The sequence below is a fragment of the Mytilus galloprovincialis genome, unplaced genomic scaffold (assembly GCF_965363235.1).
Source record: "Mytilus galloprovincialis unplaced genomic scaffold, xbMytGall1.hap1.1 HAP1_SCAFFOLD_31, whole genome shotgun sequence".
Taxonomy (NCBI): Eukaryota; Metazoa; Mollusca; class Bivalvia; order Mytilida; family Mytilidae; genus Mytilus; species Mytilus galloprovincialis.
In genome coordinates, this window is record NW_027467982.1 from 57,911 (window position 1) to 119,445 (window position 61,535).

At 34.2% G+C, this 61,535-nt stretch overlaps 1 protein-coding gene across 6 annotated transcripts; it reads right to left on the reverse strand.

Annotated features, from left to right (window-relative positions):
• Window positions 1-7,064: 7,064 nt before the first annotated feature.
• On the reverse strand, window positions 7,065-50,781 carry LOC143059871 (uncharacterized). 6 transcript variants are annotated; one of them, XM_076233433.1, is made up of 8 exons: window positions 50,658-50,781; window positions 42,366-42,512; window positions 41,192-41,336; window positions 36,364-36,477; window positions 35,670-35,795; window positions 28,359-28,469; window positions 18,917-18,983; window positions 17,123-18,161 (listed from the first exon to the last, which is right to left on the reverse strand). In XM_076233433.1, the coding sequence occupies exons 1-8, from the start codon at window positions 50,658-50,660 to the stop codon at window positions 18,092-18,094; spliced, it is 783 nt and encodes a 260-aa protein (XP_076089548.1). In that variant the 5' UTR covers window positions 50,661-50,781; the 3' UTR covers window positions 17,123-18,091. The 6 variants fall into 6 exon arrangements, with proteins under 6 accessions (XP_076089549.1, XP_076089548.1, XP_076089551.1 ...); XM_076233436.1 differs by having other exon boundaries at window positions 18,902-18,983; XM_076233434.1 differs by lacking the exons at window positions 17,123-18,161; window positions 18,917-18,983 and adding an exon at window positions 7,065-12,817.
• Between the last annotated feature and the right edge of the window lie 10,754 nt (window positions 50,782-61,535).

Here is a 61,535-nt window from a genome sequence, read left to right on the forward strand (position 1 = left end):
AAGTATCTTATTGTTACAGGATAAATCATCTGACTGTTATAGATTGACTCTGACACTGTGTCTATAGGTCACATTATCCTTATTGTTACAGGATAAATCATCTGGCTGTGATAGATTGATTCTGACACTATGTCTATAGCTCACAGTATTGTGATATGTTTACTCTGACGCCATTTCTTTTGGTCAAGGTATCATTATTGTTACAGGATAATTCATCGGACTGTGATAGATTGACTCTGACACCATGTCTATAGGTCACAGTATCATTATTGTTACGGGATAAATCATCTGACTGTGATAGATTGACTCTTACACCATGTCTATAGGTCACAGTATCATTATTATTACGGGATTAATCATCTGTCTGTGATAAATTGACTCTGACACTATATCTATAGGCCACAGTACCATTATTGCTACAGAATAAATCACCTGACTGTGATAGATTGACTCTGACACCACGTGTATAGGCCACAGTGCCATTTTTGTTACAGGATAAATTTTCTGATGGTGATAGATTGACTATGACACCATGTCTATAGGCCACAGTACCATTTTTGTTACAGGATAAATCCTCTGACTGTCATAGATTGACTCTGACACTATGTCTATAGGTCAAAGTATCATTATTGTTACAGGATAAATCATCTGACTGTGATAGATTGATTCTGACACTATGTCTATAGGTCACAGTATCATTATTGTTACAGGATAAATCTTCTGACTGTGATAGATTGACTCTGACACCATGTCTATAGGTCACAGTATCATTATTGTTACGGGATAAATAATCTGACTGTGATATATTGACTCTGACACCATGTCTTTAGGTCACAGTATCGTTATTATTACGGGATAAATCATCTGACTGTGATAGATTGACTCTGACACCATTTCTATTGGTCACAGTATCATTATTGTTATAGGATAAATCATCTGACTGTGATAGATTGTTTCTGACATCATGTCTATAGGTGACAGTATCATTATTGTTACAAGATAAATCATATGACTGTGATAGATTGACTCTGACACTATATCTATAGGCCACAGTACCATTATTGCTACAGAATAAATCACCTGACAGTGATAGATTGACTCTGACACCACGTGTATAGGCCACAGTGCCATTTTTGTTACAGGATAAATTTTCTGATGATGATAGATTGACTATGACACCATGTCTATAGGCCACAGTACCATTTTTGTTACAGGATAAATCCTCTGACTGTGATAGATTGACTCTGACACTATGTCTATAGGTCAAAGTATCATTATTGTTACAGGATAAATCATCTGACTGTGATAGATTGATTCTGACACTATGTCTATAGGTCACAGTATCATTATTGTTACAGGATAAATCATCTGACTGTGATAGATTGACTCTGACACCATGTCTATAGGTCACAGTATCATTATTGTTACGGGATAAATAATCTGACTGTGATATATTGACTCTGACACCATGTCTTTAGGTCACAGTATCGTTATTATTACGGGATAAATCATCTGACTGTGATAGATTGACTCTGACACCATTTCTATTGGTCACAGTATCATTATTGTTATAGGATAAATCATCTGACTGTGATAGATTGTTTCTGACATCATGTCTATAGGTGACAGTATCATTATTGTTACAAGATAAATCATATGACTGTGATAGATTGACTCTGAAACTGTGTCTATTGGCCACAGTACAACTAGTGGTACAGGATAAATCATCTTACTGTGATAGATTTACTCTGACGCCATTTTTATTGGTCAAGGTATCATTATTATTACAGGATAAATCATCTGACTGTGATAGACTGACTCTGACACCATGTCCATAGGTCAGAGTATCATTATTGTTACGGGATAAATAATCTGACTGTGATAGATTGACTCTGACACAATGTCTATAGGTCACAGTATGATTATTATTACGGGATAAATCATATGACAGTGATAGATTGACTCTGACACCATGTTTATAGGTCACAGTATCATTATTGTTACGGGATAAATCATCTGACTGTGATAGATTGACTCTGACACTATGTCTATTGGCCAAAGTACCACTAGTGGTACAGGATAAATCATCTGACTGTGACATATTTACTCTGACGCCATTTCTATTGGTCAAGGTATCATTATTGTTATAGGATAAATCATCTGACTGTGATAGATTGACTCTGACACCATGTCTATAGGTCACAGTATCATTATTGTTACGGGATAAATAATCTGACTGATAGCTCGACTCTGACACCATGTCTATAGGTCACAGTGTCATTATTATTACGGGATAAATCATCTGACTGTGATAGATTGACTCTGACACCATTTCTTTTGGTCAAGGTATCACTATTGTTACAGGATAAATCATCGGACTGTGATAGATTGATTCTGACAATATGTCTACAGGTCACAGTATCATTATTGTTATAGGATAAATCATCTGACTGTGATAGATTGATTCTGACACTATGTCTATAGGTCACATTATCATTATTGTTACAGGATAAATCATCTGACTGTGATAGATTGACTCTGACACTATGTCTATTGGCCAAAGTACCACTAGTGGTACAGGATAAATCATCTGACTGTGACATATTTACTCTGACGCCATTTCTATTGGTCAAGGTATCATTATTGTTATAGGATAAATCATCTGACTGTGATAGATTGACTCTGACACCATGTCTATAGGTCACAGTATCATTATTGTTACGGGATAAATAATCTGACTGATAGATCGACTCTGACACCATGTCTATAGGTCACAGTGTCATTATTATTACGGGATAAATCATCTGACTGTGATAGATTGACTCTGACACCATTTCTTTTGGTCAAGGTATCACTATTGTTACAGGATAAATCATCGGACTGTGATAGATTGATTCTGACAATATGTCTACAGGTCACAGTATCATTATTGTTATAGGATAAATCATCTGACTGTGATAGATTGATTCTGACACTATGTCTATAGGTCACATTATCATTATTGTTACAGGATAAATCATCTGACTGTGATAGATTGACTCTGACACCATGTCTATAGGTCACAGTATCATTATTGTTACGGGATAAATTATCTGACAGTGATAGATTGACTCTGACACCATGTTTATAGGTCACAGTATCATTATTGTTACGGGATAAATCATCTGACTGTGATAGATTGACTCTGACACTATGTCTATTGGCCAAAGTACCACTAGTGGTACAGGATAAATCATCTGACTGTGACATATTTACTCTGACGCCATTTCTATTGGTCAAGGTATCATTATTGTTATAGGATAAATCATCTGACTGTGATAGATTGACTCTGACACCATGTCTATAGGTCACAGTATCATTATTGTTACGGGATAAATAATCTGACTGATAGATCGACTCTGACACCATGTCTATAGGTCACAGTGTCATTATTATTACGGGATAAATCATCTGACTGTGATAGATTGACTCTGACACCATTTCTTTTGGTCAAGGTATCACTATTGTTACAGGATAAATCATCGGACTGTGATAGATTGATTCTGACAATATGTCTACAGGTCACAGTATCATTATTGTTATAGGATAAATCATCTGACTGTGATAGATTGATTCTGACACTATGTCTATAGGTCACATTATCATTATTGTTACAGGATAAATCATCTGACTGTGATAGATTGACTCTGACACTATGTCTATTGGCCAAAGTACCACTAGTGGTACAGGATAAATCATCTGACTGTGACATATTTACTCTGACGCCATTTCTATTGGTCAAGGTATCATTATTGTTATAGGATAAATCATCTGACTGTGATAGATTGACTCTGACACCATGTCTATAGGTCACAGTATCATTATTGTTACGGGATAAATAATCTGACTGATAGATCGACTCTGACACCATGTCTATAGGTCACAGTGTCATTATTATTACGGGATAAATCATCTGACTGTGATAGATTGACTCTGACACCATTTCTTTTGGTCAAGGTATCACTATTGTTACAGGATAAATCATCGGACTGTGATAGATTGATTCTGACAATATGTCTACAGGTCACAGTATCATTATTGTTATAGGATAAATCATCTGACTGTGATAGATTGATTCTGACACTATGTCTATAGGTCACATTATCATTATTGTTACAGGATAAATCATCTGACTGTGATAGATTGACTCTGACACCATGTCTATAGGTCACAGTATCATTATTGTTACGGGATAAATTATCTGACTGTGATAGATTGACTCTGACACCATGTCTATAGGTCACAGTATCGTTATTATTACGGGATAAATCATCTGACTGTGATAGATTGACTCTGACACCATTTCTATTGGTCACAGTATCATTATTGTTATAGGATAAATCATCTGGCTGTGATAGATTGTTTCTGACATCATGTCTATAGGTGACAGTATCATTATTGTTACAAGATAAATCATATGACTGTGATAGATTGACTCTGACACTGTGTCTATTGGCCACAGTACAACTAGTGGTACAGGATAAATCATCTGACTGTGATAGATTTACTCTGACGCCATTTCTATTGGTCAAGGTATCATTATTGTTACAGGATAAATCATCTGACTGTGATAGATTGACTCTGACACCATGTCCATAGGTCAGAGTATCATTATTGTTACGGGATAAATAATCTGACTGTGATAGATTGACTCTGACACAATGTCTATAGGTCACAGTATGATTATTATTACGGGATAAATTATCTGACAGTGATAGATTGACTCTGACACCATGTTTATAGGTCACAGTATCATTATTGTTACGGGATAAATCATCTGACTGTGATAGATTGACTCTGACACTATGTCTATTGGCCACAGTACAACTAGTGGTACAGGATAAATCATCTGACTGTGATAGATTTACTCTGACGCCATTTCTATTGGTCAAGGTATCATTATTGTTACAGGATAAATCATCTAACTGTGATAGATTGACTCTAACACCATGTCTATTGGTCACAGTATCATTATTGTTACGCGATAAATAATCTGACTGTGATAGATTCACTCTGAAACCATGTCTATAGGTCACAGTATCATTATTATTACGGGATAAATCAACTGACAGTGATAGATTGACTCAGACACCACGTCTATAGGCCACAGTACCATTTTTGTTACAGGATAAATCATCTGACTGTGATAGATGGACTCTGATACTATGTCTATACGTCACAGTATCATTATTGTTATAGGATAAATCATCTGACTGTGATAGATTGTTTCTGACATCATGTCTATAGGTGACAGTATCATTATTGTTACAAGATAAATCATATGACTGTGATAGATTGACTCTGACACTGTGTCTATTGGCCACAGTACAACTAGAGGTACAGGATAAATCATCTGACTGTGATAGATTTACTCTGACGCCATTTCTATTGGTCAAGGTATCATTATTGTTACAGGATAAATCATCTGACTGTGATAGATTGACTCTGACACCATGTCCATAGGTCAGAGTATCATTATTGTTACGGGATAAATAATCTGACTGTGATAGATTGACTCTGACACAATGTCTATAGGTCACAGTATGATTATTATTACGGGATAAATCATCTGACAGTGATAGATTGACTCTGACACCATGTTTATAGGTCACAGTGTCATTATTGTTACGGGATAAATCATCTGACTGTGATAGATTGACTCTGACACTATGTCTATTGGCCAAAGTACCACTAGTGGTACAGGATAAATCATCTGACTGTGACATATTTACTCTGACGCCATTTCTATTGGTCAAGGTATCATTATTGTTATAGGATAAATCATCTGACTGTGATAGATTGACTCTGACACCATGTCTATAGGTCACAGTATCATTATTGTTACGGGATAAATAATCTGACTGATAGATCGACTCTGACACCATGTCTATAGGTCACAGTGTCATTATTATTACGGGATAAATCATCTGACTGTGATAGATTGACTCTGACACCATTTCTTTTGGTCAAGGTATCACTATTGTTACAGGATAAATCATCGGACTGTGATAGATTGATTCTGACACTATGTCTACAGGTCACAGTATCATTATTGTTATAGGATAAATCATCTGACTGTGATAGATTGATTCTGACACTATGTCTATAGGTCACATTATCATTATTGTTACAGGATAAATCATCTGACTGTGATAGATTGACTCTGACACCATGTCTATAGGTCACAGTATCATTATTGTTACGGGATAAATAATCTGACTGTGATAGATTGACTCTGACACTATGTCTATTGGCCAAAGTACCACTAGTGGTACAGGATAAATCATCTGACTGTGACATATTTACTCTGACGCCATTTCTATTGGTCAAGGTATCATTATTGTTATAGGATAAATCATCTGACTGTGATAGATTGACTCTGACACCATGTATATAGGTCACAGTATCATTATTGTTACGGGATAAATAATCTGACTGATAGATCGACTCTGACACCATGTCTATAGGTCACAGTGTCATTATTATTACGGGATAAATCATCTGACTGTGATAGATTGACTCTGACACCATTTCTTTTGGTCAAGGTATCACTATTGTTACAGGATAAATCATCGGACTGTGATAGATTGATTCTGACACTATGTCTACAGGTCACAGTATCATTATTGTTATAGGATAAATCATCTGACTGTGATAGATTGATTCTGACACTATGTCTTTTGGCCACAGTATCACTAGTGGTACAGGATAAATCATCTGACTGTGATAGATTGACTCTGACGCCATTTCTATTGGTCAAGGTATCATTATTGTTACAGGATAAATCATCTGACTGTGATAGATTGACTCTGACACCATGTCTATAGGTCACAGTATTATTATTGTTACGGGATAAATAATGCATTTACGTTGGATAACTGTATATTGATTTGGGGTATGATCTTCATATCATATAAGAATAAGAATAAGAATAAGAATAATTTTATTGCATCATACACCCAAAAGAGGGTCAACGCAAAACAAACAAGTTCACAACATAAAGAACATAGACAATGATAGTCCAATGATAATCACAAGATAACAAAACAAATACAAATACATAATACTATCTAAAACATGAAATACATAGAAAAAATAAACGAAAAACAACAATCAAGTTTACAGGGTCAGAGTTTGATATATAAATATGCTATTGAGAATCTTACATTATTAATGGTCAATTATTATATTAAATTTAATCAATTCATTTGAAAGTTCACCTTTCAAATAAGTTCCCAAATGAACCCCGGAAATTTGTCTCCTGGTTTGATCTGCAATAACGTTTTGACGTCATATTTTAAATATTGTATATAAGTATAGGTCATTCTTTCTTAAATATTTATATAACTATAGGTACTGAATTTCAGTGAATGTTATATTAAAATGGGTACGTTTTTTGAGGCAAAAATGGCACACCCCTACCAAAAAAATATCGAAGTTAATACAACACATCTCAAACAATCTTTCATTTCTATAGTAAATCATTTTTTTTAAATTTCAGTTCTATAAGGGACTTACTTACTTTGAAAGCAAAGAAAGGGGACTGGGCACTGTGTGTTTGTTTTTTGTTGTATTTTGCTTAGATTTTGTTTTTTCGTTTTGTTTTTATTTATTTGATTTATTTGCTTATTTGCTGTTGTTATATTTTCATTTATCTTTTTTTAAGATTAAAAGTGCCGGAAAGAAGGAGGAGGTGGGGGGGGTGTCATTCAGATTCTTGAAAAAAAAACTAATTTGTCCAGACAACGGCGACGACAGTATTTTTAAGTATCCTATATGACTGTCCATTTTCAATGGATAGTAACATGTAAAATTTAAAAGAAAATATATTTTTGAGATCTGAAAAATAAACCAGTTAAGACTTTTGTCGTGTTCTAAAAAAATGGTATTGCTAAAAATTACTAGGAAAATGAGAAGGCTTTCTTCATATGTAATCCCCGTTTCAGAATCCTTGGAATTGACCCAAAAGGGGTAAGAGAAACAAAATTCAAAATCATGCAGTTCAAAAGAAGGCTCGCAATATATTTGTTTAAATCTAATGAAGTGTACATTACATTTATGGATTTTTAGGGTCATCGGACGCAAAAATGAAAATTGAAATGTCAAAAATTCATACGCATTTAAACAACAAGCGTGTTACATATAATGACTCCTAAAGGACACCGTAATTAACACCCCTGAAGAAATCAGTAGAGGACTTTGCTATGCACTTCACGTTACCCGTAGCAAAATACTGAACATCCATTTTAAGTGAACTAAGATGATCATATTCTGTGAACTATAGACATTTTGGTATTAAATGAGACTCTAGTAGGGATCATCCTGCTTGCCCTACATTCTCAGTTTTAGATTTTAATAGATAGTTGCCAAATTTTATGCAGTGTTTCTCCAGCCAGTGGAGGAATTTACAGAACAACAACACCCCCAGAAAGGATACGTTACAGGTCAGACATTTTAAAAGTTTTTGTTGTCTTATTTTGGTTTTCATTTTTTTTTTTATTAAATTTGACTATATACTGCACAATTATTGTAAAAAAAACACAGCAAAAGCGTACTTGGTATGTCCTACGTGGAGATTGTAAGTTCTCGTTGATGTTACAAGAAACAGTAAAATCATAAAAAAAACCGTCAGATCATAGATTTATTATCTATGTTCAGATTTACTGATTACTCGAATTCATGTCAATTTTTTCATGCAAGTGGCTCTCCGTACGAACAATTCATACGGCGAGTCCCAGGGCTCCTAGTACGAACTGCCATATAGATGAAACGTATACGAATTTCCAAATTTCGGTCTTGGAATAAATCCCGTGAATGGTGCATTGACTTTGACCCAAAAAAATCATTATGTCGAAATATAAAATCATTCAATTGATAGACTAGCCTGATGTTTAGTGACTATATGGACATGTATCCTACAAAATTTTAGATGAAAATGCCAAACACACTAAGAATACGCAAACATCTTAACTGACGATGGCTGGTTATTGTTAAAAGAATTGATGATTCAGAATAAGGAGCATCATGAATGGGATTGTTTTGCTTGTAAACAAAAACTTGGTGTTAAGGAAACTCTGGCATGTGATTGCTGTCTAGAGTGGCACCATCTGCAAATGTGTCCATCTGAAATGTGTGCCCAAACAAACGTATTGGATCTGTAAATCTTGTAAGTAGTTTCATGCGTTTAAGGCAAAATACAGATTTGAACTTAATATATTTAAATGTAAATTATATGTCTATTGTAACATTGAAATTAAATTTCCTACTTCCATGAACCCCATAGTACGTAAGTTCAATGATGGCTGATAATTATTTTAAGTAATTTATATTTCTTATTTGATATGAGCATGTTTATATTGATTCTATATTCATTATGTTTCCTTCTATTTCTCTCATTGCATGAATTTGTTTTCATTTTAAGTCATGTTTAAAATTTATTGACTGTTTTACATTTTATTTAAAATTGTTAAAGACATTTTAATCTGTGGCTCTATGTGGATTCTGCATATTTTAAGTATTTGATTTTAACTGGGATCAATATAAAACGATTGGGATTTGAATCTCTCAGTATTTCTATGATACAACAGTAAATTTTCTACGTCGTGTCTCAAACTTTCACCTATAACTTTTGATTTACTCATCATAAAATTATTCTAAAAATTATGCAGGGAAGCTGATTTATTACTGATTTGCAAGATTAAATTTTCTTTCGCATAACAATAAAATCCTAATTTTAGAAAAATAATAAAGGCATGAGGGGTAGTTTTCTTGTGAAAAGAGGTCGTAAAAATGTCAAGAAACCTTCCAATAAACAATTGAAGTTATCGATGATTAACGAGCGGCGGAATACTAGAAATCAAGAAAATTGCGTAACTTTAACTGGTTAGTTTACCTGTTAAATTCCACACTACTATTATGAAATTTAACCTGGATAAAGCTCTTAATATTGGCTTTGTAACCATATAAAATTTATGCAGGTGAGAATATTTACAGTGTGATTTTAGTTTTACTGACGTGACCCCACTAACGGAAATTTACATCAAATTTTTGGGGTTCAAAAACTGAACTTTTCATTATATATTTTTGAACTAAATATTCAACTAAATTTAAAGAAAAATATATCATAGGATGCCTCGAAGTTTCCTCTTTTCAGTCATATAATTTTAAAGTATGAAATATTTTTGGGAAAAATAGAGTGTTCCCAAATTCACGCCTACCAATCTCTCTCATTCACCACCAAATGTGATGCAAAGAAATTAATGAGAGAGACACCCGGTGCTGAATGAGAGAGATAAATTTTAGATCAATTAGAGGTAAGTACGTAAATTAAGACCCCTTATTCAATTTGTTTTAAAAATCAGAGAATGCTATTCTGTGGCAAATTCATTTCTCTATACGTTGGTATTCATTGCTTGCATGTAAACACAAAACTGACAACGTAAGACGTTTTCTCCTACAAACATGTCAATGGAAATACAAGAAAAAAAGTCAAACAATTGTCCAGAAATCAATGTTAATCTAATCTTATCTTACCAATTTCACTGTTGTAGAAAGTTTACCAGCAAGGTATCACTACCATGTCATATCAAGTGTCAGACTCTATCCGTTTTCTCTCAATCATTCTTTGAAGTTAGTGGTGATGCATGAGAACTAGTGGTGATGCAGGAGAAAAGTGGTGGTGCATGAGAGGACAATAAATTTCTTTATGCTTATATCAAAGTGTTCGACAATTATCATGTGAAATGACTGTTTCAAGTTTCAGTTATTCATCAAAACCTGAAATTGTCTTTCTGGGGACCTTAATTATCATGTTTACCTGGTTCAGTCGACATTGCGAAAGCAATGCGATGTCTGCCTTTTTGATTTTCTCTATTTTCTGATAATAAAGTTACCATTTTCATGTAATTTATCAAAATAGAGGAAGATTACCAAGAGCAATTTTTGTCCGTCCCGCCTGCAACAAAAGTCATGAAGGCGAGACGTAGCGCTCCTTAATTTCGTCGTCGTCGTCGGCGTTGTGATGATCAACATCTGGTACACCCTGTGTTTAAATTCCTTTAAACATTAATAACTTAATCAAATCATTATGAAATCATTTGAAATTTAGACAGTGACTTTATGTTGAGGAGGCACTATCTATAACAATATTTTGAGAGAAAAAAAAGTTTTATTATTTTTTCTGAATTTTATTGGCAAATGGACAGTATGTTGCACATCATATTTTGTACACGCTATGGTTAAAAAAAATTTCAAACATCAATGACTTCATCAAATCTTAATCAAATCATTTGAAACTTGGATAGCAGCTTCTTCATGATCAAGAGATATAGCATGTTTCAAAACTAAATTTTGAGAAAAAAAAAAAGATTTTCTTTCTGAATTTCACTGGTAATTGGAATAAGTTTTTTGCACTTTACATTTAGGTTCAGTCTGTAGTTAAAGTTCTTTAAACATCGTTTACTTTATCGGCATGTCTCTTTGGAATTCCTTCTAAATTGGATCGAGGCACCTTTATGATCAAGAAATTGTACCTAAAAATATTTATCTATTTTTCCACAATGTACTGATAAATGGACTTAGGTTTGTTTTTTTTTTTAATTTTTTTTTTTTTGCATTTCACATTAAAGGGTAGTGTATTGTTAAAGTTTTTAATTATCAATATTTATATCAAACCTTCATGAAACTAACTGAAACTAGTACCAAAGCTTTTAGTGATAAAAGTACAGTGTTTTTATCAAAATTTAACAACAATATAGATTTTTCCAAAATTGATTGATAATAAGACTTATTTTTTGTCAATTTACATTCTGGTACAGTCTGTTGTAAATCTTTCCGTCATCAGAGACTCTTATTAAGTATTATGAGGTGGGGAACATTTTTCTTCAGGACAGTTTTTGAAGATCAACAAATTAAGAGTTACATGTTATCACTGATTCCATGGAACCTTAACGAATTTTTATAGTATGGATTTATTTTTCCAAAGGCCACATCTGTCTAACCCCTCGCATGCATATGCACCAGTTCAAAGGCAGGAAAATATTGGCCATGGGTACATTTAGTAGTTCTATTTTGTATGTTTGTTGATGTTGTGACAAACTAATGTGTTATACTGTTCGATATATATTTTTTTTAAATCTTGTCGGGGTCATTCAGAGCTTGATACCCTGTTGAAAAACTTGAGGTGACCACAGTGAATTTGTGTCTTGTATTATGACCGTTTTTTATTCATGCCTATGCCGTTCTAAGCCAAGTCACCATTCATGCAAAAGTTACCTTTATCAATGAGCAAATTTGAAAATACTGATCATATACACCATTGGAAAAATAAAACCATATTATAAAAAACACTCCAGGTATTCTTCCTCTATTTTTACAAATTGAGATGCAAATGGTAAAGTTATACCGAAAATAGAGAAAAATCAAAAAGGCAGACACCGCATTGCTTTTGCAATGTCGACTGATTCAGGTAAACATGATAATTAAGGTCTCCAGAAAGACGATTTCAGGTTTTGATGTATAACTGAAACTTGAAACAGTCATTTCACGTGATAGTATAGAGAAATGAATTTGCCACAGAATAGCATTCTCTGATTTTTAAAACAATTTGAGTAAGAGGTTTTAATTTACACACTTACCTCTAATTGATCTAAAATGTATCTCTCTCATTCAGCTCCGGATGTCTCTCTCATTAATTTCTTTGCATCACATTTGGTGGTGAATGAGAGAGATTGGTAGGCGTGAAATTGCGTCATGAAGTGAAAAATTCTGCGGTAGATTTCTATAAAAACAAAAATTACCCAACTTTTAGAGCAAAATTTCTGTACTTTGGAATAAAACTCTCTGTCAAAAAACTATATCATCCCATGCAGGAATCTTTTCTCTTTAAAATTTTCGGATTAATCAGATGAAGCATTTTTGAGTTACTGTACGACATTCAAGAAATATGGCATTTTTTTAAAAATCAAAGTCCCATAACTCTGGACACATCGCAAAATTGGAAAAAAAAAGGTAACCAGACATTACCAATTCCAGCCTAATTTTAAAATTTCAGTTCAATTGGATGAAGCATTTTTGAATTCATGAACGACATACAAGAATAAAGAGCTTGGCCGAGTGCACCATGATATGACCGCAATGATCGACAAGTGTTGACACACTTCTAAAGTGGACACAATAATATGTTTGACACAGTAATTTGCTGGACACAGAAATTTCATTAGTACTAAAAAGCACCACTTTGGCCCTTAATAGGTTGGAAAAACTGCAAGTCCTAGCTAAAATTCTCTGTTGGAAATTTCATAAGGACTCTAAAGAAAAAAAAAACCTTTGAAATTGGACGAGAAATAAAAAAGTTTGTTTTTTGGGATTGAGCACCACTTTGGCCCCAAATAGCTCGGAAACGGTACAAGCTACGTTAAATCCTTCGAGACTCTATCAGTGCAGAAGTTCATAAGGAAAACAATGAAAAAATCAAAATGAAAATAAGATGAAAAATAAAAATTTCATGAAAAAAAAAGAGAAGTCCGTTTTAGCCCCTTTTAGCTCTGAACCCTTAAGTCCTAGCTCAGATCTGTAAAAATTCACTTATTTTCTATGATACTCTTTGATCTCACCAATCTTAGTATTTACAATTACGTGTATTTCATTTCTCAAACAAAATCTTCATATTAAGTAGTGTTGTCAAATTGAACAATTATGCCTAACCGGTTAACCGAATAATCGTTCGACCGATTAACCGGTTAACCGGTAGTTACGTTGATGTTCAAAGTCTTATACAAAGTACTTCACGAATGACTGGTTTTATGATACAATAAATTGACATTTATCCCAGGGTATTATAACACAATAATGCAAACACTAACACAATTAGGATTTCAATATGTAATAAATTACAAAAAAAACAAATTTATAAGTATGTACGAGTATAAGAGTTATTCACATTTTTCCTCGGGTACATAGTTTTTATTCAGGAATATTATCTGGTCGATCACAGAGGAAGATAGTCGATTTCTCAGTTTAGTAACAATGAGACCCGCGCATGAAAAGATTCGTTCTGACGGAACAGAGGTAGCAGGAATACTTAAATATTGTCTAGCTAACACAAAGAGTCTGGGGAATTTACAATTATTTTCTTTCCACCACTCGAGTGGGTTTGAATCTTGCACAGCACGCTCCTTGATGTATAAGGACATTTCCGATTCATCTTGAAAGGACGTATCTTCGTCGGTGTCAAACAAAAGAAAGTCCAAAGATCGTTGGACTCTTTGTTTCTTGGCTGGTTGCTTGTCAACTTCAGTTCCAAGGTTTTTTTATGACGTTTTAACTGCGGGCTTTAATGGCACATCGTCTAACTTGGACTCTAACATTTCAATGGCGACTTTTTTTTGTTCTGGGGAGAAAAAGTTAAGTGTTCTATGCCTCGGATCAAGTAAGGACGCTAAAGCATGCTGTGTAGATGCAGTTTCAATGTCATACGGTTTAAAGCAGGTGATGAGTTCTTCTGAAATACTTGCTTTCATTTTATGCGCAAGAGCACTATCCTCTTCAGAGTTTTTTAGGTGTTTTTTTAAGAGTCCGTTGACAATAGGAAGCATTACAGAGGCTGATACGTCCTTTTCCAGACACATGTATGTTGTAACATGAGACATTTGCTTCAATACTGCGGAAATTTCAACCAGATAATCCCACTCATGATCTTTGAGAAGCATATGTGTGTCACATTTCTTAGTAACAGTTGTATCTAGCATTACATCCGTAATAACTCTGCGTTGTTCACATAGGCGTTCAATCATTAGCTGAGTCGAATTCCATCTCGTAACTACGTCTTGTATAAGTTCGTTCTGTCTTAGTCCGAACAACTTTTGTCTTTTCCTCATTTCTGCAGTTATTGTAGTTGAATGCTTGAAATGTCCCACTAACTTACGAGCACGTGAAGTAAGTTTGGCAATAGCGGGTATTTCCAAGCATGGTTTAATGCAAAGCTGAATGGTATGACCAAAGCATCTCATATCGTCAAAGTCACATTTCTCTGATGCACAATTCATGTTCCTAGCATTGTCATGTACAGAACTCACAATTTTACCGTCCAATTCAAACTCTGAAATTGTAGATTTCAGTCGTTCAGCAAGATTTTCGCCTGTATGGCGTTCAGGCATTTCACGAGTAACAAGCACATTTGACTGTAAATTCCAGTCTTTGTCAACGTGATGTTCTGGACTGTTAAAAAGCTTTTTGTAGCATTCGATGTCCATGTATCAGAAGTAAGGGATACGCTGTCAATGAGATTTAACTCTTTAATCAAACTCTCTTTTTTGTCACTATATGACTTTTCTATTCTGGATTTTATAGTATTTCTAGACGGAATTTTAAATTCTGGAGCTATTATCGACATAAGTTTTGAAAATCCTTTTCCCTCAACAATGCGAATGGGTAGGTAATCCAATATAATCATATCCACTATTGAATTTGTTATTAGTTCAGATTGAGTAGACGAAAATCTTCTAGATTTGGGTGTCTGAACAAAGTCTAAAACCGATGACTGCTTAACTTTCTCAGGCGTTTCAGAAAAGTCATTGGGATGCTTTAACTTCAGATGATTCAGCATATTACTTGTACCACCAGTATAGACTAATTCCATTTCACATAGTTTGCATTTCACTATTTTGGAGTCAGCATTACGTTTAAAAAAAGACCAAGCCTTAGATGACGGAGGTGGCATATTTACATGTACGCACACACAATATAAAGTCAAAGTGAAGAAATAAACTAAATCGTAAAATTTATTCAGCATGTTCAGCTTACAACTGTTCAAAATAAACTTAATATGCTAATTATGTTTACATTATACTTGCCCGGAGCTGACAGACAAGTTGTCTATGTGCTAATTAAGTAATAAAATTTAAATGTTTTCAAGGTTAACAAGATTAATCAATAAACTGAACAATTGATCTGTCTAATCAAGTACCAATCAATTCGTACAATCATTTCACATTATTTACTAATGATTTCAGTACACATTTACATCAATTTTATTAAAATTTTAAAAAGGTCCGGTTAACCGGTAAGCGTTTTTGGTATTCGGTATTCGGTCGTTCGACCGGTTAACCGTTGACAACACTAATATTAAGTGATCAATGACTTGTTTGTAGAGCTTTTATTGCTGATCATTTTTGCAATTTTTAATTTTTTTTTTATCTATTAAAACTTATTAGATAATAGCCAAAAACATTAAAATTGGCCAAAAATAGTCTTTTATATGCAATAACCCCTATGCGGGGGCCATCCGACAATTTTAACTCAAAAGTAACTAAGGTAGATCTTGTCAATCTGAACATTTGTCACCCTGTCAGATTTTCTCAATCTGTTACAGTTTCCAAGATGGCAGTTAATATTTGCATTTTACCCCTATGTTCTATTTTTAGCCTTGGCAGCCATGTTGGTTGTCCGGCAGAAATGTCGTTCACAACATTTAAACTAGTTACCCTAAGGATGATTGTGGCCAAGTTTGGTTCCATTTTGGCTTGGCAGTTTCAGAGAAGAAGATCTTTGAAAAAGTTAAAGGACTGACGATGACAGACGACGACGGACGCCAAGTGATAGAAATAGCTCACTTGGCCCTTTAGGTCAGGTGAGCTTAAAACTAGAAATTTATATACCTATAAATTTGCTTCCATTTGGTCTCATCAGTCAGGGTAGGAATCAAATTCATGGTTTCAAGAAATATCTATATCATCTGACTTTCCCTGAGACCTTCCTGGTTCTAAAAGTTAGTACATAATTGTTAATGTACATAACTATTCCAAACTTGAGCTTTTAATTTTTTAAAAATCATCAATTTTTATTTTCATTTCAAAAATTGTATTCAGAGGATATTTAATATTTGACAACAAATAAAAATAAATAATTCTAAGTTTAATTTAAACTGAACCAGGAAAGTTTCGACCTGCCAGTTAAGCATTAGGACATGCAAGTATTTACATATATATATGAACATAAATACAATAAAAATTTGATGCCTGAAAACTGTAGAAGCAAGACAAAATACTCTACCAACTGAGGATTACCCCATACAATTTAGCTAATCTATTGGGAGTCCTCAAAACAAAATTATATACATAAAATAATATACAAAAAGGTGAGTTGACCAAAGAAATAAAAAACAATACCTTATACACAACAAACAAGCAAGTAAAATGTCATATGAAACAAGTATTAACTATTATATTAATTTTACACAGTATTTTCAGAAAATTTCCAAATCTTCAACTGTCCATGTTTTATGGGTGAACAGAACTTCAGCTGATAATGTGATTAAACTTTTGTCGTATACATCCTTTGTATAGTGTAATTCATTAGTTTGAAGTGCAGATTTTGAATATTCTATAGGAAAAGTATGATTTAAGGCGTATAATACAAGCATATCAATAACAATATAGACTAGCTACATCCCTTTTTGATATTTATCCCATGGCTTTTTTTCAAGATGCACTTTATATTTTCTTATCAAGTTAGTTATAAGAATAGAGGATGTGGTATGATTGTCAATGAGACAGTCATCTGGAAAGGTTCCAAGTACAAATAAAAATTTATCTACAGGTTACCGTACGGCTTTCAACAATGGACAAGAATCCACAACATAAAGTAAGCTGTAAAAAGCCCCTAAACAAGAAAATGTGACACAATTCAAGATAACAACAAACCTTTATAAATTTAGATTTACCTTTATAAATCAAGGCATCATGCATCCCCTGTAGGTCGATATTAACAGAGATTTTCATATACAATGCTATAAACCTCTTTATATAAGCAAAAGTAATACATGCATATAACTGCCAATAAGTGCACTCTAAATCTAAGACTACTTTTTAACTCATGTAATTTATATCAAAAGAGCAAAACCTAAGAAGATATAATTGTAACAGGATGCTGTTATAGATGTCCAAAGAAACACAAATTGAATTCTCCTTCAAATCAAAAACTATCTCCAGGGCCTGTATAATTCTAGAAATGCCCCTCAGGGCACTAACCTTGTATGATCAGTGAATGTGCCTTGCTAAAACATAGGGTAATCCATGATTACAAAGTTCGCCTCATCTGCAACATTCTTTGTACCTAAGACAAACCTATAAAACACAATAATTCATAAAAGTAAGAGCTTTACCTAAGGAGGGTCAACTATGCATGAAATGTAGGTCAAATTACATGATCCTAGACCATATAGTGACTGAGAAATGAACTCGACATAAACTTTAACCAAAGTCAATCAAGCATGAAATGTAGGTCAAATTGACCTATTTTGGTATGCATGCTGACAGGCTCCCAAAGTTACATCCCCACATCAAGTGACACGATCCTAGGTCATAAAGTATCCGAGAAATGAACTCGGATGTAAACTTTAACCAAAGTCAATAAAAGCATGAAATGTAGGTCAAATTGACCAATTTTGGTATGGATGTTGCAGGCTCCCAAAGTTACACTCCCACATCAAGTTATATGATCCTAGGCCACATAGTATCTAAGAAATGAACTTCGACGTAAACTTTAACCAAAGTCAATCAAGCATGAAATGTAGGTCAAATTGACCTATTTTGGTATGGATGCTGACAGGCTCGCAAAGTTACATCCCCACATCAAGTTACATGATCCTAGGCCACATAGTATCTGAGAAATGAACTCGGACGTAAACTTTAACCAAAGTCAATCAAGCATGAAATGGAGGTCAAATTGACCTATTTTGGTATTGATGCTGACAGGCTTGCAAAGTTACATCCCCACATCAAATTACATGATCCTAGGCCACATAGTATCTGAGAAATGAACTCGGACGTAAACTTTTAACCAAAGTTAATCAATGTGTACTTACATTTTTGATACTTACCAATCACTTGGTGTGAAAGTTGAAGGAGCCTTCCTTTTTCTCTTGCCAGTTTTGAGTGATACAACTTCTATTAATTCATTATTATTACAGGTTCAAGATAGGAATTAAATATTAAACAAGATGAACTGTGAGCTATTACTCACAAAAGTCTACCCCCGCTAACCATATCATTATAGGATCTGCAAGTTCGTAAACAGGAAGTAGAAGAGCAGCAGACCTGAAAACCACTTAAACAATACAGCACCCCAACCTGATACTTGATAACAAATATCTAATAGCTGTAATACATAGTAGTTGAGAAAAGTGTTACGAAAATTTTTCATTAATATCCCTGTCTAATTTATGTACTAAGTCCGTAAACAGGAAGTTGAAGAGCGACAGACCTGAAAACCGCTTACACAGTACAGCACCCCAACCTGATGCTTGATATCAAATATCAAATAGCTGTGATTCATAGTAGCAGAGAAAAGTCTTACGAAAATTTTTCATTAATACCCCTATGTCTAATATATGTACTAAGTCTGTAAACAGGAAGTAGAAGAGCGACAGACCTGAAAACCGTTTACATGGTACAGCACCCCAACCTGATGCTTGATACCAAATATCTAATAGCTGTGATACATAGTAGTTGAGAAAAGTGTTATGAAAATTTTTCATTAATACCCCTATGTCTAATATATGTACTAAGTCTGTAAACAGGAAGTAGATGAGCACCAGACCTGAAAACCACTTACACGGTACAGCACCCCAACCTGATGCTTGATACCAAATATCTAATAGCTGTAATACATAGTAGCTGAGAAAAGTGTTACAAAAAAGTGTTACGGATGGACTGACAGAGGACGGTGTTACGGCCAGAAATCGCCTTTAAATTGTAGCCAACAAAAGACACAAATCAATAGTAAAATTTAACAACATTTAATATACAAAAGTTTACAAAAGGTATTAAACAAATATTACTGTTAACTTAACTGTCAAAATATGAGTCCAATCTGTTATCTTTATCTGTATCCGGAAATCTTTCGGAATCCAATTTGAATATTACGTTCACTACTAATGTCACAATCCAGTATGATGTTGTCTTTAGAATAAAAGTGTCAATCCAAATGCTATGAATACTAATGTCTATCAATGTCTATGTCCAAGTTTAATTATGAGAGTTTAACTTTAGTGTCTGTATATATAGTGTTGTCATGGAAAATTCTAGAACACTCTATAATGGAACATTGTGGAAAATCCTGGAAAGTTTAAGGATCATTCTAGAAAGTTCCAATCATTCTGTGATTGTTCCAGTGATTCCTAAACTGCACAGTTATAAGATTATTTGGTAAACAACTATCAGGCCATACAACACAAATTAGGCCAACATAAATAAACATAATAATTACAATATCATAACACCTCCCCCCTTAAAAGAAGTTTTAGTGTAACAAAAACTTATCATGAATAATATGAACAAAAATACATAATATATACAAAGTGATTTAATAAGCTCTAGATAAAGCATCAGCTATTACATTATCTTTACCCTTAATATGTTTTACAATTACATCATATTCCTGTAACAATAAACTCCACCTAGTCAACCTCTGATTCTTGTTTCTCATTTTATGCATGAAGGTGAGAGGATTATGATCAGTATAAACAAGAATAGGATATACAGTGGGATTCAAATATACATCAAAATGTTGAAGTGCTGACAACATTGCAAAACACTCTTTTTCAATAGTTGAATAATTTTTCTGATGTTTATTTAATTTCTTAGAAAAATATGATATAGGTTTTTCAACATTATCATCTGTCTCTTGATATAAAACAGCTCCTATTCCTACATCGCTTGCATCAACGGCAAGTTTAAATTGTTTTTCAAAGTCTGGAGTAATCAGAACTGGACTATTAATTAAAAGTGATTTGCTATTTTCAAAAGCTTTTTGACAATTTCCGCTCCAGATAAATTTAGAATATTTCCGTAAAAGATGAGTCAATGGTTGAACAACAGTAGCAAAATTTGAACAAAATTTTCTGTAAAATCCAATCATGCCTAAATATCTCATAAGTTGTTTTCTATTTGTAGGAGGTGGAAATTTGGAAATAGCTTCCACTTTAGCCATAATAGGTTTTACTTGACCTTGGCCAACTGTATGCCCTAAATAATCAACAGTGGCCTGACAAAATTCACTTTTACCAAGATTAACAGTCAAATTTGATTTTGACAATCTATCAAAGGTATCATATAAATGTGTTAAATGCTGTTCCCAGCTATCACTACATACAATAAGATCATCAATATAAGCATAACAACGGTCTAAATCTTTTATAACATTATTGATCATTCTTTGAAATGTAGCTGGAGCACTTTTCATGCCAAATGGCATTACAGTATATTGAAATAAGCCATTTGGTGTAACAAAAGCTGATATTTCACGAGCTCTCTGTGTCAATGGAACTTGCCAATAACCTTTCAATAAATCAAATTTGCTCACAAATTTTGCTTGACCAATATTGTCAATACAATCGTCTATCCTTGGAATCGGATAGGAATCAGATTTTGAGACTGAATTTACTTTTCTGAAATCAGTCACGAAACGAAAAGTTTTATCTGGTTTTGGCACAAGGAGACAAGGAGAGCTCCATTCACTGTTACTCGGCTCAATAATATCATTGTCAAGCATATATTTAATTTCTTTTCTCATAACTTCAAGTTTGAGTGGATTGAGCCTGTAAGGATGTTGCTTAATTGGACAAGCATCTCCGACATCAACATCATGACAAACAGCAGTGGTTTTGTTTGGCACATCTGGAAAAAGATTTTTAAAAGAAAATACCAAAGTTTTTATTTCTTCTCTACGATCAAAAGACAGATGTGCAAGTTTTGAATCTAAATTTGACAAAATTTCTGAATTTTTCAATCTAACTGTCTCTTCCATAGTTTTACAACTAAAAATTGGTTCAATTACATCTGGTTTGTCATGATTGTTCTCAAATTTAACCATGCCTAAAGTGGCAACTGGTTTACTATCACATAGAACATTAGTACGCTCAAAATATGGTTTTAACATATTAATATGACACACTCTATTTTGTTTGCGCCGACCTGGAGTTTTTACAATATAATTCAAATCATTAATTTTACTCTCTATTGTATAAGGACCACAATATTTAGCCTGTAAAGGATGTCCAGGGACTGGCAAAAATACAAGTACCCTATCACCAGGCTCAAAAACTCTGTCCCTGGCATCTTTATCATACCATATTTTCATCTTGTTCTGTACATTTTTTAAGTTTTTCTGAGCAATTTGACAAGCAGTATACAATTTTTCTTTAAATCTAGATACATAGTCTAAAAGATTCAAGTCAGTATGTTCAGTAAGCCACTTTTCCTTAATCAATTTTAACGGTCCCCTTACAGTATGGCCAAATACCAACTCAAAGGGACTAAAACCAATGGATTCTTGAACAGCCTCTCGGACTGCAAAAAGTAGAAAGTGAACTCCATCATCCCAGTCTCTGTCAAATTGAAGACAAAAAGTTCTAATCATGTTCTTCAATGTCTGATGAAAACGTTCTAAGGCACCTTGAGATTCTGGATGGTACGCACTTGATCTATACTGAGCAATCCCTAACTGGTACACTACTTGCTGAAATAGACCTGACATGAAATTTGATCCCTGGTCGGACTGTATAGACTTAGGAAGTCCTACTAATGTGAAAAATTTGATAAGTGCTTTGACAATAGTAGGTGTCTTGATATTTCTTAGCGGAATAGCCTCAGGAAAGCGGGTAGATGTACACATGATTGTCAATAAATATGCAATTCCAGTCTTGGTCTTTGGTAAAGGTCCAACACAGTCAATTAGAACTCTGCTGAAAGGTTCGTCAAAGGCTGGAATAGGCAGAAGAGGTGCTGGTGGTATTTTCTGGTTAGGTTTACCAACAACCTGGCATATATGACATGATTTGCAGTATTCTGCAACATCATTTCTAAGTTTAGGCCAGTAAAAATGCTGCAAGATCTTAAGGCAAGTCTTCCTTATACCTAAGTGTCCAGCCAAGGGGGTGTCATGGGCAAGACCAATAATTTCTTGTCTATAAACTTTAGGCACCACCACTTGGTATATCACTCTCCATTCCTCCTCTGGGGTAGCATCAGGAGGCCTCCACTTCCTCATTAAAATACTGTCCTGATGGTAATAGCATTCGGCCACTTTGTCTGCTTCCTCCTGTGGTTGAGCCCTCTGGCTGAGCTGAAGAACCTCAGGGTCTTTATGTTGTTCTTCGAGTAAATTATTTCGGTCTAATGAATGGCTGTTCACATCTGGCCATGGCATAATAACATTTTTGTTAACACTAGGTGGTTTTATAATAGCCTTTTCTGAGTTACCAGGATCTTCAATATCAGCTATAAAAGTGTCAGAAAGGTCCATGTAATCAAACTTGTCTTCTTGCAAATTCTCATTTTGTTGTTTTCTAGCCATCGCCCTAGTAACAACACAAGCTGGATACAATTCAGCATCATCTTCAGGTGATTTAACATCCACCACCGGTTCACTGGTAACAATTGGTTCTGCAACCACTTTGTTCCTAGCTAGATCATTTCCTAGCAATAATGTAACACCCTCAACAGGGAGATTAGGACGAACACCCACAATAACTGGTCCAGTTATCAAATCTGACTTCAGATAAATACGATGGAGAGGAACATCTATACAACCCATCTCTACACCTTGTAACAAAACGGAGGCACCAACAGAAGTCTTCTCGGACAAAGGCAACACACCTTCTAACAATAAAGACTGAGAAGCTCCAGTGTCTCGTAAAATCTTAATAGGCTGAAGAGTGGTATCATCAACAATAGAAATAAACCCATCAGACATAAAGGGTTTATATTCCTCCATGTAATCACAAAAACTGGACTTAAAAGCCTGACGCGCAGGGCATTCCAATGTACTGGTAATATAAGGTGTCGTACAAGCACTGGTCTTCGGCTTATTATCTCGTTCATTCTTCTTCTGAAGTCTAAAACAATCAGCCATCAGGTGACCAATCTTCTTACAATAAGCACAAGTCAGTGACTTCTTCTCAAAAGTATCAAATTTTGGACTAGACATATTATAACTGGACTGACTCTTATTCTGTGCAACAGGCTTACTATCAGTACGCTCAGTGCTTTGATTTTTGTAATTTCCACTTGAAGTATTAACATTTTGACCCTTGAAACTTCTTTTATGTGAAAGAGTATAATTATCTGAAATAACAGCTGCATCATGTATTGTCTCAACAGTTTTGTCGTCTAAATGTGTTTTTAAGTCTAAATGAACACATTGTTTGAACTCTTCTAATAACATCAATTGTCTTAGGTTATCAAAATTGTTATCTGTTTTCTTTGACGTAAGCCATTTATCAAATAGATCTTCTTTTTCCCGAGCAAATTCCACATAGGTTTGTGAATCAAACTTTTTATAAGATCTAAATTTCTGTCTATATGCTTCTGGTACTAGCTCATAAGCTTTCAAAACTTCCTGTTTCACCGTGTCATAATCGGAACTTTTTTCTGATGGAAGTGCGGAGTATATTTCAGCGGCCTTACCCTCAAAAACACTCTGTAGCATTGTAGTCCAATATGGCTTTGGCCAATTCAAACTACAAATGAACTATGAGCAATTTTCTCAAACTGTGGAAAATATTTATCGACTGTTTTTTTCACAAAATATTGCTGCATCAAAATATTCTGATTTCGACTGGACTTTAGTGTTGCTTTCTTCTTTGACCATTTCAATTTTCATTTTCTCCATCTCTAGCCTTTCCCTCATTTCAAGTTCTTTTAATTTAAATTCATCTTCTTTTTCCTTTTTATCCATTTCCAATCTTTCCTTCATTTTCAGTTCTGCCTGTTTTAATTTAAATTCATCTTCTTTTCTTTTCTCCATCTCCTTCAAATTCATTTCCAGTTCTTTTAGTTTGCGTTCATGTTCTAATTCAAGCTGTTTTAATTTAAAGGCGTCAATATTTTCGACCTTAAGTTCAAGAGCCTCTTTACCTAAAATTTCTGCGTCAACTAATTTGTCTATAACCAAATTTTTTATAATTTGTTTTCTCATAGATACTTTAAAAACTAATTTCAGTTCTTTAGCAAGCAACACTAATTCCTCTTTCTTTAAATTATCAAAACTCTCCAGGTCTGGCGTTTTCAAAAAATTACCGGCATCAAATGCCATTTTGTAGAATTTTGTTGGCTAGTTATAATAAAAATATTGAATAAATTTTAAATAAGATATTTTCGTTCTCCCGGACGAGCCCCCAATTTCTGTTACGGCCAGAAATCGCCTTTAAATTGTAGCCAACAAAAGACACAAATCAATAGTAAAATTTAATAACATTTAATATACAAAAGTTTACAAAAGGTATTAAACAAATATTACTGTTAACTTAACTGTCAAAATATGAGTCCAATCTGTTATCTTTATCTGTATCCGGAAATCTTTCGGAATCCAATTTGAATATTACGTTCACTACTAATGTCACAATCCAGTATGATGTTGTCTTTAGAATAAAAGTGTCAATCCAAATGCTATGAATACTAATGTCTATCAATGTCTATGTCCAAGTTTAATTATGAGAGTTTAACTTTAGTGTCTGTATATATAGTGTTGTCATGGAAAATTCTAGAACACTCTATAATGGAACATTGTGGAAAATCCTGGAAAGTTACAACGGAAGTTTCTGGAATAACGTAGAAGTTTAAATTACGCATCTTTTATAAGGATCATTCTAGAAAGTTCCAATCATTCTGTGATTGTTCCAGTGATTCCTAAACTGCACAGTTATAAGATTATTTGGTAAACAACTATCAGGCCATACAACACAAATTAGGCCAACATAAATAAACATAATAATTACAATATCATAACAACGGACTGACTGACGGACGGACGGACAGAGGTAAAACACTATACCCCCCCTCTCCTTCGGAGCGGGGGTATAATTATTACTGTTAATTTACTTAGCTGGCACTGATAACGGTAATTAAAGAGAAATTTAAAATATGACAGGTGTGTTTTTTCTTTTATATTGTCTTAATTACATGTACTTAGCCAAGTGGCATTTATAACCATGCTAATTTTTATTCCGATTAAGTTGATGCCCTGACCTCTTTTGATCTCTAGTTAACACTTGCCAATAATATAAACATACAGACCATGAAAAGAAAACTTGTTAAGTATGAAAATGGGAAAGAACAAGAGCAAAGTCGGCTCTGGACCTGCAGCGCTGGCACTTCATGGAAACATAGGTGCTTACCAATCGCAGCATAATAGTATGTAGCATTGGATAATAAAGGGAATTGTGAAAACAAAAGGAAATTGAGTACAGGTTTTTTATATATAAAATGCAAGAAATATGACAATTTTAGCATGATATACATCTATTAAATTTTGGCCTTGGCAGCCATGTTGGTTGCCCGTCAAGGACTACGGATATAATTTTAAAAATAGATACCATAAGGATGATTGTGGCCAAGATTGGTTCCATTTGACCTGGTAGTTTCAGAGGAGAAAATTATTATTTGCGAAATTTTAACCCTCGCTAACACTCGGGATTAAAATTTTACACAAACAATGCAACCCATGTTAAAATCTCTGATAAACCATGGCTGCCATGAATTATTTCTTAGATAGTCAAAAACGTTAAAATTGGCCAAAAATCATCATTTATGGGCAATAACCCCTTTGCGAGGGCATCCGACAATTTTGGCATAAATGGAACTTAGGTAGATTTTGACATTCTGAACATTTTTGCATATGTCAGATTTTCTCTATCTGCAATGGTTTTCAAGAAATTAGTCAATATTTGCATTTTACCCCTATGTTCTATTTTTAGCCCTGGCGGCCATCTTGGTTGACTGACATGGACATCATACCCTAAGGATGATTGTGGCTAGGTTTCGTTCCATTTGGCCTGGCAGTTGCAGAGGAGAAGATTTTTGTTAAAAGTTAACGGACGACGACGACGGACGCCAAGTGATGGGAATAGCTCAGTTGATCTTTCAGGTCAGGTGAGCTAATAAAAAGTGAAAGGGAACCAGGCATTACAAATTCCAGCCTAATTTTAAAATTTCAATTCAATCGGATGAAGCATTTTTGAATTAGTGTACAACATACAAGAAAAACGCATTTTTTTAACACCAAAGTCCCACAACTCTAGAACAACATATAGAAAAATCAGAAAAAAAACGAAAGAGAACCAGGCATTACCTATTCTAGCCTAATTATAAAATTTCGGATTAATTGGATGAAGCATTTTTGAGTTACTGTACGACATTCAAGAAAAATGGCATTTTTTATAAAAATCAAAGTCCCATACTCTGGACACATCGCAAAATTGGAAAAAAACAAAAGGTAACCAGACATTACCAATTCCAGCCTAATTTTAAAATTTCAGTTCAATTGGATGAAGCATTTTTGAATTCATGAACAACATACAAGAATAAAGAGCTTGGCCGAGTGCACCATGATACGACCGCAATGGTCGACAAGTGTTCATTTGGGCAAGTGTTGACACACTTCTAAAGTGGACACAATAATATGCTTGACACAGTAATTTGCTGGACACAGAAATTACATTAGTACTAAAAAGCACCACTTTGGCCCCTAATAGGTTGGAAGAACTGCAAGTCCTAGCTCAAATCTGCTAAAATTCTCTATGTTGGAAATTTCATAAGGACTCTAAAGAAGAAAAAAAACCTTTGAAATCGGACGAGAAATAAAAAAGTTTGTTTTTTGGGATTGAGCACCACTTTGGCCCCTAATAGCTCGGAAACGGTACAAGCTACGTTAAATCCGTCGAGACTCTACCAGTGCAAAAGTTCATAAGGAAAACAATGAAAAATGAAAAAATCAAAATGAAAATATGAAAATTAAAAATTTCATGAACAAAAAAGAGAAGTCCGTTTTAGCCCCTTTTAGCTCTGAAACCTTAAGACCTAGCTCAAATCTGTAAAAATTCACTTTGTTGGAAAAAATATGACTACTTTTGACATAACTGAAAATCGAAATTGTCAATTTTATTTAATATAAAAAGAAATTCAGGTTTAAAGATATTTTTTAGCCTACAACTTTTGAAAATTTACTGGATTTTTTTTCCTTAAATTGACGATTGTTGTTGGAAGGGACTTGGACAATATTCATGACATGGTCAAATTACAACTAGATGGAAAATTAGACGCCTTTTTCGTGCCACCGTGACAATAAGTGAAGGGCATATTGTTTATACTGATCCATCTGTCCGTTTGATGTTTTAGAACAAAATAAAACATAAATTATGGATGGATGGACAACAGACAGACGATAAATAATGGATGAAAATGCTTAGTGATGGCAAAAACTTGCAAGCCTTTCAGGCTAAGTGACCAAAACAGAAACCAATAATACAAATCAGCAATTCTTACTTTTCTTGTTTTCTTGCTTTTCAGCTACTTTACTGCTGCTTGGAGTATATATTTTTCTAGGAATTCTTTTCCTTTTTGGATAGGAAATTGGAGTTTCCATTGTTGGTAGATCTGCAAAAGATGAATATCATATTTGACAGATGTTTCATTACCAGGACCAAAATAAAAAAAATAATGTATGATCTGACAAAAAAAAAAAAACAAGCTGTGTCAAGTCTTGTATTGCTGTTTTATATTTCAGAATATTTATGTGTCCGTGTCGTTACCAATTCCACTCTGAATGTAAATCATAATAATTTTGCGCTTGACACGAACCAGCTAGTAACTATTGCAAGAAAGGTAACTAGAGGCTCCAAGGAGCCTGTGTCGCTCACCTGTTTTCAAATTTGTCTAAATCTTCCTTTGAGGATGATTTCAGACCCACTGGCTGTATTTTTTAGATCTTGTCCTACTTAACATTTTTGCTGTTCAAACTTTCAATATATCTATAACAGTTTAAAAGATACTTTTTAAAGCACTAAAATCGGTGAAAATATAAAAATAGAGGATATGGTAATAAACAAGTAATAAACATTTAAGGGCAATAAATCCAATAACAAGTGGTCATTTGAACTGTGTGTAGAGCTTTTATTGCTGAACATATTTGCAATCTAAAATATTTTTTTTTCTATCTATAATCACTGTGCTTAAACAGCTGTGGGTAACTTAAGTTACCCACAGCCCAAGATGGCGCAAGACATCTTCTGTTTATATAGATTTTAGTTATTTTAAAGCAAAACAAAGTTGTTTAACGAAGATAAAGCTTTCAAGAAGATGTATATCAGTTTCGCCCGCACTAATAAAAGTAGAAATAACTTAAGTATAAAACAATAAGTCGAAAAACAACTGATTTTAAAAGTCCAAAAGAGGTACGTAACTTTTACAAGAGATATCCGTAACTTTTTTTACGTAATTTACAGAGATGTCCGTAACTTCATGATGTGTCTTTAACTTTTCTCAGAATTTATATTGTTATACACAAAAATATAAAGGTAAGCTATGAAATATCGTAAGTTGGTATACAACTACATTTAGTTACAGTAAAGAGTAAAGGTTAACGCCTTACTTATTCCCAAAAACGGCAAGGGGAATTCATAGTCAGAAGTTCCAATTTTCGAAACGATCCCTTAAAGCAAAACACTAAACCCCTTCAACATTTTTTATTCTAGATTATATGTGATATCACTCTGTCTGTTTTACTCATAAAATTACAGCAACACAGTACTGCAACATACATTTTTACAATAACAAACCACGGCTGTCCTTCATCAACTAGTTTAAGATGAATATTAAGAAGCCGAAAAATCTGAACATGTAGCTTAAATGTTTTTCTTCTATGCGGTGCCAATATTCAAATTTTCAGATGAAATTACAAAAGGGAATAAACCGTACATTAATACTGAAACAATGAAAATATCTTAGCCTTATTTTTAAAGAAACCAGGACTAGTTGGGTTAATAAACTTTCTTCATTATTTACTTGTGTTACTCATCGAAACATAGTGCAATTACATATATGTAATTTCAAATAGATTTGCCAGGATCACATTGTTGTTTTTCTTCAAACAGTTGAAAATAAAATTTCTACTGGGATAATGATTTATTGAGTTCTTTGAAACCCTGTCTCTCCTTCGGTAGCTGTTAATAGTGGAAAATCACTGGTATAAAGCCGATGCCCGTAAATGCAGTTACGGTTAGCCGTAGATGGCATACGAAAATATGGGCATTATATTTTCTAGCTTTTAAGCCTATAAAATTGTTACAATTGTTGAATTTTGCAATTTAGGAAAAGGTCAGTGTCTCAAGATTTAATATAGACCAGAATCATGTTTATTATATGTCTAGCTATTTCATTTTTAAAGCTCTTAGTGAGCTGTAAGATGCGTGTACCTGCTGCTTTTTCTACAGTTTAGATGCCCTTAACTTGTAAAGCGGATGCGTGTAACTTGCAGATCTAATGATTGTAAATTGCAGTAGCTGAAATGCTGAAGTTTATTGCATGTTTAATGTACAAATTATCCTGTATTGGTACGCAATTTTATGTTATATTTTCATGAACGTAGAGAGCGTGGCACTCTTCCTATACGAGGCATCGGATTTAATGTCCCTAATCTGACCGGACCTGACTGTGTATTTGTACATCCAGCACAGCTAAACGGACCAAAGTTAAGCGCTTAAGTTGGTATTATCCCCATGTTTGTGAGTGTCATTTTCTTCGGTGTCCGTGGAAAAGGAAAACAAATGTCAGATCATTATGTATAAAGAATCCTTATATACGCAAAAATTATGCATCCAAAGGCTACAACAGAAAAATTACCCACAGCCAGAGTTTTCGGTTAAGAAAAGTTACGGACATCTTTTGCCATTTTTAAAATTGTTCTTACGCTAAGCTAAGACAAAATGCATTACATTTTTTGTTTTCAGTTGATTATTTTGCCTTAGATACAATACATTGACAACTTGTAAAGAATTATTAATGCGTAAATCTAAAGATATTTGATAAAATTAAAATCGCATTATTTTACGCCGCCATATTGGGCTGTGGGTAACTTAAGTTACCCACAGCCGTTTAAGCACAGTGATAATAGTTTATGAGATAATAGCCAAAAGCATTCAAATTTGCCAAAAACTGTCATTTATGGCCAATAACCCCTATGCAGGAGTATCCAACAATTTTGACATAAATATAAATTAAATAGATCTTGTCATTCTGAACATTTTTGTCCTTGTCACATTTTCTCTGTTTGCAATGAATGGTTTTTGAGATATTAGTCAATACAGTCGAACATGTTTTTCATTAACAGCCATATGTTTAATATATGTACTAAGTCCGTAAACAGGATGGCTTAGTATGACGGACGAAGGGACAGACAAAGTCCATGATTTGCTATTGGAAACCGCAGAAATTGGTAGGATCAAAATCTAAATTAGGAGGTGCACAATGGGAACATGTAACAAAGATTCTCTGACAGTTTCATGGAATTCCCTTCAGTAGTTTAGGGACGGAAGGATGAACGGACGGACACAACGAATACTATATACCCCGTTTTTTTAAGCGGGGGTAAAACTAAATAATGTATCAAATTATTACAATAAAATATCAATGAAAGACTCATTTTTTTTTTTTACAAAATTTTAAAAATAAAGATTGATAGTCATGTTACTGTAAAGGACAGTTGAAAGTATAATTAAAGAAATTGTTCATTGAAACTTTAGGCCAAATTGTAATATATGGACTGGCAGGCCACTCCAAAAGGCCCTCAGTGTCTTGAACTATTTCTTAAATATTGACCTTAATCACATGAAATATTTGTACAAGGTAAATAAATCCTTGTATCCACCTCATCAAAAGTCATAAATTGTATAATATACAATTATGACCTTCATGGAAAGTTAATACAGTCAAACCTGTGAAAACCGGACCCTGAGTAATCCGGTTTCCTGTCAATTCCGGCCGAAAATTAAAGTCCCACTTCCTTCCCTTAATATTCTTTGCAAAAATGTCCCTTGTAAACCGGACCCTGTCTATTCGGAATTCCGATCTAATTATCTAGTCCCAATACAGTAAATTACTTTAATTATTACCTGTCAAAACCGGTTTGGCCTTTTATCATAACGGTATTGATTGATGTCAATCAACTGATCAAGTCGACAGAGATCCGACCACTTTTGAAACGAAATAACTGCTATGGAAAATTAATCTTCAATGCCTACGGAGGAAACTTATGGACAGAAAAACAACTCGTGTTTATCAATTCAAACAATGTGGAGATTCCGACGCAAACAAAATCTGCGAAAGTGAAAATGAAGCGGACGAGCCAGAAACTTTAACTTCATATGAGTATTTCTTCACAAACATTAAATGTATGAATCATTTTTCAAATTCCAAAGATGATGGATTTCTTAACTTTCTCATACCAATGAGAGCAATGATTGAAGATGTTTCGTTCGTAGAAAAATGGTAAAAAGCAGGGACATGTCCAAATATATATTGTGTTCAAATCATCGGCACTCTAGGTTAAATAAAATTAGTTTCAGAATTTTCTATTATTCAATACACTAATTTATAATATGTCAGTAATCTACTGTACTATACAAGCTTATTATTTGTTAATTGCATGAAATATGCAGTTCTGTAAAATATCTGACGTCATGAACCACTGACTTCCTGTCAATCTGAAAACCTGAATAAACCGACCCACTGCCTAAATCGGCCCTTTTTGACGGTCCCAGAGGTGGCCGGTTTACACAGGTTTTACTGTATCCAAAATTGATAAATCGAGGAAGAGGTTATTTCCTGCGGGCATAGCCAAAGGGAAATTCCCCCTTTCGAGATTTAACAATTTTGGATATTAACTTTTCATGAAGGACATAATTGTTTTATTATACCACACTAAACATTGGACTTGTTTTAACCCATTTTACAAGCATCAGCGTAAAAGTTTCATTTCAAAAACTAACTAGTCTTTGAGACTTTCAGGAAATTTACCAAAGTTGGAATTGCAACTTTTGGAATCAGAGCATTTCAAAACATTTCATTAGTTTTTATGATATATATATATGGTAAGTCTTGTAGAATGATTCCAAAAATCAAGCAGTCTTTTTAAGACTTTCAGAAAATTTACAAAACTTGGAATTGCAATTTTTTGAAATCTTAGTGTTCCATGTAATTCCAATAAATAAAATGTAGCAAAAGAGATTAATTGCAAGTTAAATTTTGAAAAAATAATGAGTCTTTGAGACTTTCAGGAAATTTACCAAAAATGGAAATCTGAACATTCAAAAATATTTTGTTTGTTTTTGCAATGTAAGAATAGTAAGTTTTGAAGAACATTTTCAAAGATTTGCCAGTCTTTGAGACTTTCAGGAATTTTCTTAAAACTGGAATTGGCATTTTTTAAAAATCCAAGTGTGCATATCTTTTTATATGTTATTGTAAAACACAATTAGTTTCAAGGAACATTTCCAAAATTTAAACAGTCTTTGAGACTTTCAGGAAATTTACCAAAGTTGGAATTGCCATATTTGGAATCCAAACATACAGTATTGTTCCAACTGTTATACTAATACATAATAAAAAGCTTCGCCGAGCACAGCATGATACGACCGCAGTTGTCGACAAGTGTTCATTTGGGCAAGTATTGACACACTACTAAAGTGGACACAATAATGTGCTGGACACAGTAATTTGCTGGACACAGTAATTTGCTGGATACAGTAATTAGCTGGACACAGTAATATACTGGACACAGAAATTAAGACCCTTGTAGCAGGGAAACCGTAAGTCCCAGCTTAAATTTGGAGAGAATCAAACGGGTTGGAAATTTGTTAAGGAATCCAAACAAAAAAAATGTTGTAATTTGACGAGAAATAAAAAAGTTCTATTTTTGGAGTTAGCACCACTTTGGCCCCTAATAGCTCGGAAACGGTAAAAGCTATGTTAAATCCGTTGACATACTATCGGTGCGGAAGTTCATAAGGAACATAATGAAAAAAACAAAACCAAAATAAGATGAAAAATAAAAATTTGACAAACAAAAAAGAGAAGTTCATTTTAGCCCTTTTAGCCCCTTGTAGCTCAGAAACCGTAAGTCCTAGCTCAAATCGGTAAAAATTTTCTGAGTTGGAAATTTCATAAGGAATCCAAAGAAAAAAAACCCGTTGAAATCGGACGAGAAATAAAAAAGTTTTTTTTTTTTATTTAGCACCACTTTGGTCCCTAATAGCTCGGAAACGGTAAAAGCTACGTTAAGTCCGTTGACATACTATCGGTGCGGAATTTCATAAGGAACATAATGAAAAAAACAAAATGAAAATAAGATGAAAAATAAAAATTTGACGAACAAAAAAGAGAAGGCAGTTTTAGCCCCTTTTGGCCCCTTGTAGCTCCGAAACCGTAGGTCCTAGCTCAAATCGCTTAAAATTTCATGAGGAATCAAAAAAAAAAAACCCATTGAAATCGGACAAGAAATAAAAAAGTTCGTTTTTTGGGATTTAGCACCACTTTGGCCGCTTATAGCTCGGAAACGGTAAAGGCTATGTTAAATCCGTTGCAATATTACAGTTGCGGGATTTCATAAGGAACATTATGAAAAAAATTTGATTAAAATTGAACAAACAAGAATGTGTCCTCAGTACACGAATGCCCCACTCGCACTATCATTTTCTATGTTCAGTGGACCGTGAAATTGGGGTAAAATCTCTAATTTGGCATTAAAATTAGAAAGATCATATCATAGGGAACATGTGTACCAAGTTTGAAGTCGATTGGACTTCAACTTCATCAAAAACTACCTCGACCAAAAACTTTAACCTGAAGCGGGACAGACGGACGAACGAACGAACGGACGGACGGACGAACGGACGCACAGACCAGAAAACATAATGCCCCTCTACTATCGTAGGTGGGGCATAAAAATAAATCCTCTACATCATATTTAATATAAACACTTATTTTGCCCTTTTTGGCCCCTATTTCAGGAACCGGCGGGGGCATAACCCCCAAAAACAATCCCAAGCTGTATTTTGTGGTTATATTCCTTGTGTTAAAATTTCGTAGCATTTGCTCTATCAGAACTTAAGTTATTGTCCGGAAACCATTAATCTGGACGACGACGACGACGCCGACACCGACGACGCCAACGGACAGGGGCGATACCATTATACGAACGCAAAATTTTTGCGGTGGTATAAAAAGTTAGTTGCTTGGATCATAATCATACCAAAAGATGTCGCATATTAATCATTTGGTGGGAAATCATTTTGCCCTAAGGGCAAAGTTCAAAATTCCGAAACCTTCGACACAGACAACTTTCATAGTACTACTTATACACTTATAATTTTCTTGTTTCTACCATGAAAGGTGTAAGAGGAGTTCGTGCAGAATCGATTTTGTCATTATTTTTAACCCTTAGGAAAATGCCCTCAGGGCTTGCAGGCAAAATACCATGCCACTGCTAGACTTGGTACCCATAATGGGAGGTCATACTGTTGGAACCAACTTCCTATTGTAAATATTTTGGAAGATTTCACCATTTTCTGCCTATCTCAAAAACGAAATTTCGCTCATAAATTTGCCCTAGGGCATGAATTTCATACCCTGATCACATACTCTAACATGCTACCAAGTTTCAAGTTTCCATCATTTCTAGTTTCTGAGATTTTGCATGACATTACATACATACAAACAGACGGACTGCATTACATACATGACATAATCCCCCCGCTTTCGCTTAGCAGGGGGGATAAAAACAGCACTTGACAATATTTATACCCTCTTCTTCATTGATAATATTCTCTTCTGAATCGATGAACTGTTCCCTCTCAAAATCTTCTTCTGCCTCTACACCTTCCATCTGAGTATTTCTATCTTCTTCTCTGTCTATTTCTAACTCTTTCTCTGAATAAGGAAAGATATTTCATTAACTAACATAAATTGCTTACCTGGATAGTCTTAACCAAACATATCAATGGCTAAATATAGCAATTTTAATGCCGTTTTAATTTTTTGTGTGTGATCTATGCATTCTTTTAGTAACAATTTTGAAGATGACTGAATAAAAAAAAAACTAGAGGCTCAGGTGAGCATCAAGAATTGCCCATGGCAGCCAATTTTGTTGTCCAATCAGGACGAAATGAGGCAATTTTATAACAGACCTTACATAGATGCATCCTGCCAAGTTTGATTCCATTTAGCCCAGCGGTTTCAGAGGGGAAGATTAAAGTGTGATAAGTTATGATAGATGTTTCATGGTGGCAAAAGCTCACATTACCCTAATAATAATCTATAAAGCAATCAACAATGCTCATCTTTCATACATGTTGTCTGAAATAAATTAAATATTCTGCAATCATGGACTAATGCAAAACATATTACAATTAATCATTCAATTATTAAACAGAAATCAAAAACACATGTTTTTGAATTCACAATTCCATTTGTTTCTTTGGTAAAACTCTAAATTTACCTGAATCAGAGTCCAAAATGCATTGCAGTTGTTCTATTACCCTGGGCCTACTTATGACGTACTGCATCACCACAGATGGATTTGCATCTGCAAATCTGGTCCATTTTTCTTTAACTGAAAATATAAGATTTTCATCCAATGATAAACAGAGGACAGGTCTGAGCTTTTTTTTTGCAAAGGTTTATTTTGCCTCTCAAGCTTAAAATGACTTAATTGACAGTCCAAAATAACATTTGAAATTACAGATAATTTTATCAATACAAACTGAGGTGCTCAACAACCTACTTTGTTGACTACTCAATAACCTATATTGTGGTCAACACAGGAATTGTGTTACCAGTAGCTTGCTTCATACAGTAATGTGTTTGATATGCTTACTTTCTTGACAGTCTAACTTGCTTGCCACGATTATGTTGGTAGTTCACTATTATTGAAATATATTGGAAATCAGAATTAGAATAAACAGCTGCGCCACAAGTGCAATATACGCCCATTCCGAATTTTTTTTATAGTTCATTTCAAAACATATGCAGTGGAACCTGTCTTATCCGACACACCTCGGGACCAGAGAAATATGTCGGATTGGACAGGGTGTCGGAATACTCGGGTTTCACATTTGATAAAAGTGAAATAAGCATGTAAGATACAAACGTGGGCAATAACACCCAAAATAGGTTTTACTAAGGAGATCCTTTAAAGAAAAATAGTGTTTATGAAACATTACACCACGTCAAGTACGAATTCCCAAGATCTTGTAAATATTTAGTACGATAAATTTCAGTGAGATTGACAAGTTCTTAGAACATTTACAGTGTTAGTCTTCATCAATTGTTTAACTATTTTCCCAGTCATGGTTATTTGTATCATTTAGTCGGAATATCGTCTTCGACACTGGTCACATAAATTAAACTGTCAAAATGAAATCATTTCACAGTCCAATTAGCAATATTTCTTCGTCTGGATTTTTTTCCCCAACAATTTACTCACATTGAATTAAGAAAGACATTATGAAAAGTATGTATTAAGATTTATATATTTTCCATATGTTGTAGAAATGTTTTTATCCCGTACTGAGCCTCAAATTTCCTATCCGATCAATAAAAAATAACAAGATATTTGTGTACACAGGTAATGGATTAAATTACCTTTAATAAAAATGCATGAAATACACCTGACTGAATTATGATTACCTTGTTTATAAATTGATTAAGGAGATCAAAGGGTCGGATTAAACAAGTATAATTAGAGTACTTATGAAGGCTGGGACTTGAAAATGCTGTCGGATTACGGAGTAGACGGGTGACGGAATACAGAAGATTTTTTAACAAAGAATGTTAAAGAAAACTTTCGGGACCAGTAAATTTTGTCAGATTTCACAGGATGTCGGAATATTCAGGTGTCGGATTAAGCAGATTCGACTGTAATTATCAGATCATGTCTATTTCAAACAAAACAAAAGAAGAAACACTATGTGAATTTTAAAAGCAAACAGACAATTATTTTTATAAAAATAAAATTTAATAAAATAATGAAAAAAATAATAAATTAAATATAGAACCAAAAAAAATCTAAATGAAAATAGGAAAAAAATATTCTTTAGTTATTCACAAAAAAAAAGTAAGTTACTTAGTCCGCTCCCAACTCCAGAACTCTAAAAGGACAATAGGGAAAATAACAAAAACCAAAGGCATTTACTCTACATAGGACCTACATGTAACATCATGTTAAAATTTAGTAAGAATTGGTCAAAGTAAACTTGAGTTTTTGTGAAAAATGTCAATTTTCAATGAACAAAGTCCCATAACTCTTGAACGACAAAAGTGAAAATCAATGAACCGTAACAAGACTCAAACTCAATCTGTAACATCAATAAATATCTATATACCAAAAATCAGTTCAATATCTCAAGGTGTTTAGTAAAAAAGTCTGGAAAACTGGTTGTTGCGCAACAAGTCAGAATGACAAACAAGGGTAAAACTATATGTCCCGACCACTTTGTGGCGGGACATAAAAAAGTGCTGAAAACTTCAAATTCACTGTAATTTTCTAAGTCCGAGGGCGTAACTTCCGTAAAAATTATTCAACCACAACCAAAGTAGAACTTAATCTGTAACTTCTCATGATAAGACCACATACCAAAAATAAAATCAATTGGTTGAACATTACAAAAAAAAGTGTGGAATACTTATAATTCACTGTAATTTTGTATGTATAGAAATATTTTATATTTTGGGCCACTTTTACCTTTAACCTATGTCTTTTACTTTTTATTGTTTTGTATGTTTTATATTTGGTTTGTTTAGCCCCACTGCCAGTGGTTTTACATTTACAATTTCTTTGATATTGAATTTTTCTATGTCCAAGGGCTGTAGCTTCCGTGAAAATCATTGAACCGTCACCAAACTCTAACTTAATCTGTAACTCTTCATAATAAGGCTACATACCAAAGATATTATCATTTGGTTGAAGCATTACCAGAATAAAGAGCTACGCCAAGCGCAGCATGATACGACCGCAGTGGTCGAACAGGTGTTCATTTGGGCAAGCATTGACACACTACTAAAGTGGACACAATAATATGCTGGACACAATAATATGCTGGACACAGTAATATGCTGGACAGAGAATTCTGATTAGTAATAAAAAAACTTTTTTTTGGTTTTTTTTTTATTTAGCACCACTTTGGCCCCTAATAGCTCGAAAACGGTAAAAGCTATGCTAAATCTGTCGTACTCTACTGTTGCGAAAGTTCATAAGGAACATAAAGAAAAACTAGAAAATGTGTCTGTAAGCCACAGATGCCCTGCCATTTAGATCAATATGAGGTTCCATGTTCTCTCATGTAAAAATTGACCAAAATGCTGCTGAAAAGAGCTGTATGGCAAATTTAAACCAAAGTCACTCAAGCATAAGATATGTCAAAGTGACCAAAAAGAGGTCAAACTGTGCTGCACTGTGCAAGAATACTACAACAGTGTAATATCATTGATACACTACCACAGATTCCGAGAAATGGCAGTAAATGCAAAACTTGACCAAAATCATTCAAGCATAAAATGTAGGTCATGGTATTCTAGAAGATGCTGAACTGTGCTGCACTATGCAAGGACACTACAATACATTAATATCATTGATATACTACATTAGGTTCTTGAGAAATAATCCTCGACACAAAACTTTACCAAAATCACTGAAGTATAAAATGTAGGTCATAGTGACCAAAAAGATGCTGAACTGTGCTGCACTAAGCAAGAACACTACCAATAGTCTAATATCATTGATACACTACCATAGGGTTCTGAGAAATGGACCTATACACAAAACATAACCAAAACCACTGAAGCATAAAATGTAGGTCATATTGACCAAAAAGATGCTGAACTGTGTTGCACTAAGCAAGAACACTACAACAGTCTAATATCATTGATGCACTACCATAGGGTTCTGAGAAATGGACCTAAACGCAAAACTTAACCAAAATCACTCAAGCATAAAATGTAGGTCATAGTGACCCAAAAGATGCTGAACTGTTGAACTGTGTTACACTACATAGGAACACCACAGTGGTGAAATATCATTCATATATTACAATAGGTTTCTTCACAATGGTCATTTATGAAAAAAGTTATTGAAGTCAATCAAGCATGAAATGTAGGTCAAATTGACCCAAATGTTGTTGATCAATGTAGTACTATTTAAGAAGAATATACTGATGAAATATCATTGGTACATCATTATCACATTCTGAGAAATGGACCTTAACGCAAAACTTAACCAAGATCGGGACAGACGGACGTACATACGTATGTACGGACGGACAAGGGTAAATCTATATGCCCCTTTCACTTCGTGGCGGGGCATAAAAACAAAACCAAAATAAGATGAAAAATAAAAATTTGACGAACAAAAAAGAGAAGTCTTTTTTAACCCCTTTTAGCCCCTTATAGCTCAGAAAATGTAAGTCCTAGCTCAAATCTGTTAAAATACACTATGTTGGAAATTCATAATTTGCTGTTATACATTTTGAAATTGTTTAAAACACTAAGGTTTTTCTACTTCAAGGCATAGGATTTCCTTGGTCTTATTTTGGTGCCCTGTTTCGGTATATTTTGGGTTTATAAGCTCTTCAACTTTATAGTGATTTTGGATTTGCATAGTTTTAGATACATGTAAGAGCGTCACTGATGAGTCTTTTATAGACGAAACGCGCGTCTGGCGCAGAAAAAATCTTGCCTTGAACTTTGATGTGATTTTTTTTTTTAACACCATGATGGTTTTCACTGCTGGTGGAGGTATTCTTCCTAGAGGTTAACCCGCTCCGCTAGTCAACACTTCGGTGCTGACGTGATTCATCAAACTAAATGTGCTGTTATAAATTTTGAAATTGTTTAAAACAATAAAGTTTTTCTACTTCAAGGCATAGGATTTCCTTGGTCTTATTTTGGTTCCCTGTTTCGGTATATTTTGGGTTTATAATCTCTTCAACTTCATAGTGATTTGGATTTGCATAGTTTTAGATAAGAGTGTCACTAATGAGTCTTTTATAGACGAAACACTCGACTGGCGCAGAAAAAATATTGCCTTGAACTTTGATGTGATTTTGGTTTTTTTTTGACTGAAAATGTAATTTTAAGAATTGAATGCAGATTTTGCATTTTATGGGCGTGTAAAAGCGTTGACCGTGCACACATTTTTTGTATGAAGCGCTTCCACGCTTTATATAAAATGTGCTTCGGTCAACGCTTTTACACGCCGATTAAGTACAAAAAATATGCATTCAATTCTTAAATCAATGTGCATATAAACATGATAAACATCATAAACTCACAAGATTCCACAGGTGCACACGTCTTTCTTGTTATGAAATTTTTTATCCAGGTGTAAAGTCTATTCTTTTCTTTCCTTTTCCTTGAATTCTGTCCACAACTGTCCTTCTCATCTAGAGGGGGACTGTCATACTTGGTTCCTACTTCCTAAAGATAACACACATGAAAATCAATATTCAGCAGTTACAAAACTGTACACTAAATAATAATATATGTATGCAAGAGCAAAACAAGAAATCTGTGTGAACTGATGCTTATTAGTGATACTCCGCTCCCGAACTTTGGCGCTAAATACGGAAAATTGAATAATAGATAGAAATAAAATTGTATAATAATAACATCATGAAATAATGGGTGAGATATCACTGATGAAGATGCGTGTCAAAATTCTTTCAAATCTCCTTCCCAAGGGTATGAAGTTAAACTTGTAAATGTATCATGTGTATTGAGTCTGCAATGAAATTCTTGTTCCATATTAAATCTAACTTGAAACTATGAGCACAACTCTATACCCCACCCCTTTTTCCCTCTCACTTGCCTAACCCTATAAGTCATGAGACTTACATCTGATATCGCAAGAAGTTCATCTTCCAATGATACAACCACCTAGGCTCTACAGTACAAAAGCTATGCCAATGATACAACCACCTAGGCTCTACAGTACAAAAGCTATGACATGAAGAACATGAAGAAGAAAAGCTTTAAAAATTATAAAGAAAAAAGTGGATGACATTTTACTATCATGAAGGTCAAGGGTCACATTGACCTAAATTTGGTACGTGACACATCATCTTCGTTTTGCTATCATGAAGATCAAAGTCAAGGTCATTGTGACATAATTTCATTCGTGACACATCCACCTCCCGTATATGATTCATCCACATACCAAGTTTGATAATCCTACAATGTAGGTACTAAGGTACAAAAGTTCTGCTCAGGACAATGAGCAGGACGGATGGACAGACAGACAGACAGACAGAGGTGATTCCTATATACCCACACAAACTTCATTTGATGGGGTATAAAAACGTCAAATAATGCCTTCAAGTTTTTACATGATGTTAACAGTCTACAAACAAACATTTGGGACCATCTTATATTCTTACAGGGTATAAAAAATTGTCATGCATGTCCATCAGACAGTCTATATCCTACTATCATGACTATAGTACAAACCTGAACAATGTCAGTTTCTGTTTTCATTTCCAGATATATTTTTAAAATATATATCTCCAGGGGTGATGTCTTTGGTGTTTTTTTGATGACTTCCATCAATTTTTCTTCAAACAAGATAAATGGGGATGTAGGTGCCATGCTCATAAACTATAAAAAAAATAAACACAGATTTGTTACAACAATATCATCTTTTGAGGAGAAAAACGTCACATTTCAGCAATGCGTATTGCACACATATTTGTGTCAGGATGTTAATGCTACAGATACATGTAGTGAATGGGCTATTCCAGAAATAATCCATACCCCCCCCTATAGAAGGTATATGGGGTTCAGAAAAAAATCCATGGAAAATTTGGGATGTGGTTCAGAAAAAAATCTGGAATTCCATGTCGGTCCTATAGAAGGCAAAAAGATAAATTAAAATATTCCATGGAAAATTATGCTGTTGTTATTAGAAAATTTCTGGAAATCCAGAGCATCCTATAGAAGGCAACAATAAAAGTTTAAAAATTCCATGGAAAATCTGGATTCTAGTCGCTTTCAGTAAACTTAAGATAAATTTGTGCTTGTATGTATATCTGTAGTTCATTAGGTAATTCTAAAGCCCTATGTATCTTTACAAACAATGTACCAGAAATTTAAAGTGGTTTAATAGGTTTTTGCTCGTTGTTGAAGGCTGTACGATATTCTTAAGTGGTTAATTTTGTATCTTTTGATCTCTGGTGGGGAGTTAGTACAAATAATTATGATGTCTAGGAAAGCTATTTTAAGCTTTTGCTTTGACGCCTTCCAGTGGATCAAAAGATGTGAAAATTGAAAAATACCCACAGCAGATGGCATGATTATCTTAACTATTGGAGAGTAGTCTTATTGGCAATTTGGAAATGATACCACATTTTATTATTTTAATACTACATGTATAAAGTGTGTCCATACATGTTGTAAGCCAGAGTTGTCAGTACTGAACTTAAGGCCGTACTTTAACCTATAATGGTTTACTTTTTAAATTGTTATTTGTATGGAGAGTTGTCTCATTGGCACTCACACCACATCTTCCTATATCTATTAAGTCTGAGAGTTGTAAATTTGAAATTGTTTGCAATAGGACCTAAAAAAAAATAAAAAAATGTACATTTGTTCATGTACCTCAGCTTCTAACATAACATTCAGGGGATATGATATTCATGTAGATATTGATAGTGATAATACTTCAAAAGAAATGCATACTTTCAACACCACATGACATGTTTACTATTACATTTGTAATCTTATTGGGACAATTCACAACTTCTAATTGGAGATTGAGATAATAATATTTCCCCCTCTTTTCTTTTACCATGGAAGTTACATGTACATGCATGTATATCAGTATATTGGTATTATAGAACTTGTTTGCTTTTTTGCATTTTCATAAAACATGTGTTATCATGGTTATGGTCATGGCATAAGGGAAAAAATTCTCAGAAAATAAATGCCTGTGATTAAAAAAAATATTTTGAAACTTGCATTTCTAGAACTAAGTGAAATTAAATTGATATGAATACTGTGTATATTATAATTTATTCATGACAAAAATGATAAAAAAAAAACCTTTATAAACATAACAAATGGTTCTAACATCCAAATTCCACTAATTATATTTAACTTTTGATTTTGTAATCAAACTTGATTATAGACCCATAGTTATCTTTTTGTTTCAAGTTTGTTTTTTATTGTGAAGGAGTCATATTTTAATGCAGCTATAAGGTTTATGATAAAAAATGCAAAACATCCATACTAAGAAATGAAGAATCAAAAGAAATGACTAAGTAAAAATACTGGATGTTGATAACAAATCAAGATTTTTACAACTATTTACAAGTCAGTGTTTTAATGGTTTTAAAATAAAAACAAAATCATAGTTCACTATCTGGATTTATAGGGTTTTATTTACAATGATTTATGTTCTCTACAAGTATGTTTGTATTGAAATTTGTGAGAAACCACACACCAGGACCTACTGCTTTTCATAGTTGTTGAGGTTGAAGATTATTTTATCTAGCCATCTAGTTGACAAACAATCAGTAATTAAAAAGCTTTAAAGAAGTCCCACTGTGAACACATGGCCATTTCTGTGGACTTTAATTATATCATAATATACTACATGCAAATACTTGAACCACATGTTATAAGACAAAGGAGATAAATACTAGGAACTATGTATCCATAATCCCTTGCTCTGCAAAAATAAATATTTAGTCTCAGTTTTAAAATTAGAAAAGTTTATTTTTTTATTATTTAAATTGTTATTTTTTCCGTTTATTTATCAATCATTATAATACATTGACTCTATTTGTCTAAGTGGATTAATATGATTACATCTATTATATGAATATGTTTTGAATATATATACATAATGTATCATCTTTCAGTTCCATAACTTATCTTAACTTTAAAAATGTTAAACATGTATACATTTAAAAAATCAAATGTCATTCATATTATACAAATTTAGAGTTTAACAATTGTTTAAAAGTTTTGTAATTTTCTTTAATTTCATGATGTTTTAGGAAATTATAACATGTAAAGAAATACAGGAATTTGAAAACAATAAGAAATTATATAAATCGTTCCCCAAAGAAGGATTGTTAGATGTCTAGATTTGGCCACTTTAGTTGCAGGCGACAAATAGAAAATTGTAAAACTGCATGTACAGGAAATTATATGAGATTAGAGACACATTTATTTTGTAATGTATTGTGAACTAATTTATAATTTTTTTAAAAACCATTTGTATTTGGAGAAAACATTTTCAAATTGTGACTGTGGTATGAGAACATTAAAGGAGTAGGTCCGGTAAGGGCCGATTTTGGCCCCAAATTTCAGTTTCATCTAACGAGATATTTAGGACACTTTTTAAACACTTAAGTGTATATTTCAATTGATTCGATTAGTTTATGTAAAAGATTTAAATGATCAGTCATTAAAAACGCTCCGATTGAAGCTTAAATATGAACAAGAGGCTGTCACAACGACAGCAAACCGGATTTATTAATATTTATTTGTGTCCTGGCAATATCACAAGAACCATTACTGATGAATGGTGAAAGTGAAAATTGTCAACATCAAATTTGACCTCCATTTTGTCATCAGTATCAACATATAAAAATTTGAAAAGCTTAGATTGAATGGTTCATGAGTAAATGCAACAACGTGAATGGAAACGCCATTTTACAATCTTTCAAGAACCATAACTCCTGAACGGTAAAAGTCAAAATCATCATTACTGAACTTGACCTCTATTTTGCCATCAGTAACAACATATAAAAATTTCAAAAGCTTTGGTTGAATGGTTCATGAGAAAATGCACGGACACGACTGGAAACACCATTTTTCAATCTTTCAAGAACCATAACTCCTGAACGGTAAAAGTCAAAATCGTCTTTATTGAACTTGACCTCTATTTTGTCATCAGTAACAACATATTAAAATTTGGGAAGCTTTGGTAGAACAGTTCATGCGTAAATGCAGGGACACGACTGGAAACTCCATTTTTCAATCTTTCAAGAACCATAACTCCTGAACGGTAAAAGTCAAAATCCTTATTATTAAACTTGACCTCCATTTTGTCATCAGTAACAACATATAAAAATTTCAAAAGCTTTGGTTGAATGGTTCATGAGAAAATGCATGGACACGACTGGAAACACCATTTTTCAATCTTTCAAGAACCATAACTCCTGAACAGTAAAAGTCAAAATCGCCATTATTGAACATGACCTCTATTTTGTCATAAGTAACAACATATTAAAATTTGGGAAACTTTGGTAGAACAGTTCATGCGTAAATGCACGGACACAACTGGAAACTCCATTTTTCAATCTTTTAAGAACCATAACTCCTGAACGGTAAAAGTCAAAATCGTCATTATTAAACATGACCTCCATTTTGTCATCAGTAACAACATATTAAAATTTGGGAAGCTTTAGTAGAACAGTTCATGCGTAAATGCACGGACACGACTGGAAACTTCATTTTTCAATCTTTCAAGAACCATAACTCCTGAACGGTAAAAGTCAAAATCGCCATTATTGAACTTGACCTTCATTTAGTTGTCAGTAACAACATATTAAAATTTTAAAAGCTTTGATTGAACGGTTCATGAGTTAATGCACGGACAACATTTGATTGCCGCCCGCCCGCCCGCCCGCCCGCCGTACATCCCCAAATCAATAACCGACATTTTTGTCACAAAAATCCGGTTAAAAATCTAACAAATATGCCAAAAAACGTCACTTTTAAGATGGTTTTCGTCAAAAATGAAAGTGGCCGCATCCGTGTTCATCCTCAACCTTTATATATCATGTATATGTTATGTATTATCATCAAATACAACTTACATTTTAATATTATGAATGAACACGAATGCGGCCACTTTACAATACGCACATTTAAAATTCAGTTCAAGAGAAGTCCGAGTCTGATGTCAGAAGATATTACCAAAGAAAATATTTAATCTCCTGAATAAATGTCTCAGAATATTCACATGACATTCATATTTACCAAGCCAAAATATGAAGAAACTCGCCCCTTTACCCTCGTTACCCGTAATGCTGTATACATAACTTCTCTTCATTAGAGGCTGCATTATCTAAGCTTTAGACGGAAACTGTCTAAAATTTAACTAAAATGCTATAATTGTGAAGATTTCAGTAATTTAGCATGACTTTATGATGCTAGTACACGATATATGTACATTGTATTGTCAAAAACAGCACATATTTATGTAGCAGAAGCATTCTACTTTCCAAAAAATAGCTAAAAGATTACATTTGCTCAATTTTGCAAAGCTGCTTAATTTTGGAGCCAAAAAGGGGTCTTACTGAACCTACATGTACTCCTTTGATAACTTCTCAAATTTCATTCCAGTATACAATTTTTTTTTGTAGAAAATCAGTCATTTCTTATTCAAATTTATATTGAAGATTTTATAATATAAATATAAAGATAACATACATACTAAACAAAAATTTTGTTTTACAAAAAAAAGGGGGGGATGTCTGGAGCTTATAAAATTCAAAACTCAGAAGATTTTGCCACTAGCTGATTTTGATAACCAATATAACAATCTATTTATGTTGAACCATGGAAGTATTATATTGACAGGAACTACAACGATTTGTTAGCACTTATTTATAACCCGGGGAGCTCTGTAGAAAAGATATGGAAACTGACTAATTAGTATGTTATCGTTAATAGCCCTTTGTGACCATGTGCGATGCCGCCGTCCTAAATTGACCAGACATACTTCTTATCATCACGTGGTTTTTATTGCGAAAGGTTATCTCTAATACCTGTCGGAAAACCCCTTTGTTTATTTCAATCTCGTCTGTGGTCTTTCAGAATTATTCAATTTTTCAAAACAAATCGACTGATGTACAAAACAAGAAAATCGGACGAGAACTTTGAATACTACAACGTTTTGAAGTGGTGAGTGACAATATTTCATTAGTTTGTGGGTTAAGTTTAAATCGTAATTAAGGTGTGTTCCGGTTACCGCCGGTTAAAAATAAATATATTTGATAAAAATAATTACTGTGAAGTTTCGAGTAGTCTATATAGTTAAGGTACTGGATAACCCTGGAAAGTAGAAATTTCCAGTTTAAAATACGAAAATTAATCGAACAAGTACCAACATCAACAAAATACAGAAGAAGAAAACAGAGATCTCACTTCGTTGTGTAGCTATTTATATAATGTTGGTTAATATCTTTTTAATTGTGAATATAAAAACTTCATGTCTACCCGCAATTGAAAGACCTTTCCGATCATATAAAGCCATGGTCAGTATTTTATCATTTGAACATGTATGACTATGCCAATATATATACTAGCCAAGATTTAAAAAAAGTCTTTATGACCCGAGTATTGTTTTCTCACAAGGACAAATCTTAAAGTTATCAACTTCTACTGTAAATCTTATACTTTATATATGCACTTAAAAAACAAGGTTTAATGTCTATTTCAAAAACGTAAACTGAAACTGTTTTACAGTGCACTTAACATATACATGTCCATGAAATCAGAAATCAGTGATGTATATTTGGCAGTCAGGATATTTCATATATCAGTGGCGGATGCAGGAATTTTCGAAAGGGGGGGTGCTAGCCCAGGGCAAAGGGGGGGTGCAAAACATATGTCCCGATTCAAATGCATTGATCTGCCAAAATAAAGGGGGGTGCGCACCCCCGGAACCCCCCTCTGGATCCGCCACTGTATATAATAATATACGTAAAGCCTTATTTAACATGGTGTTAAACCAGCCCTGGATTTGGAGTACATTTGTAAGTCTTATAATTGCTCTATAATAAAATTGTCTTTTTTTAAATCTTGATTAAATCGGCTCAATTTTCAATATGTACAGTCCCGAAATATGAATGAAATACATGCCACTGGACGTAAGACAAACAACTTTCAATCACAACTTATGATGTGCTTTTTCTACCCTTCAACCCTTTAAAACAAATCCAAAATAGTCTTTTTTTGTCAACAGATATGGTAAAAAATGGACCCAGACTATAACTGTCGTTTATGTGGAACTACAGAAAAGAGAACTGCTCACCACCTATAATACGAAAAATCAAAATATGCTAGAGACATTAAACTCTCACTAAACATTGATATTCAAAATGATCCAAGTGATTTTCCAAAATTTATTTGTATTAGTTGTCAATCTAAGTTGTATATATGTTGAATCATTGCAAACTAGATTTCGCAAAAAGACTTGTTTTTGACATTAGTGCCCTTGAATCTTTCTCTTTTGTTCCATCGCGCTTTAGCGTGCTGTACCATCGTACTTTAGGGAACAAACAAACATTGCACTTTAGCGTGAGACACCGTCATACTTTAGCGTAGACCATTGCACTTTAGCGTGACCATCGCACTTTAGAGTACCATCGCACTTTAGAGTCCTACATGTATAAACAAGAAGATGTGGTAAGAATACCAATGAGACATCTCTCAACCCAAATCACAGCGCATAAAAAGTTAACAGGTATAGGTCAAAAACATGGAGCCTTGGCTCACACCAAGCAACAAGTTATAATGGGCCCCAAAAATAACAGAAAACCAACTGTGGAATCTATATGAAAAAAAAAGAAACCAGAAACATGAACAAGTTACTACACCAACAAATGACAACCACTGAACAATGTCAATGGCATCTGATTTAGAAAAGGTGCATAAAAAAATGTAGTGTTTTAAACATTACAACAGGAGCCAACCTTCACCCTTACCAGAGACCGTAATGTATCATAACAATATAAAAAGACCCAAGATAAATTATCCATTGAATGATTGTACATTTGAAATGGATGAACTTGATCACAAAGACATTTAAACAAAAACAAGTAAGCATACAGCTGCCATACACTGAATGAATGCCAGTTTGATCTAATCATCTACATGTATGACACACAAAAAACAATATTAAAACTTATATGTTTCATGAAAATTGTTTATCTGGAATTTTTCTGTTGGAAATTAAATTTGTCTGGAAATATTTATTTCCACAGGATATTTTCTTGGAATTTTTAGTATTATTCTCATTTTTTTCCTGGAATATTTTTTAGAATTTTTGAAATAATCTGGAAATTATTGACAACTTACAGAATATTTTCTTGAAAATCTGAGATTTTAACAGATTTTTTTTCTGGAAATCCTTAACCTTCTATAGGGGGGTTAGTCCAAATAATTATGACGTCTTGAAAGGCTATTATAATTTTTTTCTTTGACGCCTTACATTAACGTCGTCGATGTAAGGCGTCAAAGAAAAAAATTATAATAGCCTTTTAAGACGTCATAATTATTTGGACTATAGGGGGGTATGGATTATTTCTGGAATAGCCCAATACGAGGGGGAGGACAGGGGGGTACCCTTCTCCCTTCTCCCACCCATCTTCTCCTTTCTCCTACCCCTGTTCTCCTTTCTCCCATTAGAATAAAACATCTCCTTTTGAGATATTTTTTCTTGAAATATAAGAAAAAATTTTAAAAGGAGATATTTTATTTTTTCTCCTTTCTCCCAGCCTTCCTCTCCTTTCTCCTACCCCCTTTCTCCTTTCTCCCACCCCCTTTCTCCTTTCTCCTACCCCCTTTCTCCCCGTCTCCCTTACGCCTGTCCTCCCCCTCCAATACGGCAATAGTGAATAATCAACAATAAGGGATTCTACACTTCAAGAGGATTTTCCAACTGAAGTGGTTCATCTGGTAAAGGTGGAAAATACGGGGGGGAGGGGTCCGCCACTGTCTCACCATTCCTCCATAATTATTTTTATGGTTGTGTTTCCTATTCTTATCGTTGCGTTTTGTTGTTAGCGCCTTATGACAAATCCATTAAATATGTGCATGATGTGTACACTGGTTTTGCTGACGTATCTATTATACAATAAACTGCATATCGGAATCGGTTTTTGAGATCCGGATTGGACACGACTGGTGTGCGACTAAACCCGAGACTCGCCGAGCGTTTTACACTCCTACCTAGGAGTCTACTCCCGTATTCGGAAGAAGAAATATTTAAAATTTAACTGTCGAGAGTGGATAAATATCGTATTACACGAGATTTGGTGGTGGAATCTGTTTATCTAATGATTTTCTAACAATACGCAGGCAAACTTATTCCTTCTTTGCGACTGATCTGCAAAAAGATGTGTTCTTTCTATGTGATGTCATCAGGCATGGTCGCCTTTTTTTCATGCCGTCACAATAGGAAATTCGGAGGAAAACAAGAAAATTCGACGTCATAATCGGATTTTAACCAATGAAGAACTGAGATCAAACGAAGCACACGTGGATTTTTTTTATACAATGGGTGCACTAGAAAGGGATAAATTGACTAAAAATTAGAGAAAAATATTTATAAAACTTCTGAGTAGTTGCTATTGTAGAGGGGGAGGACAGGGGGTACCCTTCTCCCTTCTTCCACCCCTCTTCTCCTTTCTCCTACCCCTCTTCTCCTTATTTTTTTTTTAATTTACCGGAAAAAAGAGAGATATTTTATTTTGTCATATTTTATTTTTTTGTCCAACTTTTTCTCCTTTCTCCCAGCCTTCCTCTCCTTTCTCCTACCCATTTCTCCTTTCTCCCACCCCCTTTCTCCTTTCTCCTACCCCCTTTCTCCTTGTCTCCCTTACCCCTGTCCTCCCCCTCATTGTACGTATTTTAAAAAATAACGATTTTTTAAAATAAAAAACAAATAAAATAATTGTTGAAACTTCATTTAAAAAAAACGGCTATTTTTAGGTTGTCCCGCGTAACATATTTCAGTTATTGTAACCACTAAACTATGATTTTCGTCAAAACTATTTAATATTTTGAAAAACGTGTTTTTCCATTATTAAACAGAATAGTTCCTCCATTCCTTTATGCATTTTTATGACGTTATGATGACGTCATAGAAAAAAAAACGCGTTCAATACTAAAAGGGCAAATCTGTCCCGCGGGAAAAAAAATTGGGATTCCAGATTTGAGAATCAAAAAATATTTATCTAAAATGAAAAAAGTGTAGTATTTGTATTTACTACATCAATGTTAATTTGCTTAATTTTATGAATTTAAAGACAAATATCCTGAAACATGATATATGGTAATTTATGAGCGATTTTTCAAAGGCTTACAAGTTTGTCGCACCGCCATTTTTTAACTTAAAAACGAACTCAACTCAAATTTACGTCCATTGTTTGCTTATCACTGCTCTTATAATGGTAGAATTTATGATTTTTTAAAATGTTATTTTTCTTAAATTTTCAAAAAACTGAAATACATCAATTTTCGATAAGTAGTTAAAAAGCACCGTCGATTTTGCCGAGTCTTACAAGAATGTCGCACTTGCTTAAAAACAACGTTTCAGTCGAATTTTCGGTTTGAACGTTACGAAATATTCGCGACGTTGTGTTACGCTTACATGTACGAACATATCGCGCGTAACGCCTTAGACATATCCTATCATATATTTTTTTCACTATGTCTGACGGTATTTTGTACAGAATATTCTACAATCAGACAAAACTATATAAAACATAATTAAAAATTTTAAGATGTGCAAATCACAATGACATTGGTGTCCTGTATACTGACAGTGTAGTATATTCTTCAGGATGACAGTGTTCAATGATTTAATTGTTTGCATCTTTTTGTTGACGGTTTACCGTAGCGGTTGTTCAGGTGCAGAATGGTCGTTCGTTTAGATTAGTTGCCCTTGGAAAAACGCGTACACAATATTTTCCCAAAAGGTGTAAAGCAATTTTCAAAAACATTTTTTAATGTGTGGCAACATGTCAACATGTCATATTTGCTGTATTTGAAGATGTTTTTGATAATCAAATATCAAATGTGTATTTATTTGCCCTTGTGAAAAAATAAATTTACCAATATCTGTCTAATAGACCACAATAGATAAAAATATAGCTTGACTGTACACTAGACAGGTCTGTGCCGATGATTTGCCATTAATTTTGAATATAGTGTACGGAAGTCATCGGGGTCGTTTGACCTCCAAAAAAATAGAAACACAAAATTAATATGCTACTACGTTACACAAATCCCTGAGTGTAAATCTGATGTCAATTTATATTTCCCAATAGATGTACATGTATATGTATTAAACAAGTACCAAGGTCCTAGCTGTAATATATACCAAATGAATGTGGTCTATGGTCCAATATCCAAAATCTAAATACAAGGTTAGATTCAGCATATCATAGAACCCCAAGAATTCAATTTTTGATGAAATCAAATAATGTCAATTTTAGACCTTTTAGACCTCAATGTGGACCAATTTGATAACCAGGACCAAATATTAAAAATCTAAATACATGATTAGATTCAGCATATTGAAGAACCCCATATATTCAATTTTTGTTAAAATCAAATAAAGTTAAATTTTGGACCCCGATTTGGACCATCTTGAAAACTGGGCCCATAATCAAAAATCAAAGTACATGTTTAGATTCAGCATATCAAAGAACCCCAAGAATGCAATTTTTGTAAAAATCAAACTAAGTTTAATTTTGGACCCTTTGGACCTTAATGTAGACCGATTTGAAAGTTCGAGGCAATTTGGACTGCAAATGGAAAATGAAGGTTAATTGGATATGGACCCTTCAAAGAGCTGTTACAATGGTTCTTATCTTGCAGTGACCGTAGCACTCTCTACACGAGGCATCGATTTACAGTATGTATGAAAATTTAATTGGTCTATACTTTAGGTTCAAATAATATGAACCTCATGAAGACAAAGCCTTCCAAACTATTTATGGCAATACATTAATTTATCATATCTGGGTATATGTAGGTAGAATAGTTTTGCACTTCCAGTCTTGAAGTAGTGTTGATGTGTATCTCAAGAAAACCAAGGCTGTCCAAAGTTGTGATGATAATACTTAGAATCCCAGTTGCTTACAAAGTATGTGTATATTTCTTTCACCACAAAGTATTTCTGTTAACAACTTAGTATCACTGTTCTCAAAGAAATTCTAATAACTTTCTAATATCTAAAAATGTTTGCACTAGCTGTTTCCTCTCTTCTTTTTTTAAGAAAATTGTATTCTTTGCTATATGTACCAACTGCTTCTTTTTTGCGTAAATATACTTTTCTAAACCAGTGAATGAATTTCGTTCAAACAAACTTCCACAAATTAATTGGGTTTTCGCTTAGCAAATATTTGACTGTTCATTGCTATATATGGGGAGTGTATATGGTGTATCCTCCATTTCTTCTAAAATTTTAGAATTTATTGAAACTTTCTTAGATTAATTCTTAACCATGTTAACTATATAATACCGTTGTATAATTTGTTTTTTTCCTAATGTGAATAGGCGTTGCCGTCAGTTCATATTGTTTTTCAGAAGATTGGTAGAAGATTATTTCTTTACCCTTTTAAAGTATATGTGCTTTTGAGACATTTTCTGACTCCTGTCCTGTTCAAAAGTTTGAACGATAAGCTGCAGATTCTTTTTGTTATCAGGGGGTCTCATTGGGGTGTGCCGATCCCGGATCCCGCTTACTGTTTTGTCACATTCCCGTTTCCCGCTTACACTATGTACGTAAGCAATTCTCATTTTTTTGTCATTTCCTGGATCCCGCTAGACCTCATTTCCCGTTTTCACGACACAATAATTTGACTTTCACGTTTCACGCTTACAAAATAATCGGCAATCCCGCGTCACGCTTAGACCCCAATGAGACCCATTTATCATAAAACTTGTCCTAGATTTTTTCTAAAGATTTTGATTGATTGGTATAGGCTTGCGAATTATGTGGACAGTTTTTTTTTTAATTACCATTGCTTACCATGCATGTACATATTGTATATGTCACATGCCTTTTTTCCTCTCACACAATGCTTTGAAGGGTACATAGAAACAACTTATATCAGAGGTTAAATCAGCAATGTCTTGGGCTCATAGGTTAAATCAGCTTTATCTTGGACGAGTTCAAAAATCAGTGTGGATTACTTACTTTAAAAAGAATAATGCCCGTTGAAACATGAACTATTTGGGAAATTGTATACTAAGCGCTCTCATGTGTACAACTCTTGCCATATTTTTTTTTATGAAATAATGATTTCACCCAACAAAGGTAGGTGTGTTATACATCATGGTGTAGAAAATCTATTTATATTTATAACATTTTAGTGGGGAAAACAAGCGGAAATGGAAATATAAGGGAAGATCACAAATTAAAAGGGTTTCCTTGTTAATGGTTTTAAGTACAATGTTATGTTTGGATTACCTGCTTTTAAATTATAATGTATAAAGAAATGTTGTACTGTCTTAAGGTGATTAGCTGTCATTGTATTTTTAGAAGTAACTGGTGTATTATGCATGATTGTTCTACCTCTGCTGTGCGCGTGCTTAATGGCAATACAGCAAAAAACAGCTGTAAATGCACAATGTTAGGATCATATAGTGAACAGTGAAAATAAGTATTAACAAGAATGTGTTCATAGTACATGGATGCCCCACTCGCACTATCATTTTCTATGTTTAGTGAACCATTAAAAAAGGGGGTAAAAAATCTAATTTGGCATTACAATTGGAAAGATCATATCAAAGGGAACATGTGTACTATGTACTATTTCATGTGGACCATGCAATTTGGGTCAAAAGTCTGAGTTAGCTTTAAAATTAGAAAGATCATATGATAAGCAACAAGTGTACTAAGCTTCAAGTTGATTGGACTTCAGCTTCATCAAAAACTATACCTTGACCAAAAACTTTAACCTGAAGCAGGACCGATTCTATTTGAATGAATTAATGTTGATGATCATTAATGACCCATCCAATAAACGGATAACCTAGAACAACAGATTGTGACACCTGATGTTACTGTTGATTAGCTTGGAGTCGTAAAGAAAGCCAGGTAAAATTTCGTTATTGGCGGATCATATCAATACGAACAAAATAATATACAATCCATCTTCAAAAAAAGGCAGGGCGCCCTGGAAACTGTACAAAGGGCACAGGGCGGCACTCGGGTAAGGGCGGGTGGACCGCCCTGTGAAAAGGACTAGCTTGAACACTGTCCATACACCAAATATAGTTGATTTATTGCATGTAGTATGTGATATTAGAACATTGATATTGAATTGAAAGTAAAAGGTTCAATGGGCCGGGTGTTTTATATATTATATATCATATCCATTTTACAATATCTTAACATTTAGATACAAAATGAAACATATTGTGCGCCATGTGGGAGCTTACATGTGTCACTCTATGCGCCATTTCTGAACAAAAAGCGCAATTTTCAGGTCTCGTAGCCCAGCTGGCTACTGATCTTTATAAGTTAATCTCTACCTCTGAGATCATCATCTTCCCACTCACTGGATGTATAACCCACATCAATGGTTTAATAGCTTTAGATTTTCAGTAAGAAATAAATTTAAAGATACCTTTGTGCCCTGTAACATAATTTTCAACTTCAAAAATTAAAAAACTAATGCTAAACAGCCTATACAAGTCCTTGTTCTATTAAAGTGTATCAATCCCAATCCCAATCAATTCTATACTCATATGTTATTGAGGTCAAAGGGCCCCGTTGAAACCTGAGGTAGATGTGTTGAAATTCATTGTAGGTAACTAACAATATTTCAACGGGAACAGACCTCACCTTTCTTGGCTTCAGTGCATAGAGTATACATTAAACTATTTAACAAACATCGGTGTTTTTTTATGTATGATATTACAACATGTATAATTAAGATTTGGTGATCAGGAAGCTTGATAAATAGCAAGTACTCTTGACCTGAAATAAGACGAATGTGTTGTTTAAAATAAATAATGACAGTTAACTTCTGATTTAAAAATACGCTGTTTGTGTAAAAGAATTTCAAGGCCGACAACCCAATGTGAAAAACTGTATTTGATGTACATGTCGTGTTTGATTGGTCATTCATTCGTCTTAGTGCAATTCGGACAAAATGAGCCCCGAATGTAATTTTGAATAAAGACTTTTGCCTAATTGATGAACCAATCATTGTATTAAATGTGTTAAAGTACTTTAATTTCCAAAGTAGAAAGATATTCAAAGACGAATCTGACCTCTCTCAGTATTAAATAACTAATGTTTACAATAAAAGTGACATCACCTCCTCATTCTGCAATTCATAAACAAAAATCCCTACAGTTTGCCTAGACCCAAAGACCCAGGTGGGTAAAGTTATGAAACATTTTAAATTGAGGCCCAAAGTTGGGGTAGGGTGACCCTAGCAACTAGAGTGAAATTTAGAAAGACCCAAATTCAAAGAAAATGGGGGGCAGTGGCGGATCCAGGAGGGGGGTTCCGGGGGTGCGCACCCCCCCTTTATTTTTGCCGATCAATGCATTTGTATCGGGACATATGTTTTGCACCCCCCCCCCCTTTGCCCTGGGTGCCCTGGGTTAGCACCCCCCCTTTCGAAAATTCCTGCATCCGCCCCTGGGGGGGGGGGGTAAAAGTATTAAAAAATTGCCACCACCTCTTCTTATACACGAAATACAATAAACAGCGTTGGTATGGCAATACTATAATATTAGTATAGTTAATTTCATAAAGTTTGATACAAATATGTTTTCTCTAATCTACAATGAAATAATATCTGTACAAAACTTTATGTTAACATATGGTTATTTTTCTACAAGTGGGTCCGTTATACCCAACCCTGCTTTCCTGCAATTATTTAGTCTCCAAAGTTTTTTTTTTTATCATTTCTTCTTCTTCTTCTTCTTCTTCCCACTACGAGTCGAACTCTGTAGTAAAGTGTAATTGACTCGGGCGCATCTCAAACAGACAGGAGGCCACTCTTCTGGCCAAAAGTAAAAGTCCAGGAAATAAACTGGACGGTGTTTACAATAAAATATGATATTAATTACATCTATGTACACTGGTTATCCTGCTGTCTATTTCAGATGTGGCTGGGTCCAGGGGATGGTATTCACTCTGGCCCTGAAGTCCTCTAGAGATCCAGACTCCACTACAGATTCGGGGAGTTTATTCCATTCTCTAGTTGTTCTTGGGAAGAATGAGTGGTAGTATACATCCCTCTTCACTCTAGTTTTTCTAAATTTATGGTTGCCCCTGGTCCTACTGTCCCCTGTTGTGTAGTATTTGGCTGGATGAATGGCAATCATCTCGTGTTGAGTCTTGTAACACAGCACCAGACACTGTTTCCATCGTCTGTGTTGCAGTGATTCCCACTGAAGTTGGTCCAGTAGCTTAGTTACACATCCATGAGAGATTTTTTTTACTTAACGAGTAGCTAGTCTATCTGCTATCAATATCTATGTAGCAGCTAGGCTAGCTACACGTTCAATAGTCATAATTAAATCTATGTAACTTAAGGCTGACTGTTTTGTGGCATTTCTTGTTTGTGAGATTAACAAAGTCTCAACGTGTTTTATTTTTAACAAACTGTCCTAGGTGGTCGTCAGTAGCGTACACAACAAAACAGAAATGCATTAAATTCTGTCCTGTGAAGTTGAATAGACTATGCACGGGAAATAGTGCAGCCACGCATATTAGAAGCATTTTATGCACACAAGCGCCTTGAAATGTCATGCCGTGCATATCGTCACATTGCACAAGGTATGTTCAATTTGCACCTTATGTATGTCATATTGTCCTTGGTCTTATGAAAATATTACTAGAGATAAGACCGTGGTGTCTTGTATATGTAATATATGGTCCATGGTCTTATGAAAATATTACTAGAGCTAAGACCATGGCGTCTTGTGTATGTCATATGGGGTCCCTGGTCTTATGAAATTATTACTAGAGATAAGACCGTGGTGTCTTGTGTATGTTATATAGGGTCCCTGGTCTTTGAAAATATTACTAGAGATAAGACCATGGTGTCTTGTGTATGACATATAAGGTCCCTGGTCTTTGAAAATATTACTAAAGATAAGATCGTGGTGTCTTGTGCATGTCATATAGGGTCCCTGGTCTTATGAAAATATTACTAGAGATAAGACCATGGTGTCTTGTGTATGTCATATAAGGTCCCTGGTCTTTGAAAATATTACTAGAGATAAGACCATGGGGTCTTGTGTATGTCATATGGGGTCCATGGTCTTTGAAAATATTACTAGAGATACGACCTTGGTGTCTTGTGTATGTCATATGGGGTCCCTGGTCTTATGAAATTATTACTAGAGATAAGACCATGGGGTCTTGTGTATGTTATATGGGGTCCCTGGTCTTTGAAAATATTACTAGAGATACGACATTGGTGTCTTGTGTATGTCATATGGGGTCCCTGGTCTTATGAAAATATTACTAGAGATAAGACCATGGGGTCTTGTGTATGTCATATTGGGTCCCTGGTCTTATGAAAATATTACTAGAGATAAGACCATGGTGTCTTGTGTATGTCATATGGGGTCCTTGGTCTTTGTAAATATTACTAGAGATACGACCTTGGTGTCTTGTGTATGTCATATGGGGTCCCTGGTCTTATGAAATTATTACTAGAGATAAGACCATGGGGTCTTGTGTATGTCATATTGGTTCCCTGGTCTTATGAAATTATTACTAGAGATAAGACCATGGGGTCTTGTGTATGTTATATGGGGTCCCTGGTCTTTGAAAATATTACTAGAGATAAGACCATGGCGTCTTGTGTATGTCATATGGGGTCCCTGGTCTTATGAAAATATTACTAGAGATAAGACCATGGGGTCTTGTGTATGTCATATTGGGTCCCTGGTCTTATGAAAATATTACTAGAGATAAGACCATGGTGTCTTGTGTATGTCATATGGGGTCCTTGGTCTTTGTAAATATTACTAGAGATACGACCTTGGTGTCTTGTGTATGTCATATGGGGTCCCTGGTCTTATGAAATTATTACTAGAGATAAGACCATGGGGTCTTGTGTATGTCATATTGGGTCCCTGGTCTTATGAAATTATTACTAGAGATAAGACCATGGGGTCTTGTGTATGTCATATTGGGTCCCTGGTCTTATGAAAATATTACTAGAGATAAGACCATGGTGTCTTGTGTATGTCATATGGGGTCCTTGGTCTTTGTAAATATTACTTAGGATAAGACCATGGGGTCTTGTGTATGTCATATAGGGTCCCTGGTCTTTGAAAATATTACTAGAGATACACCTTGGTTTGTTGTACGTTGCACCTTTTAGAAAAGGATTTTCAATTGTGTCCATGTCTCTGGTGATAACAATGTGTTCTTAGAGATGAAATGTGTTCTTATAGATGAAATGACCCGCTCGGTTTATATCCTGTTACTTATTCGTTCCTTAATCGCTTTTAATACGCGTGATTTACGTTGCACCTTGAAATAAATCGTTTTTTAATTGTGTTCATGTCACTGGTGGTAATTATGTGTTCTCTGAGTTGAAAAACCCCTATTAGCGCCTATGTACCCGTTTCACCGCTACACTGATATCCTGTTAATTATTCGTTCCTTATTCGCTTATAAAACGTGTGTTATGCGTTTCACTTTAACAAAAGAAATATTTTTGTGTCTCTGGTTGTAATTGTCGGTTCTAAAAGGTGAAATAACCTTAATAGAACATATCTTCCCGTTTCAGCGCTCGACTCAGTGATACCCTGTTACTTATTCGACCCTTATTCGCTTTTAAAACGTGTGTTATGCTTTGCACTTTAAAAAAGAAATGATTTTGTGTCTCTGGTGGTAACTGTCGGTTCTTAGAGGTGAAATAACCCTAAAAGAACATATGTACCCGTTTCAGCGCTCGACTGGTACCCTGTTACTTATTCGTTCCTTATTCGCTTTTAAAATGTGTGTTATGCGTTACACTTTAAAAAAGAAATAGTTTTGTGTCTCTGGTGGTAACAGTATTGGTTCTTAGAGGTGAAATTACCCTAATAGAATATATGTACCCGTTTCAGCGCTAAAGTGATACCCTGTTACTTATTCGTTCCTTATTCGCTTTTAATGCGCAGGGTATACGTTCTTATAATACGTTTGTTGTACGTTGCACCTTTTAGAAAAGGATTTTCAATTGTGTTCATGTCTCTGGTGGTAACAATGTGTTCTTAGAGATGAAATGACCCTATTTGCGCGCATGTACCCGTTCCAGAGCTCTGTTAATACCCTGTTACCTATTCGTTACCTATTCGCTTTTTTACGTTTGTTGTACGTTGCACCTTTTAGAAAAGGATTTTGCAATTGTGTTCATATCTCTGGTGGTAATAATGTGTTCTTATAGATGAAATATCCTTATTAGCGCGTATGTTCCCGTTCCAGCGCTCGGATAATACCCGGTTACTTATTCGTTCCTTATTCGCTTTTAATGCGCAGGGTATACGTTGCACTTTAAAATAAATCGTTTTTTAATTGTGTTCATGTCTCTGGTGGTAACAATGTGTTCTTAGAGATGAAATTACCCTATTAGAGCGCATGTACCCGTTCCAGCACTCGGTAAATACCCTGTTACCTATTTGTTACCTATTCACTTATAATACGTTTGTTGTACGTTGCACCTCTTAGAAAAGGACTTTCAATTAAGTTCATATCTCTGGTGGTAATAATGTTTTCTTATAGATGAAATACCCCTATTAGCGCTATTATTTTTATTGAATATTGCGGTGGACACGTTGCTTGTTTATGTGTTCTGTGTCATTTTGGTCTCTTGTGGAGAGTTGTCTCTTAAGCAATCA

Coding starts and splice junctions, on each gene's coding strand:
- LOC143059871 (XM_076233433.1), bottom strand. Junction 36,478..41,191: donor GTGTGCACCTGTGGAATCTT/GTGAGTTTATGA, acceptor TTATATTTTCAG/TTAAAGAAAAATGGACCAGA. Junction 18,162..18,916: donor ACTTTCACACCAAGTGATTG/GTAAGTATCAAA, acceptor TGTGTTTTATAG/GTTTGTCTTAGGTACAAAGA.